The sequence below is a fragment of the Pyrus communis genome, chromosome 10 (assembly GCF_041283825.1).
Source record: "Pyrus communis isolate YQ-2024b chromosome 10, ASM4128382v1, whole genome shotgun sequence".
Taxonomy (NCBI): Eukaryota; Viridiplantae; Streptophyta; class Magnoliopsida; order Rosales; family Rosaceae; genus Pyrus; species Pyrus communis.
In genome coordinates, this window is record NC_142574.1 from 5,750,933 (window position 1) to 5,822,320 (window position 71,388).

At 35.6% G+C, this 71,388-nt stretch overlaps 6 protein-coding genes and 2 pseudogenes across 10 annotated transcripts in view; 6 read left to right on the forward strand and 2 right to left on the reverse strand.

Annotated features, from left to right (window-relative positions):
• The window catches only part of LOC137728719 (kinesin-like protein KIN-7D, mitochondrial), an 11,433-nt gene extending 8,158 nt beyond the window's left edge, over positions 1-3,275 (forward strand). For both annotated transcript variants that reach the window (XM_068467467.2, XM_068467468.2), the window contains exons 18-25: positions 51-170; positions 255-305; positions 475-522; positions 669-815; positions 1,212-1,925; positions 2,481-2,610; positions 2,701-2,811; positions 2,936-3,275. In XM_068467467.2, coding sequence (XP_068323568.2) covers positions 51-170; positions 255-305; positions 475-522; positions 669-815; positions 1,212-1,925; positions 2,481-2,610; positions 2,701-2,786 — 1,296 coding nt within the window. In that variant the 3' untranslated portion in view covers positions 2,787-2,811; positions 2,936-3,275. The remainder of the gene's footprint in view (positions 1-50; positions 171-254; positions 306-474; positions 523-668; positions 816-1,211; positions 1,926-2,480; positions 2,611-2,700; positions 2,812-2,935) is intronic.
• Positions 3,276-5,447: 2,172 nt separating this feature from the next.
• Positions 5,448-7,052, reverse strand: LOC137727294 (B-box zinc finger protein 20). Its single transcript, XM_068466157.2, has 2 exons — positions 6,463-7,052; positions 5,448-6,155 (listed from the first exon to the last, which is right to left on the reverse strand). Exons 1-2 carry the CDS (start codon positions 6,646-6,648, stop codon positions 5,667-5,669), a joined length of 675 nt encoding a protein of 224 aa, XP_068322258.2. The 5' UTR covers positions 6,649-7,052; the 3' UTR covers positions 5,448-5,666.
• Positions 7,053-22,246: 15,194 nt separating this feature from the next.
• Positions 22,247-28,091, forward strand: LOC137729972 (uncharacterized). 3 transcript variants are annotated; one of them, XM_068469023.2, is made up of 11 exons: positions 22,248-22,417; positions 22,610-22,722; positions 23,832-23,937; positions 24,541-24,639; positions 24,749-24,814; positions 24,974-25,090; positions 25,861-25,935; positions 26,408-26,510; positions 26,850-26,897; positions 27,573-27,694; positions 27,794-28,091. In XM_068469023.2, exons 1-11 carry the CDS (start codon positions 22,334-22,336, stop codon positions 27,890-27,892), a joined length of 1,032 nt encoding a protein of 343 aa, XP_068325124.2. In that variant the 5' UTR covers positions 22,248-22,333; the 3' UTR covers positions 27,893-28,091. The 3 variants fall into 3 exon arrangements, with proteins under 3 accessions (XP_088533261.1, XP_068325124.2, XP_088533262.1); XM_088677136.1 differs by having other exon boundaries at positions 22,254-22,417; positions 23,852-23,937; XM_088677135.1 differs by lacking the exon at positions 26,850-26,897 and having other exon boundaries at positions 22,247-22,417.
• A 1,757-nt stretch (positions 28,092-29,848) lies between these two features.
• Positions 29,849-30,746, forward strand: LOC148693420 (uncharacterized; annotated as a pseudogene).
• Positions 30,747-38,891: 8,145 nt separating this feature from the next.
• LOC148693421 (uncharacterized) lies at positions 38,892-39,700 on the forward strand. The gene has a single exon (XM_088677131.1). It carries the CDS (start codon positions 38,954-38,956, stop codon positions 39,533-39,535), a length of 582 nt encoding a protein of 193 aa, XP_088533257.1. The 5' UTR covers positions 38,892-38,953; the 3' UTR covers positions 39,536-39,700.
• Positions 39,701-51,934: 12,234 nt separating this feature from the next.
• LOC137727393 (protein SHI RELATED SEQUENCE 3) lies at positions 51,935-53,349 on the forward strand. The gene is made up of 2 exons (XM_068466260.2): positions 51,935-52,589; positions 52,857-53,349. The coding sequence occupies exons 1-2, from the start codon at positions 52,286-52,288 to the stop codon at positions 53,240-53,242; spliced, it is 690 nt and encodes a 229-aa protein (XP_068322361.2). The 5' UTR covers positions 51,935-52,285; the 3' UTR covers positions 53,243-53,349.
• Positions 53,350-62,129: 8,780 nt separating this feature from the next.
• LOC137729512 (DNA replication licensing factor MCM4) lies at positions 62,130-67,821 on the forward strand. The gene is made up of 18 exons (XM_068468474.2): positions 62,130-62,294; positions 62,423-63,079; positions 63,209-63,337; positions 63,426-63,507; positions 64,018-64,150; positions 64,232-64,303; positions 64,392-64,514; positions 64,605-64,718; positions 64,869-65,081; positions 65,168-65,266; positions 65,641-65,801; positions 66,082-66,178; positions 66,295-66,456; positions 66,808-66,888; positions 66,975-67,053; positions 67,150-67,286; positions 67,371-67,424; positions 67,515-67,821. Exons 1-18 carry the CDS (start codon positions 62,258-62,260, stop codon positions 67,590-67,592), a joined length of 2,508 nt encoding a protein of 835 aa, XP_068324575.1. The 5' UTR covers positions 62,130-62,257; the 3' UTR covers positions 67,593-67,821.
• Positions 67,822-70,237: 2,416 nt separating this feature from the next.
• Positions 70,238-71,388, reverse strand: part of LOC137727540 (fatty acyl-CoA reductase 3-like) — a 3,077-nt pseudogene continuing 1,926 nt past the window's right edge. Inside the window, exons 5-7 of the transcript XR_015952429.1 lie at positions 70,970-71,236; positions 70,679-70,806; positions 70,238-70,582 (exon numbers count right to left, since the gene is read on the reverse strand). The product of XR_015952429.1 is annotated as a fatty acyl-CoA reductase 3-like (transcript). The remainder of the gene's footprint in view (positions 70,583-70,678; positions 70,807-70,969; positions 71,237-71,388) is intronic.

Consider the following 71,388-nt stretch of genomic DNA (forward strand, 5'->3'; position numbering starts at 1 on the left):
CTGAAGTATGCTTACTTAAAATGATCCTGATTAACAATCCATGCTTACAGATTGAGAACTTGGAACGTGATATCCATGAAAAGAGAAGGCAAATGAGGATTTTGGAACAGCGCATTAACGAAAGTGGTGAGGCTTCAATTGCTAATGCATCTATGGTTGAGATGCAGCAGGTAGTTTTGCGTTCTCATCATCTTAATTATTATTGTTCAAAAGTAGTACAATTTTGTTTTAATTACTTATAATTTCTGCAACAGACGGTTAAGAGACTGACGACCCAGTGCAATGAGAAGGGATTTGAGTTGGAAGTGAGTGCATGCTTTATATATCTGTTTTTTCATGGACACAAAATGGGCAATGTTTGATTTCTAAAGTTCTCCTATTGCTTTAGCTATTATCTGTGTTTGGGGCTGTAACATTTGCTCAGTACATTCTAATTGTCATGGAACTCATCTTTGAAGTGTACCTTTCATGCAGATAAAATCAGCAGACAATCGTATTCTCCAGGAGCAATTGCAAAATAAGGTTAGAATGCCTTCCCTAGTTCCTTTGGAGAATTATCTTTCATTAACTTTTTCTTCCATTCAGCTGATTCCTTTTAAGCTTTGTTTTGTATCAGGACAGGATTTTATATCCTTTGGTATATTGCTGAGCTTTCTGTGTATTTGCAGTGTGCAGAGAACATGGAGTTGCAAGAAAAAGTGGATCAGTTAGAGCGGCGTTTGGCTTCAGTATCTGGTGAAAGATCATCACCATCTTCCGAGCACTGTGCATCTGAAGAGTATGTTGAGGAGTTGCAAAAGAAAATTCAGTCTCAGGTGATTACTGAAACTTTCTGCCTTATCAATCCATAAATGCTAGCGAGTACCTTAGTTTCAAGTATATTGCCATACTCTTGACTAGCTCCCTCTTTTGTTTTAGTTTATTGTTCTTGGTTCATGTCAGCTTTTATAGAAGTTATAGTTTCTCTGTCGTCATTACTTGACAGTGGAATTTATATCTATTTATTATTTAGAATGGCGAAATCCTTAGCTTTGTTTAGTTATATTTTCTTCTTTAACTTTCTTATGAATTGGTTACTATTTGTACCGAAAAAAGAATTGGTTAGTATTAAGATTTTTCTTTCTTGTGTGCTTGAATATTGTTGTGGCAATGTAAGATGTTGCTTTCTTGCTATACATCTAACTAATTGATGCTTTTGTTCCTTCTCATAGGAGATTGAGAATGAAAAACTAAAGCTGGAGCACGTGCGTTTCTCGGAGGAGAGTAGTGGGTTACATGTGCAGAATCAAAAACTGGCCGAAGAAGCTTCTTATGCAAAGGAACTGGCTTCTGCTGCTGCTGTTGAGTTGAAGAATTTGGCTGGTGAAGTGACAAAGCTCTCATTGCAGAATGCAAAACTAGAAAAAGAATTGTTGGCTGCTCGGGAGTTAGCCAATTCTAGAAGTTCTGCCATGCAACCCGTTAATGGCATTAACCGGAAGTACAATGATGGACCAAGAGGTGGGAGGAAAGGGAGGCTATCTGGTCGTTCTGATGACTTTGAGGCATGGAATCATGATTCGGATGATTTAAAGATGGAACTCCAAGCAAGGAAGCAGCGAGAGACAGCTCTTGAGGCTGCCCTTTCTGAAAAGGAATTTATAGAAGAGGAGTACAGGAAGAAGGTTGAAGATGCAAAGAAAAGGGAGGAAGCTCTAGAGAATGATTTAGCAAACATGTGGGTGTTGGTCGCAAAATTAAAGAAAGAGGGCGGGTCTATCCCTGAGACACACACAGAAGAAAGGCCCAATGATGTGATGGAAAATAGTAATGGTCTAAAAGCAACTATGAATGAGAGTGCCCACATAGAGAGACAAGTTTTGGATGCTCCAAAATCTGCTGATGATGAAAGTCGTAAGGAAGAACCTCTTGTTCTTCGCCTTAAGGTAACCTGATTACCTGCATTCTCTTTTAACATAAATGTTCTAGGATTGTTTTGGTATTCCACTACGATTTGGATTGGAGACGTTAAAAGGTAATCGGTTCTGTTTTAAGGTTCATTTAGTTTTGTAAAACCAACGAGACAAAAGCTCAGTTATGTTTGAATGGCTTTGAAGACATGAAAAAGAAGAGTCAAGTAGTATAATTTTTGCGGCATTGAGTTTCTTAGGTGATAGGTTTGGTTTACAAACATATTTGCATAGAGATTGTGTCCACTTAAAAAGCTTGGCTCAATCCAAATGGTTCTATTCTCACCACATGCTTGGCTATACTATCTGCAGATCTTTCAATGAATTGAAGATGTTATCATATACTTATTTGTGTGAGGGGTCAACCATTTTTCTTTTCGTGAAAAACATGTGGACACTTAAGAAGATAAAGATTTAAAGATTAATGAATTATGGTCAAGTAGTGTGGTTTGAAGTAGAGGAGTCTTTTTGTAATCCTACCAATGTTGTCATTGAAAGCTATGTGTAACATACCCACTTTTATGTTTCCAGGCTCGAATGAAAGAGATGAAGGAGAAAGAGCTCAAACACCAGGGAAACGGAGATGCCAATTCCCATTTGTGTAAAGTATGTTTTGAATCACCCACTGCAGCAATTCTTCTCCCTTGCCGGCATTTTTGCTGTAAGTCATTCTGAAGTTGCGTAACAAAAGTGTAAATTCAACCCTATATGCTCATCATTCCTAGCAGTAACTCTGGTGTACCTTTTGCAGTGTGTAAATCTTGTTCACTTGCATGTTCTGAGTGCCCAATTTGTCGTACAAAGATTTCAGATAGGCTTTTTGCATTTACTTCGTGACACTCTTTTATGCCCCCAAACAAAGGTAATACAATTTTCTTATTCTTAGATCAATTAGTTGCATGGATCAATTTGCAGTATTCGGTCTGTAATCAGTCATTTTTCACGAGGGCGATCCTCATTTTCTTTTCTTCTTTTCTATTTTGCAGGGCTTTTATGAACATTCTGTTTTATGTGACATGGCGGGTGCGATTCTTTAATTAGTTTGGTCGTATGTAAGTAACTGTGTAAAAGAGTATATCGATATGTTGCTTTTGTCGCTCTCCATTTGAGTCCTGTAAAATAACAAAGGACAAAGATGGGGAAAAAAGAGATGTGCACATTTGGGAGTTTGAGATGCAGAGGGGATGATGTTGCTTTGTTTTTTTAAAGTATGCAGCAAAATGTTGTGATTGAGCTTTGAGGGTTCCTATCATATATAGAACATTTCTTTGCCGTGTATAGAAAACAATGTATGCTTAAGAAGCATTATTCTTCCACCTGCGCAAATGTTTCCTTCCTTTTTTCACTGTTTTTTTTCTTCTGAATTTTGGGCATACCGCAGTTCCAGACTTTTTTTTTCCCTTTTGCTGCTACAATGGCGTTCCAGACCACTAATACAAGCCCAAGTGGAGATGGTTTGACACATGGTATTATGCCAGTGGTGTGGGACGCTACAGAGACCGTGAATCTGTCAGTAGGGTGGCATGGTTGGTGATTGTCCCTAACAAGATCCGTATTACATTGATTCTCTAGACACATTTTTGAGGCAATGATGTAGTGTGGATGCAAGTATCACATAGGTTGAGAAAAGAAATAGGTTATGGAATTGATAATTATACTTTTTTTCTTCTGCTTACACGCTTCTCTTAATTTTTTTATATCAAAATTGAATAAGAGTGTAGAGGGAGAAAACAATAGGGGTTCATAACTTCATATAGGGTCGTTGTGTTGTCTGCGCCAATCCTTGTGAAAGCACAAGCATCATTATTTGATTTAGGAAAGAATAAGCTTTGTATTGCTTCGAGTGTAATGAACACTGCCCGAGAAAGTGCGAACGACAACTATCATTTTTCATGGGTTATTATTTATTAAGCAACATCTTTATTTTTGTTACAAAAGTTGAGCTGGTAAAGTATTTTTTAGATCTGCAATTGGTGGATGCTTTGATAAGGTCCTCCTCTTCAATCCACTGTATTTTGAGTCGAAACTTTCTCACATTTTATTCTAGCTTAATATAGTAATATCGCTTGTTGAGATCAAATTCCAATCCATGGCGGTGCACGAATTTAGTTCCAACATTACTTGTAATTTTTTTTGTTGACAAACAATAGCTTTTGATTAAATTGTTAAACGATAGCTTAATATAGTAATACTGCTTGTAACTAAAAGTAAATTTTAAGTGCGCAATCAATTTCTCACACCTAGGTCTTAGGAGATGAAGGACCTTCAGGCATGATTCTCTCCAACACATCATTATTTATGAGTGATCTTATTTAGTTAAAACTTAACTGTTCTTTATTATCTTTTGATGCTCATGAGAGAAAGCTCATACTTTCGTAGTTTGGGTATTGTATCCCATGCTAACAATACAACATAATGTATAAGTTTTTCTTTATACAACGTTGATACATTACACATAACACCATCGTGACGGTGTCTCTTATGTCGTGTGAGTTTTCGTTTCTGATTACATAAGTTAATCTCCACTCAATGACATACCAAGGGTTGGAGAGATAATTTGTTGTGTGTCTATTTTTGTCTCTCTACCTCACACACGGTATTAGGTATGGCGAAGTTAAGGCTGCGTTGGACCTGGAAGCCAATATCTTTCATCAAAATGCTCTCTCTTATTAACTTCCCTTTCTTATGGGACTCATCATCCTTGTATTTATTTTTGGCCACACCATCCATGTGAATTAAAAATTAGTCTTCTTAAATTGCATAAGCAAAGCATCAATATTGCCATAACAAAATAAGGAATACTCAAGAAATAAAATAAAATTCTCAAGTAATTCCGACCAAAAAATAAAATAAAATTCTTAAGTAATTTTTATCGGTATATTAATATTTTAATATATTTTAAAGAAAATTAACGAAAGTGACTAAGATTGCAGACTTTGTAAAATACAGTGACTAAATTAGCCAAATTGAAAACATTGTGACAAAAATTGATTTTACGTATAAACACAATGACCACAAAGGTTTTTAACCCAAAGAAATGGTATGCAGATTATGAACAATTAAGGTGCCATTTGATAACCATGTCATCATTTTCAGTTTAGCATTTTTAGCATTTTCAGTTTTCAATTTTTAGTTTTTAGTGAAAATTGAAAACTGAAAGTAGTTACCGAACAAATTTTCAGTTAAAAAAAAAAGCGAAAACTGAAAACAAAATTGTTATCAAACAGCCTCTAAGTGAATCCATTTGAAATATGTATGGTTGCATGAGTTTGTAACTAAACATACTAAACATGACATTAAAACTGAAAATTAGAGGTCAAATGGTTGCACGAAGAGAATAAGTCAAGTGGATGAAAAATTCATTATCACCTCATGTAGAGGTCAAATTAAGCATGCTTTAAGCCCTCAGATTAGTAGGGAAGAGGAAGACCTCGCCCTCATTAACTTAGGTCCTTAACAAAGTAAAACCATTGAAAAAAAAGTTCCCAATAACACAAGTGAAACTTCAAGTGCCCAGATGGCCAAATCATTTGATGAGGAAAAAAAACCTTATGTTGTTCGGAAGATCTTGCTTCACTAAGGGCAGCAAATCCCACAAGTAACATAAGCAAAAGTGGCCTTGATAATTGCCAAGTATACGCATCACCAACAAAATGGCCTTCTATTGCTTTTTTCAAACAAAAAAAAAAAAAAAAAAGAGGAAGAAAAAAAACCCCTCTAGAGGTAATGTGCACTTCCAACCTCACAGAAAGCATTGGAATGATCATATGAAAAATCAAGAAGGTCTTCCACATGCCACCCGGGCAGCGTCTCCATCAAGTACTCCGATATGCTGCTTGTCGAACCCGAACCATTGTCACTGACACAATAATTCTCTTCTATCTTCTTGTATGACGAAGATGACATTGTTTGTTCCATTAACGAAGGAGAAGAAGAACTCAAGATTTCGTTCGACGAAACTGTTCTCTGTCTTATTGTGGATGACTTTGAGGCTCTTGCATCATTAGTTTTTGCGGTCATAACTTTGGAGAAGTTGGAGCAGGCTGATGAAGATGGATACAAAGAAGAAGCCGCAGAAAGCTTAACACCGGGGAGCAGAAACCTGCTGTGTTTCTGTGTGTGTTCGTTCGATTTGTGAATCGAAAGGTCACATTCCCCACAGAGAATTGCTCTATCTTCTTGACAAAAGAGAAATGCTCGCCTTTCCTACAAAACCCAACACAAAAAATTTAGGACTCAAGGAGCTAAGAATTGGTATCTTCTTCACCAAAAATTATTAACTAGCTACAACACTTTCTTGTCACCGAAATATAATTTGGAATTATACAGTGATTTTCAGACTGGTTTTCTCCAACTGCGCTCCTCCTTGTACGGTTCCTTTATTATCTTTGGAATATTCAATTCAAAGGCTAAAAGATAAGGAGTGCATGGAGGGAAATGGGAGGGCGAAAATCACTTTCCTGTAATTTTATCATCAATAATATCATAGAGAAAGAATGCATCTAGTACTAACCTGACAGATATCACAAAGAGGGGAGTCTTTGAAAGTTGGGTGGAGAAGAGCGAAGCGCTTGTGTTTGCTGGCAAGCTTGTTTGCGTGGTGAATTTGGCGATCGCAGACGTCACAAAGAGCGGCTTCATCGGCAGAGCAGAAGACAGTTGCCTCTTCTTTGTCACAAACGTCGCACCGGATCTTCATGATCTCTTTAAAATAATTTTCTCTGGAAGTGCAGCTGCAGGATATAGCTGTGTGTTCAAGTAGCAGTTGTTTTAACTGAGTTGGTGATGGGGTTGGGAAGGAAATGTTATGGGAGATAATGAATGGAGACAAAGAACAAGTATGGGGTTTTGGGCATTTGGCCGATGAGGGAGGGACCAGAGAAAGTCAGATAACAGCTAAGAACAACTTGTTCCACAAAAACTGCGGGCGGATGGGTTCATATTGGATGGATGATGTCTCTCTCTCCACTGTATTGTCTTTGAAGATGGGAGGGGAGGGGAGGCTTGACAAATATTGATCCCAGCCTTTCTCCTAATATAGTAGAATGAGAGAGAGAGAGAGAGAGAGAGAGAGAGAGAGAGAGAGAGAGAGAGAGAGAGAGTGAGGGGTTAATCCCTCCCTTTATCTCCAAAGAATATGATATACAAGAAAAGAGAGGGAGAGGTGATGTGGATGGAGCAATATTATTAGCTCATGGGAGACCAGATCACAAATTAATTATCAGTTAGTTAGAGGGTTGCTTTTCATACTTGTTAATCACGCGTAGACAATTGTCAACTTTTGACGCTTGTATAATTCAAGGTAGGACTTACATGCATGAACAATTAATTATGTGTATAAGCACTATTTAGAGCGTCAATTACAATTTTGTATTCTTGATTAGATTTAATATTTAATGGGTGTACCTACTTGTTTACTCACTTGTAATTTGTTTATGGAGATAATTTTCACACACATTTTTTAGCCTTTCAAGCATTATTTTTTATTCATGGTCGTCAAATTAAATAAATACAATGATAACAAAAGACATGATTAAGCTGAATGAGTAGGAGAATAAAAATGGTGTGTGTTTTTCATTTGGGTGATGCTATAGAGACTCTCTCTTTAAACCATATTTTATAAATCACATAATGTGAGAGTTCATGGTTAGATTCATTCTTTAAATTATTAAAAAAAAAAGCTTAACCATCAACCATGCCATCATGTGATTTATAAAATATAATCTAGAAAGATCAACTCTTTAGCATTTTCCTTAATTTATTTCAAAGTACTTATGCTACGATAAGAGCCATTCATATTCGTTATCGTTGTCTAACAATCAACTCTTAAAAAAAATATCAAGGTTGGAAATCATCATTTGGTCTTTTTATTAAAGTAGGAATATGGACAATTTTGATTATGACGTCGATAATAAGTTTATGAACAAGTAGAAATATAGGGAAGACTTGTACATTACGTATCTTTATATAAGTGATGAGATACTTATATTAAAAAATTAATTGCTTGAAAAATAAAATTTTTCTCTATTTATATAATAACATACGATGTACTACTTTTGTTTCTAGCATACTGAAATTTTCTCGACAAGTAGGTCCTTAACACAAGTATTTTTCATTTTATATCAGCAAAAAGTGCAAAAGGGAAAAGACAGCATAAAGACGCAATATTATATAGGATATAGATGCGCAATTTGGCAAGTAGCATTCAATCAATTGATGAAAGGCTAATAAAAGCTTTGGATTAGCAGCATTATGTCATTGTCGGCAGTCACACCACACCAGCTGCAACCTTCCAAATAGTTATGTCAACCGTCAAGGAATGAAAAAAGATTGGAAAAAGAAAAGGCATACCAAACTAGAAGGGAAATGATATTTTCTTCGACACATTAATTATTAAGGCCTACTTTTAAGCAAAATAGAAGCCTAGTTTTTGTTTTATTTTTCTATCAGCATAGGGAATGAGATGAGCAGAGGAGGATCTATTAAGAGACCTGGGTGGTCTCGAGATTATTCATAAGCTCGGATAATTGACTGTAAGGAGTAGCCATGGTTGCAGATCGTAGTGAAGGTTTTGCAAACACAAGGAGAAAGAAGAAGGCTGTTTTTTTTAAATGGTGCCAAATCATTAAAAAAAAAAAAAAAAAAACTATTATTCCAACCATCTATTTGTACTATCTTTCTAATAGATATGAGACTCACATATATTGATGGACCCTACCTCTAGTAGCATAGGGAATGAGATGAGTGAACCATTTTTTTTTTTTTTGAACAAACGATATTATTTATACCAAAGAAGTGGGGGAGTGGGCTAAACCTCACAATGAGCTAGCAATAATGTGGTTCAAACTCGCTTTTGATGAGAATCGAACCTAAAATCTCACACTTACAAGTAAAGAGGAACAACACTAAACAATAATGGCAAGATGACTGAGACTCTTAGAACTAGAATATGTTGAGAGGTCGATCCCTTGTAATGAAATGACTTAAAAAAAAAAAAAAAAAACTCAATAAACTCACCAATAAAACTATAAACCTCTAAAAAAGTAAACACATTTATACATAAAATCCAAGTTTTTCATACAGTAGGATTTCTGAGTCATCAATCAATGGGAAGCATTATGCATACGAAGAAGCCTTGAAGAGTTGATGAAAGCTATTTTTGTTAAAAAATGTCTCAAAATTCATACTATTATTTAAGAGTGATAAATGATCATGACAATTAGACTAAAAATAACTTTTCTAGTTAAATAAAATAGAAAAAAGAAAAGAAAAAAAAAAGAAATCAACCCTTTTTACACATAGAAACTCCTTAGTGATTAAGTGTAAACTTTCTCATTCAAAACTTCAAATAATGAAAAAGAGACCTTTGCCTTCTGTATTATGAGCATCTCTAAATAATACCCTAATTATATTAGGAAAATGCCTAGAAAACAATACAATACGAATTAGTTGCGTTTTAGAATTTTGACTTATGCTCCCCCCCAACAAAAGGAAATTGCCTCACATGTTGCCTCACTCATTTGATGGGTGAAATTAATTAATGCTTGAACGGTAAGATAAATTAGGTTTACCTCTCTCTTGACTTGCGTTCTAAAAACAAAGTTCTAAACACACATTGTTGAACTTAACATGTTGGATGAACTCCCAAATGAGATGATCTAACAAGATTGACTAATGTGACTTTGTTAGAGTTTCAACTAAAACTTTAGGGATTGAAGACTCAAAGAAGTGAAATTAAAAAAAGGAAATAGGGTTTATGTTCAATTTTCATCAAAAATAAATTTAAACCATATTATTGTCAGTCCATTGTGAAGCTTAGCACTCCTCCAAATTGTTATTAGCACTCTAAAAATTTCATTTAACACTTTAAATTTTCTAAAATGCACTTATGAGGAATACAAAATAAACTTTTTAAAGTGCTAGTAATAGTTCCCGTTAAAAATTAAATAAAACAAAGCGCGGTGATGGTTGGCAGCTACCCCACCACCCCCACTCCCACGCCCATCATGCATTGACCATATGCACCCAACATGATCCTCTTCTGATTTTTTTATGAGGATCATGGAAATTCATGAATCGTGTATTTATCATACATTATGCAGTTAATTTTTGTTAGATACAATTTGTGTGTAATTTTAAATAAAAATATTTAATAATTTTTTATCGCATCATATACGATGAATGAACACAATTCACGAATCTTCAAGATAATTACAAAGTGAATCCGACGAAGATCCGAATTCCATATGCACGTTATAGCATAATGGGAAAGCAAGAAAAAAAAAAACCCAAATAAATAAAGAAATGGGAAAATCAGTAAATGACAAAACAACACTTTTTCCGGATTGGATACGATGATCTTGACTGAATTAACGTGAAAGACATGCACGACTCGTAGTCCTCTATATCACCAAAAGATAAGCAACTTGTATGTAAGCGTCAAAAAGGTTGAAGGAGATAAGAGAGAGATCAAACATCTCCATCGTATCTTTGGTTATTATAATTATCGAGTCTCGTTTTCTTGATTGTCTGATTGCAAAAAATTATAGGTTGTATTGTTTATATATATATATATTTTTTTTTTACTTTTTACACAGTTTATGTTAATTTTTAGCTGAAATTTAAGAAGTACGTGTAAAAGGTAAACAAAAGTATGTAGATTGCATCACCCAATATTTTAAGTATTTTTTCTGTTACATACCAATATGTAACTTAACAGTTAGGTCATGTGTAAGATCCCACATCGGTGGGGTGAGGGTTAGTCGTCTTATATGTACATGCTCATCTCTTCCTAGCATGACGCGTTTTTTGTGGAAGCCCAAGAACAAATCTGTGAGGGCGTGGCTCAAAGAGAACAATATCTTGCTACGGCGGAGGCGGAATGTGACTGTTTGGTATCAATACTAGACTCACCGTTCGCTCGGATGTGCTGACAAAGACGTAGGTCTCCCTAAGGGCGGTGGATTGTAAGATCCCACATCGGTGGGGTGAGGGTTAGTCCATGGCCTTATATGTACATACCCATATCTTCCTAGCATGACTTGTTTTGGGTGGAAGCCCAAGAAGAAATCCATGAGGACGTGGTCCAAAGCAGATAATATCTTGTTACAATGGAGGCGGGATGTGACATCATGCATAAAGATCTAATGTATCTATACAACGATTAGATTGCATAAAATTTATACTACTGAGTAAGACATATTATTGTAGCCAAACTCCAAAGAATCATTCATTGTTGAATTTATATTCAAAATCTGAGAAAAGTACATGCATTCATTTATTCTACATTTTATATCAACAACGAATGACAATTCATTTTTTATCAACATGTGATGAAGACAAGATTTCTGTATAATTATTCTTATTTTGATAATTGAATATAATTATTATTATTTGGTTGCACCTCCTCACATGGATAGTATTTTGGAGCATAAATAAGGAGATGCCTTGTTTTACAAAATTGTTTTTAAGTTTTTCCCCACTGAAGAGAGTGGGTGAATGACAGAATGCGTACCTGTTTTTGTATGACAGACCATGTGAAAAAGTGCTCACTTACCCACTACTCAATGTCTGCTTGTCACAAATTTTTTAATATCATAATTAGGCACTTTTATGGTTTTGCACTATAAAATGAAAAATGTTAAAGATATTATCTTTTTAGATTTTATTTTGTAAATCGCGTAGTGTGTTGGGTGATAGTTAGTTTTCTTTGCAAACGTGAATTTTATACGACAAATAATAGAAGAACACATGTATGGAATAACTTTTATACTAATGTAAAGGTTTAGGGTTACAATCGCTATTGCAAAGTGTGAATGCTCTGATTCGATCACTGGGGTTGCAAAGTGTATGTGCAAGGTTGTTGATCTGAGAGTCATAGTGACTTGATCTCAAATCTACGAACGCCACAAGAATTTGGCTTGTGGTGATGGAGGAACTGACACATTTAGTGGTGCTTGATAATTCTTCGCAAATGTAACGTGTAAAAGAATGCAAAGAGCTTTCTGAATCTTTTAGGTGTGTAAAGTGTTCGGGAGTGTGAGGATGTATGTGTCTTCCGGAGGGCTTTATTTGTCTAGATGGATCCTTGAATTCATAAACTCTCCAAGTCTTTTGGATTTGGTTGTGATTTGACTTCATCAAAGAATCTTTGATTCGATCAAATAATCTTTAATTTAATTCAAATAAATCAATCACATTTTCGTCCTTAATTTGGCATCCTTAATTTGGCCAATCTTCCCGATTTGATATTTTCATTTCTTTTAAATTTAAATCAATTAATTTGTTTGGTTTACATTAAAACTAATTAAAAAAAATTAATAAAGATAACTCTTTAATTACACTCAGCCAAATGTCCAAGCGTGACATCCTTGGTGATTTGTCCGGTTTTGAGAGTCGCATGTCATGTGTACAATTTAGAGGACACATGACATATGCCATATAAGCCTTGACATGTCGAAATTTTAATGTGTTGGTGAGTATTTATTTCACCAAAATTTACATGGCTACAGCCTTTTTTAATGATTTAATTAAGAAATACAGCTATCGATCGCTACATAATGTGGTTTACAAAATACAATTTAAATAGATGATCTATCTAGTACTAATCAAGTAAAATAATACATTGATGAACTTTTTGCTCACTTTGAGTGCACTACTACTTTGGTGATGACATAAAGGGTGTTGCACCAAACTATCTCGGGCTGGACTAACTTTAGAGATTAAGCTGGATTGGCTTGGCATGGACTAAGCAGTACTAGAATTGTGAAATATTTGGTGCAGTGCCGGATTAGCCCAAATTAAATTATATTTTTTATTTTTAATTATGAAAACTTCCACTTTCTTGTCAAAAAAAACTTTTTTCAAGAGAATATGCTTCATTCAGAATACCATTCATTTGCTTTACATGAAAGTCTACATATTTTTTTCATCATTGTCAGCCACCAATACATTTACAAATTGCAACTACTTAAGGCTTAAACTTGAGTTCCTTCACATATTCTTCAGTGCCCTTCAACCGCTTGTCTACATCTTGAGTGCTTGAATTGCAACAGCGCAGTCTACGAAGTGTCCAGAATATGTAAACTCATGAGAAAAAGAACCAAGCTTGCTGCTGACATCTGAAACTTCTGGGCTCACAAGAACAATGCATTGGCATTTATGAACCTAAAGTTACACTAATATATCAAGTATAAGATTATTATTGCGGAAACAAACATGAACACAAATACAATTAACCACTAACCATGTGAAACCATTGCAGCTTAAGAAAATGGAGCTTTTCTACACTCGACACTACTGTATGCAATTAACAAATAATGGGGCTTGTTCTTTTGCGTAATTAATGTGAATGCAGGACCCCTATTATAAATCCTTAGTGGTGGTATTTGATTAGGTTACTTCCCATCATGTAATCCTAATAAAATCATATAAACAAATATCCTTATCACTACAAACCAAAGTTATCATATCAGAATAGTTAACTTAATGAAAACTGAGACTACTTATAGTTGTGTATCAATCCAAATACATTCCCTGATAGCTTTACAAGTATAGTTCGTCCTAAACTCTTATGACTTCAATCCCTTAAGCACGTGTAAAACAAGTGATGAGCTCTAATTAAGTTTACATTCTCCCACTAGAGCTAACACATGTTTTACATAAGCCACCATATAAGAAATCATTCTTGAGTGGCCACGAGAATAGGAACAACAAAATCCCAGTAACAAGTTTTTGTCATTGGTTAGCATTCGTGAAGAACTAAAGGGAATTATGTCATAGAATTCACAAACATGCAAAGCAAGACTAACCACCTACTCACTAAAGTCAACAGTTGTATTCTGATGTATATAATTGATAAATGGCATTCCCAATTCACTGACACCGCCAATGGCCAAATTTACAGTCAAGAGCCACCAGCTAGCATCTCCGACACCGCCACGAATTAACAATCACGAAGGATTTTCTGCATATATACAACAAGAACTTATCACAGACCATCAATTTAAACAATAACAACAGCTACAAAAAACCAGAAAATCCATAAAGCAGCACAAAAATGCCTATTATCACAAGCATATAATCAACACCGGGTGTAAAAAGACCCACATATAACAATATCGGTCAAAAATCCATCAATATTTGAAGCAAAAACAACACAATAAATCAAACAGACAAAACCCAATTCAAAAACAAACACATGCAATCAAAATACAGAATACACCAAGTAATGAATCAATGGAAGATAAACTTTATCATTTCCAATTGCCCTGTAATGTATGGAGCAACCTCCATCAAGCCAGGATGCCCTTCCTATCAACAAATTATGATATTGCGAATAAGTACCTCAACCCAAAACAAAACATTGTACCCAATCTCTCCAATGTCAACCTTATCATTTCCAATTGCCCTGTAATGCATTGAGCAACCTCCGTCAAGCCAGGATGCCCTTCCTATCAACAAATTAGGAAATTAGGAATAAGTACCTCATGTCATGCCCTAATCTTAACATACGTCCAGGATCGACACGTGACATCACCAAATACCCGTATCTCAACATATCCCGCCTCCGGGATATGGCAAATCACAACTCGAGAATCGAATCGCATCGTAATTTTTCGTATACTTTATGGCTGCATCTAACCTACTTGTTAGACTGTCTACGTACCCTCATTAGGGATCAAGCCATTTGTACTTCGTCGTTCACTAATTTAGACATTTATTCTGGTGCGTTCTAACAAGAATACATAGCATTTTGTAATCAATTATTAGAGCTTGACATGCATGACATTACCAAGTTCAGGCTACAAAACAAACCAACATGCCATTCAAGATTCTCATTCCATCCATCATATAAATTCCATGTTTTCAGCACAATACTTCCATCCACAACATATAACATATCAAATAACCAACGAAGCACATATTATTCTCAAGCCACATTGATCAACCAAAGTAATCATAATAATAACAACCATAACCAAGGTCATTCCACAATCCCGTCAATCAATCAATTCATGAATCAAAGATACATGATCTTAGCATTTAATTAAGTTAATCAAACAATGCGATAATATATCATTTCACGAATTTAACCAAGGAACTCTATATAATTTCATACTTGGATTATGACCAATAATATGGTAAATCTATTTTATTTTCACAAGGTCTATTGTGGGTAATTCTCATTCACTCAAATCTAGGGTTCTAAACTAACCTTTTGGGAATGAGCATGAGCAAAGATTCCGGACCACTCAACGGAATCCAACAACATCGAGTTCCGGACCACTCAACGGAACCAAAATATCAAGTTGTTTCTCATAATCTACCCAGGCCTATCATATGTAAAATTAATGCCTACATCATGAGAGTGATGCACCGGCCAAACGGAATTCGGATAACCTACGGAGCTTGGGTGAGTGACAATAATACAAGTATGTGATAATCAATAAAAAGAAAGACCATCGATCACAATTTATAAACCTCAAATATAAGTTCGTAAATATGAAAACATAGTCAAGTCTCTAACAACTCCGAAGGAGTCACCTAGACATCCAGCGATGTAGGTAGTGACCCCCCATAGTGGATTAACCAAGTAGAGCCACCCTTGTGTAACCATGTAGACAGTGACCCCCTATCGCAGATTAACCATGCAGAGTCACTCCCACGAATTTGTTAGGCAGTGATACTCTTCGCGGATTAACCAAGTATGCCCCTAAGTATGTATGGCCATAAGGATTGCCCATCACAGATTAACCAAGCACGATCCATAAATAATATGGTCCCCATCACGGATTAACCAAGCAGGACCACTAGTGACCCCCCATTGCTGATTAACCAAGCAGAGTCACACCTACAAAACTATTAGGCAATGATCACCCATTGCAGATTAACCAAGCATGATCACTCCTAAGTATATGGCCATAAGGATCGCCCATCGCGGATTAACTAAGCGCGATCCATAAATAATATGGTCCCCCATCGCAGATTAACCAAGCAGGACCATCCATGTACCACTGCTACATGGTGCAGACTTGGTGTCACCTAACCCCGTGACTCTAGGGTAATGGTCCCCTACTAGCCCTCGCACTTCTCAACATTTCAAATGTATATTTATAACACAATTCATAAACATTTCAATATGCACTTCAAATCACCTTTTCACAAATATTTCCAATCCATGAATCAAATCACATTTAATCAAAATAGATCGATGGCCAATTATAAAATAACATTTTAATAGAAAACACATTTATAAAACCAAGTCATATCTAAAAAGGCTACTAATATAAGAAAACAGGGTAATAATTATATCACATATATTAAAGTCACTCACCAAGAAAAGTCCGCAAAGCCTCACTGAGTCTCTAGCAATACTAATTCTAGTAATTTAAATGATTCAATACCTATTGACCAAAAATCAACTTCCGATCAACAGTCGGATCCACATCCCTACGTAATTTGATCCGGAAGATCCACACATTGGATTTTGGATCCGTAATCTTCTAAAATCCACATTATGCCTCTTGAACAACAGACTAAAATTTCATCACGATCTGACGGTCGGATCGTTGATTCATATTTTGATCAAGTAATGTATCATAATGAAATTAGGTTCAAACGATCAAACCACGTCATACGAATATCAAATAAAAATTCAGGACATCTAATTGAACTTAGAATGGTATTGTTGGCCCGCTAGCCAAAGTGCCGCTGCCCACGCCGCCGCCGGTGGCGATTGCCCGTCCCGACTCGCTAACAAATTCAACAATTTTCAAAAATTACCAAAAATTATAGGCAAGTATATCTCAGTGAAGGGAGCAATTTTCATTTCTGTGGCCAAGTCCAATTCGGCAGGGAAGTGTCTCAATTTCATCCAAACCCCCCGGAGACCCTTGAAATGGGTGTTCCTCAATTCATCGCCAAAACAAACTCCAACGCCTCATCCAATGCTTGGGCCTTGCTTCAGGGGTTGAGGGGAGTTTATTGGTAGTGATGATTGACAGTAATCATTGTCGGAATCACCGTAAAATGAGAAAACTAGCAGGAAAACCCTCGGCACTTTATGGCTTCGACCTAGAAAAATGGAAAGGAAAAATGGAAATCTAACACTACAGGGATGTAGGACTCGTCAAGAGCTTTCCATAGACATCAAGATTATCCAAAACAGAAGTTGGATGACGAAGATATGGCCTGGTCAAAATGGTGGTTCGCGGGTGAAAAATGACCCATTTTTGGGTCTCTCCTTTTCCCTCCTTACTGTCATCCCATTGGTCACTCTTCCCTTCCTTTTCTCTCCCGCACCCTCATCTTTTTCTCTCTCCCGCTGCTTCCTGGCTGCATCCAATCCCTTTATTTATTTATTTTTTTCCTTCCTTCCTGATTCGTTCTCCTTCTCTCCCATTTCTAATTGGTCCCTCACTCTCTTATCTCATTGGTCCCTTCCCACAAGGTGGGAGTTTCAAAACAAATTTAAAATCTATAATTTAGTAACAACTTCAAATGTCTGTAACTATGCCATTAAAACTCGGACTCTCAAACGGCTTCCTCTTATGTGCTCATGGTTTCGAGATCTATTAAAAAACGTTACTTGTGACCTCGAAAGATCAACGAATCTTAAAGATTAATTATGAAAATTCCAACCCGATAACTATTCTATAATTTAGTAACAACTTCAAATGTCTGTAACTATACCGTTAAAACTCGGACTCTCAAACGGCTTCCTCTTATGTGCTCATGGTTTCGAGATCTATTCAAAAACGTTACTTGTGACCTCGAAAGATCAACGAATCTTAAAGATTAATTATGAAAATTCCAACCCGATAACTATTCGATTTAATTCCCAAAATTTTACGGAATTAAAATTAAGTAATAAAAATGAAGTAAACATGAAATACGAATTTAAATTACGAGATACATAATGAATAGTGAAATTCCGGGGACGGGATTTCACACCTCAACCCAAAACAAAACATTGTTCCCAATCTCTCCAATAGCAATTACAATGGGGAATTCAAATCAAACCCAGCGAAAAATCCCAAATTTTTTCTTTCAATTTGGACAAAAAAGGGAGAAAAATGCAGTGAGGGCAATGAAAAGTGAGCTCACCTGGTGGTCGTCGATCTCTTGGGCCAAGACTCGAATGTGCTCAACGGCTCTGGCTTCCGGGAAGCAATTGAGAGGGACGCCGCTCTCGACCGGCTTGATGAATAGCGGGAGAGAGAGAAGCAGATAGATAGGGCAAGGGAGAGAGAAGCAGATGAAGCAAATAGATAGAGCAAGGGACAGAAGCGGACGAAGAGAAGCTGATGAAGTGAAGCAGCGAAGGTCTTTGCAATTCGATGATTTTCGATGGGACTCGCTAAGACCGTCTGACGACGTCCTTTGTCAAGGTAAGTCCCTGGTAGTCCCACCGCATAACAAACATGGTATTGCTCTAAGTTTTAGTCTAGTCTAATCCAATGAAGGCTAGTGATGGCAACCAAACACACCTAAAGGGGGCGTTTGTTGCGCCGGACTATCTCGGACTGGATTAGCTTCAAGGACTAAGCTGAACTGGCTTAGACTAGACTAAACTGGACTAACTTAGTGAAGCGTTTGGTGCAGTATTGGACTAAGAAGCTGGATAATAACAAATTCTAATATTATTTTATTTAATATATAAATTATTAATATTTTATTATGATCTTATCTTTTTCTCCATCTTTTCCTAACATTTCCGTCCCACTCCTTTCCTCTTCTCTCATCGTCCCACCCTCTCCCTCTTTTTTTACTCTCAGACCTCTCAATTCATGTCTCTTTCTCATTCCTGGTCAAACTCCTTATTGATTCCAGTCTCTATTTCTCTGTCTTCCCTCCATCTCTAGCTATGCGTTGTTCGAACGGAACCTCACGGTTCTAATTTTCCCGACGAGTTGCAGGTTTCCCGATATGTTTTTTGGCCAACCCTCATTAAATTGGATGAAGTTAGCACCGCCAAAAAATTCATCACCATCTCTAGACCGAGATCTTAGCTTTGCATGCTCGAATTTGTCATGGATTTGAAGAAGCCCAAACAGGCCGAGACTTCCAGGCCATTTTCCGACCACATTCGACCACATTTTGGCCTCGATTCAAGTAAAATCGTAATCTTGTCACTCCCAGCTTCAATTTGGTATATTTTATATGAAAGTTGGTTGTGAAATGGATCTGAAAGAGAGTTGGGAAGTTAATGATTGATCTAGGTGACCGGCGATGATGAGGAGTCTATCGGGAGTGGTCGTTGAGCATGACAAGGACGAGAAATAGATGCTAGTCTTAGCTAGTCCCATGGTTATTGGGGGTCTCACTAAGACCTCTTAGTGAAGGGTTTTGTCCATGCTAGTCCCCTTTAGTCTCATTAATGTTAGTCCTAGCATGAAACAAACACAGTATTGGACTAATAGCTAGTCCAGTCTAGTCCAGTCCGAGTTAGTGAGGGCAAACAAACGTCCCCAAAGTGTTTGAAGTTGAGTACAAACTTTATGGATCTCCTAAAACAGTCTTCTATGCAAATTGTCTATTTGGGTTGGCGTGCCGTCAGTTTAGGTTTATACTTAAAAATACAAAGTATTTTGGTGATGAGGAGCACGGTGATGGTATATGAATGCTAATCGTGTTCAATCTTTTCAACTCAAAGTTGGGTGCTGTCGACATTTTATGATATCGACAGTTTATCTCGAACCTTCTCCTTTTATTTTTTATTTTTTTAACTTTTTCATCGTCTTGTAATGTTGTATAATAATTAGATTAAAAATTGTTTAAAAGTTAGAAAAAACTAATGAAAATGGTTTGAAAACTTTAAGTTTTAACGATAATGATAAAATAAAGAGTAATGTGAATAATATCAGATTTGACTTTTTAGTATAAAAATATGGTTTTTCGTTAAAATGAACAGTACCGTAGACTTTTCGTTAAAACTCCCTTAAAAGTTTCTTAGAAAATAGACCATCTAAATTATCTTGCAACTATATAAAATGAGAATAAGAGCTGAAAAATTTTAAATGAGAAGGTTCTAGATCAAATACCTTCTAATTATGAAGTATGGACGCCATGATATGTATGCGTAATAGATTTAGTTGGTAGAGCATCGTCATGAAGTAAATAAAAAAACTATTATATTAATCTGGTCATATTATTCTATACGGTGTTAGAAGAGATCTCAAATCCGAGTTTTTCTTTCAATATTGACACATAAAGTAGCTAGGTATATATTGTTCTAGCTGTACTGAGAAACTTATATGCCGAGGGTGATTTCATGTGTAGGAGTGACAGAGACCAAAAGCCATCCAATTTGATAATTATAGTCAATACGATCATACGATTCATGGGTGACAAAGTTGAAAAAAATGTGAGTTGTGTGATCATCCTAATGACCATGACTCCATGATACCATCACCAATTCGTCCTCAATTAAGTCCTCACATGTTTTTTCATTTTCCCCACTTCATTAATTGTTGCCGTCTATCTCTCAAATTGTTGCCCATTATTATTTCAGTGTGCATTTGATCATAAAATTCACTTCTATTAGACTTCAATTTTCTGATTTAGTGTGTGAGTTTGATTCCTAAATATTTACGTCCATTGTAGGAGAGATTTTTTTAATGTGCATTTGAAATTGCTTAGAAAGCCTTTCAGTCATCTTAAAAGCACTTTTAAATAAACTTCTTATATTGTGGTTCTAAGAAGCATCCTACTGTGTCACGCTCTAGCTCTAGTGCTGAATCAAAGTACCTCTCTCTTGCGCATCCCTGTCCCAAGACAATTTGGTTTTGCTTTTTGCTTAGTGAGCTTGGTGTTCATCTATCTTTCCATGTACACTTACATTGTGATAACCTGAGTGCCACGTATTTAGCGACTAATCTTGTTCATAATGCTCATACTCAACATATTGAACTTGACTACCACTTTGTCCGTGAAAAGGTGGCCCCTGATAATCAAAGGAAATGTGACATCTCATCCATTGATTAACATGTTGATCTTCTCACCAAAGCTCCATTAGCCTCGTCATCATCAGCTTTGTTTCAAACTCGTTCGACCAGACTCGTCTAGTTTTCCAAGGTGGTGACAGCAGAGGTGGTGATGGTGTTATGTTAGAGAAACTTAATCTGAATCGTCTTTGTAATTATTGCATGTATTATAGGAATGTTCCGGTTGTAACTACTTTAGGGTTCTTACTTAAATAGAATTAATATAGCCCTATATTTTGTCATATCCTATACAGTCGTATTCCTATAAGTTAAAATTTCTCCATAAAATAGATAAAATAACTGGAGATACTCCAAGTGGTCATTTGCTCATAGATAAAATGGGTATTACACTTAACCCTTTTTTTTTAAACAAATTATATTATCTACACTAAGGGGGGAGTAGGCTAGAAATAATGTGGTTTAAATTCGCATTTAGCAAATATCGAACATAAGACCTCTCAATTATAAGTGAAAAGAAATACCGCTAGACCGTAGTACTAAGTGACAGATATTACACATATTTAAATGCTCTTAAAAATGGGCATATGTTATGATGTCAACTTTGGGTGCCGAGCACCACTATTTGTCATCATTGAAAACACCTTCCAGAGTTTAGATACTAGCTTTACTTTATTTTGAAGTTGATTATACTTAAAGCACAACAGAAAAAGTTTTTTTGCAAAAAGCATATCAATCCCACACTGACCTTTACTATTACGCACCCTTACTATTACGCACTTGTCCTATTTTTTTCATCCGTCTTATATTGACATCCTCTATGAATTTGTTTTGTTGATACAAGGGTAAAGGGTTGGGGAGAATCAAACCTTTCCCATCTCCTGTGAAGTTTCTAAAAGAATTATAATTTCCTCACCCACCATTATTCCTTTGGCATTCCTTATTATGTGACTACAACGACTTTAAGAATAAACACCTTTTTTTTAATTTTTTTCGAGTCACATTGAATAAACTAAGAGAAAATCAATAAACAGAATTAAGAAGGTGCATTCGAAAACTCTACGGATCCTACTAAACTTCCACTTACAATATCAATAATCAGAATTAAAAGAAGGTGCATTTGAAAACTCTGTGGAAGTCGAACCCACTAAACTTTCTACTTACAAATATTGAAGAATATCACTAAACCGCCACCGTAGTTTTTTTGGGAAAATTGTTGGTTTGGATACCTTGGCACGGGCCCTTTTCCAAAGCTAGGGCTTTATGAAAGGGCCGGTAAATAAAGCATTCTTTGATGGTATAGGCCCAAAAGCTTCTCATCCATTCATCCTCACAAAAGCGATAACAGAAGAAAACTCTTGATCTACAAGCTTGAACACCCATTACTACTGGTCCCTCCTCTCTCACCCGCCACAGCCCGTACCTACGAGCTTCCCTCCAATGGCTTCCTCATCATTACACACGCCCGCGCCTCTGTCCGTACAAGTTCGCCGGTGCTTCTCTTCACATTCTCACTCCCACCAGGTTCCTTCCTGATACAATTCTTCTTTAATTTCCGTATATAGAAGCTAATGAAGCTCTGAGAAAATGTAGTACAAAGAAGACATGAAAACTGACCTCTGAATGTTTTTGGTAATTTTTGTTGTTTTTGGTAATTTCTCTGTCAATATTTGATGACAGTTTGTGGGTTTTCTTTTTCTGTACTATTCTGAGTAGGTGCTTTCCTGCATTGGTTTAACAACGTCATTTCTCAAGAAATGGGATGTTGCGGGGATGTTGTGGAGGCCAAAGCCGCTCGGCTCGAACAATCATACGGATTGGAAGAAAAGGTAATTACTTTTTCTCCTGGCTTTCAGTAATGATTTTCCTTTTCCTTTTGTTTTCCATCATTCCATTTTCATTTCCGTCATTTCCATTAGAACTTGCCATTACAAAACAGTCTTTGCAAAGGATGTCCAATAATTTATAGTACTTACGCGAAGATGTTCTATTTTCTCAATGTGGGACATTTGTGAGATGATAATTGATTTTACAATTTGGGACATTTGTAAGATGTTGATAATTGATAACCTCCACATTTTGATATCTGATGTCCTCATCGTCCCCGCTGTAGAGACACTGGTTTAATAACCTGATATTAGCCCCATCCTATCTTTGTGGTAGCTTTGGCATACCTTCACAAGTAACAAAAATGGGGAAAAAAAAGAAAAACTGCCCTATCCAAAACCAAATATAATGGTCCTATGATACAACACCTGCAAGGAAAGGTAACTAAAGAGCTCATACTCTCTTTCTGTCTCTCACTTCAGAAATATGACATTGACGTAATATCTCTTAGGGGATCACTAGGTGGGTATGACAGTGTTCAGGAATGAAAGGAAGGAGCTTACATACATCCCCATTTTCATACTCTTTCTACTCTTGGTCTACTATTATTATTATATTAAGATAGAAAAAAAACCCAAGAGTTGTCATTTAGTTAGTTAAAATAATGATTCTTGCCTGTTGTTTTCTATTTTATTTTATTTTCTTTATCATTGTTTTTCAGTTGGGAAAAGTTGATTAGTATGGTCAGTTAAAGCTGTTAATAAATATTTGTTCGCCTTTTTATAAAGAAAGACAAAGAAAATCAAGAATGGTCATTTATTCATGTTAAGTATCAGAAAAGAAAAAGAGAATCAGGAATGCTAATCTAGTTAGAGGGACTCTGGAGGACTACTTTTACAAGTGTGTTCTATTTTCGGTTTTATGGATTTTTCTCTTCAAATGTTATGTTGAGTGTTATTGGTTTATTGTTGGAAAGTTCATTTCCATGGTCTATATGCCTCTATATTCTAACATGTTTTGTTCCATTTTATGGTTCCACTGTCCATGAATCTGGCTGATGGAGTTGACAATACTCAATAGTAAACTTGTGTGTTTCGATCTAATAAAACAGGAGAACTTTGATCTGTGCAGCAAATCAAGATGCCGAAGAAGCATTCAAAAAGACTGTAGAAGTGGATAGGCTGATAGACAAACTGAGGGATTCAAATCCAATTGAAGTATGTAGATGTCTGGTTGACATTACTTCCACCAATTATTTCCTTTTTAGAAACGAATTAAACTGATTTGGATTTGTTTACTTGACGTTGTCTTGTCTCTGGTAATGAGACTTTTAAACTAGTTATAGAAGTTATTCTATCATCATCTTAAGTAATACTAGTAGTAAAGAGTATTACTTTATCTGAAAATTTGAAGAGACATGGGATGAGACCAAGTTAATATTATAATTTTAAACGCACAAATAGCAGTAGTAAGAACAGGTCTTTGTTTCAATTTGTTTCAAATTTTTAAGATTCGTCAGATAAGAAGGCCTAGGGTATGTAATTAATGAATTGTTTGTATATGATTATGATACGAAAAAAGTAACCCCTGTGAATGCTAAAATATTTGAATTTCTTTGCAATAGAGTTTCTAGTTTTCATTTGATGTATATAATATATAGTTTCAATCATATGGAGCATGTGGGGAAAAGGGGGTTTTGGGATATGCGTTGTTTGATTAACTATGCATTTCTTTACTTGAGACTTCAATGCAGCTTTCATTGACTTCCACCCGTAAACTTATCACTGAAATTCTTATTGCTGGTTATGATTTGTGAACAGCTTCAGAAGCTTGTTGTTCAAAATGTATTGGCTTTTAACGAGGGTTTTTGGATACGGCTTGCGGCAAGAACTGATACCTGTAAATCGGAGGATGATAAAGCATGGTTTTGAACTTGGTTAATTCTATTTTTTTTAATGATATTTTTGTTTTTTGTCTGCTTCCTTTTCTAGTTTGTGAAAGAAGGCTCAATCTTTTCTGTTCTTTCAGAAAGACTACGAGGAGTTGGCAATATCTATTATGAGCATAGTGGATCGCCTTGTCCATAAGACTAATGTAACTCTCTCTCTCTCTCTCTCTCTCTCTCTCTCTCTCTCTCTCTCTACACCTCATAATTCAAGGGGGATTGTTCTTGTTTTGGGTTCATGTTAAATTTTATTCCCAAGTGTTTCAAGTACAATACAAGTTTATATCCTAGTTTTCCTTTCCTTGTAGGAAAAGATAGATTCAGCTACTGATGTCCTCAAAGGGGTTCTGAAACCTGTAGTGGATGATGTAGAAGAAATTCGTTGGCCTCCTAGAGATCCTGAGGCTCTTAAGTTAATGGAGAAAGTGAGTCTTTCTTTCTTCTGTTTTGTTTTAATTTATTGCAGTGTTTTTCTTATGGGTTGGTACTCACTGTTGAATATATGCAATTTGGTTGGCAGAATTTGAATTTATTTTATTTTTTCATCCTTTTATGTACCTTTGGAGTAAGTTTTTTTATCAACTTATTTTAGCTTTATTTTTACTTGCTTCTCTTGCATTACTGCTTTGGTTTGATAATGATTGTATAGATGTTTACACTTTTTCCATATGTAGAAGATGTTTTTGGGAACTAAACAAGCCTTCCTGCCTGTTTAAATTTGTTCCCTGCATATTCTGAAATTGCTATTGTTAGGCCATTGATTTAGTTTCAAATCATGTTTCATCAATTCTATTGTGAATATAAAAAAGGCACATGGGGTTGCATCTTCATTTAAAAATCTTTGGCATCTCCATTTCACCTGGAATCAATTAGTTTCATTTTGTGCTGCAACTCTAACATGGTACTGGAGTGGGCAATTCATCCATGTTAAAATTTATTAGATTAATAAAATTGTTCTATGTCTTTGGCTCTCTCTAGTCACATATGAGGGGGCGTGTTGAAAATCGATACCACCCCCACCCCGCTTTAGGTATTTAAACATCAATATGCAAAGTTGTGGATCTCTCCACCGTTACCAAATTGGTTGGGATTCAATGCTCCATCAAAAACAAATTGTAATCTGAAGTTGTTTTTTTTCCTTCTTCATTATATTGCTTGTTCAATTTGTTCAATCTTTTTCCTTTTTTATCATCAGGAAATATTCCTAAGGGAGCAAGAAGGGCAACTAGATGAAGGCTTTCTTGCAGAAGTTAATGCGCAACTACGACAAGTGAGTATGTTTTAATACTTAAATTGCTACCGCCTGAATATACTCTTCTTCAAACCATAGGATCTTTCATCCTTGTAGTAGTAATGTGCTAGTATGTTCTCACCTTGCCCTCGAATTGTAGTTTCTTGACAATTTGGATTGTGGGTTTTTGCTTTGCATTTTTATATTGCATAAGAAGTTATCTTCAGTATTTTCATTCACATATTCTTTTTCTTCATCCATTTTAACTTAAAGTGATGCTACTAGAATATACTCAGCTCCACAGTGTTGTCCTTGATATCTTGTTCTCATGAACAATCTCCTCCATTTGATGCTTGAGACATGCTAATTTATAAAGTTCCATACAAAACTTCAGAATTCAAATTCAAACCTATTTTGGAATTCTGCTTGGATGCTATGATTTTTTTTTTCTTGGTCATCAAGATTTTCATGTATGATTCAATTTGTGATGTATTTTGTTAGTTATTTTCAGGCGAAAGGAGATGGGGATAAGCCAGGGTTTGAGGCTATGTTACAAAAGGTTTTGCAGCTCTATGCTTCTACTGTTCTATCCAAACGTAGCTATGCAAAGAAAGGTAATTACAGTGGCCACATCGCCTTTGCACATGATATCATTTGCTGGATGCATAAAACCAAATAATGTGTCATCTCATAAACATGCATTTTCAGTCGTATAATTTATGTGTGTCTCTATTTCCAATCCTATGCACGTTGTCCAAACAAAAAGAAAGGGAGGAGGGGGAAAGAGGGAGGGCTTAGAGCTGCCCCCAGGGGGGACACTTTTGCAAAGGTGGCAAACCAAATTTTGCTATACATGATAGAACTAGAGCAAACAATATTTATATTTTTAATACATTGCATTCTGCTTGTTTTATCTTAGAGTTCGGATTTCTGAATAACAGTACTATTTGCAGGGGATGAAATTCTGAAGCCCGAGAAGCTTCTTGAAATCATAATCAAAGGTGTCTGCCATCATTTATAAAAGAAAAATTGTCATTATATATATAGTTGTTGAAAGCTTACTTGTTCTTAAGAAAGTGATTGTTCTCCTAACCTTCAGTGTTTACTACTTACTAGTATGTTTTCTGCAGTAGTAGTTACTTCTTTAAGAATTTGTTGCATTATAAATTGATGATGTTTCCTTGGCCTTGGCGAATCTGTGTCTCTAGCTGTTGTCGTCTAAAGGAATATATTTAGGGTTTTGCAACATATTTGTGACTCTAGTATGTTGAATATCCTGAATGTGGGATCATAATGTTGAAAGAAGTGATTGAGAATCCCGTGTAATAGAGACATATAGGGCTTCAGTATAGGATTCAAGGCCATTGAGGGCACCCAACGTTTGTTTTATCCTAATCATCTTACAAGGGTAATTGGAAGAATTAGCTGTTAGAGTTTTTAGTATTTGTGCTGGAATTTTGTCGTCAATTATTTATACAATCGGTTGTCAGCTTAACTTATATATGCCTCAGAGCTGTGAACTTGACTTTCTCTGTGCATTTTGATCATTTAAACTAAGCATGGGGAGGTTGGTTGACCTTTCTGTTAAATGTATAAACAGTTAACTCAGAAACCTACTTATTTCGATCTCATGTCTGGTAGATCTGTCTCATTCATGGACATTTCATTTGTTGCAGCTCCTGAGGAAGAATGGAACAAGCTGCTGATCAATGGATTGACAATTGGCAAAGGGGAAGTTTCTCCGCAGGAACTCTATGCTGTCATTAAGAAAAGGGTTGAGCGGACTCTGATCCGAACAGTGAGAAACAAACTTGGTCATTGGATAACCTGTCAACGTTTCAATTTCTATTTTCCACGTGTTGATTGTTTTGCTTTTTGGTTCTTTTCTCTTCGTCAGGAGGGTGGTTCATACCAGCAGCGTATTCTTACGGAGTATTTGAACGGAATCCAATCCAGAGCAGAGCAAATTGTCCAAGTACTTCAGGGCAATCTGTAGTAGTACATGTTCATGATTTGAAAATATGAACTTGAAGTTTGGGCATCACAAGGGATTACTGGTATGCTACATCCCCAAAGTTAAGATGAACGATTAAGTTAGATGTGAATACCTTGTCAGGTAATGATCAAATGCTTACATAATGGTCACAATACTTGTTCTACTAAGTATCTTTCTATGTTAAAGAAATTTTATCCAATTTAGCACTTTTTCTGTCTGGCAAGAATCCAATGGATACAATTATGAATGCTTTTATCATGAAATTTAACAGAATCAGACGGTAGATTTGGTGCAATATATAATATCAACATATGTCCAGTTTAAAAATCTTTTTCCTTTATAACATGAGAAGCTATGTTGTTCAAGTAGTAGATAAATTCTAAGATTGTTGTTATTTGCCCACAAGCAGCACATTGATCTTAGTCATACCTTCAAATCTTTATAGGTAGTGTTATTTGAAATTATATAACTTGTGCATTAAGTTTCACATTTGTAATGAATCCTACCACATTTACACTTTTGTATATCACTTATATTGTACACATATTGTGATTAATGAAATCGAAGTAACAAACATTTACGAAGGGGGAATACAATCAGCCACGTTTGACTGAGAGGTTGATAAGGGGTGTTAGGGGTGTTGGGTGTGGTAGCTGGGATAGGGAGAGAAATATCACCTCATCGAGAGGTGATGGCCTTAGGCGATGGGGAGAAACGATGGCTATATGAGAGGGGCAGAGGGAATGAATTGTGGCTCTATGGAAGCTAGGGGTCCTGTTTGGGATACTCAGATAAGAGGTAAATGTGCAAATACAAAATAGTCAAACATTAGATCAAAATGCAATTTTGCTAATATTTGTTTTGTAATAAGATTCGGGGATCAGTTATTCTGATCAAAACCCAAAAATTAAACTCATTTGATTTTCTCCAATATCTCAATTTGTTGCCCATTTATGCTACAGTACATCGAATTCTTACCGTCTTGTTTTAACATGTCAACAACTGCAATTCTAATAACGCTACGTTAGAGCACCTCCACTGGGACCAATAGCCCGATGGATCGACGACTGAATAGGACCCAATAGCCCCAGCTACTTGCTCCAGCCTATGCGGGCAATTGGGTTGAGGGGGGACTTGAGTGAGAGGCCCAACTTGAATCGGTGGCCCGAGAGCCTGAGGATCAGGTGATGTCAGGCTGACATCAGCCATGATTTAAAAAAATTTGCGTCAGGTGAGTGCATAACACGCGCGCATGCGGGCGCATCCCCAACAACTTTTCAAGCTATGGGGACCGCGATGCAGATGGCTAAAAAGTTACCGTTGGTGGCTATGTGGCACGTTCACGTCCGTTGGATTTCAACGGTTACTTTTTCTGGACCGTTGGATTTCCAACGGTCAAAATTTTTTTTGAAACCTTTCGCAATATCAGCCGTTGGATTTGAGATGAACGGTCCACGTTCTTCACCTTTAAAATTTTTTAAAAATAGAATTCACATTAAAAAATTCATATATGTTACCATTGTGCCACGTGGCACAATCTGGAGGGTTGGCTTTCAATTTTTTTTTAATCCAACGGCAAAAATGAATTAAGTTAATAATAAATTAATAAAAAAATAACAAATTAATAACAAATCAGAAAAAAATTTTAAAAATTAAAAAAAAAAAGATTTTACTTTTCTATAAATACCTTCTCATTATCTTCTACCTTACGCCACAATTTCATATTTTCTCAAATACTTTCAGCCACATTCCAATCTTTCTCTCAAAGTTTCAATCCAATTGGTTTCCAACAAAATGACTAATGATGCAAGTACGAATTGAATGATTATTGAAGATGTTACGTTGTGTTCTTGCTGGGTTGAAGTTACTCATGATCCGATTACGGGTAATGAGATGCAGCTGCGAGAGCCTTATTCATACCCTTTTTCTTGAGAAAATTGGTGGGAAAAGAATGAAATGTCTAGTCATTGGAGAATACTCAACCAATCGTTTAGTATTTGGGAAGACGCATTGGCACAAGCTAGTAGTAATCTTCGAAGCGGGGAAAAATTAGCTGATCAGGTAACAAAATATTATTTATTTGTTTGTACTATACCCATATTTACATTAGCTACTTTGATTATAATTATTTCTTCTCCAGCATTGTGTAGACACTTCAAGCACAAGCCTGGTATAATGCCAAAACCAAAAACAAAAACAAATCATTCACCTGGTGGGAATGTTGGAATATTGTAAATATTGTCCTAAATTCAGAGTTGTGCTTGTTGGTCCAGAAGTTGTCATGAATAGCACCCCTTTACACTCTATGCACAATCATGCCTCACATGTTCATGAAACCGACACAGAAAAAGTGCCGGAAACGCCACTTGAACAAGGATTGGGGTCGACCCGCTATCCAATTAGGTCTCAAGGTAAGAAGGCTTCAAAGAGAAAATGGAGTGCTTCTAAGAATGATTATGCAAAATATATGGAAGAACTTGCTCACCAAAGTGAATTTACTTTGGCACAGGAAATGGCTAAATTTGAGGCTGATAAGGATAGAGAAGAGGCAAAAACTGCAGCTGTTGAGAGATTATTTCAAGCTGATGAGAGAGAAAGGGAGCTACTTAGGCAAGAAAGGGAAAAGCTTAAATAAGAAAGAAGGGCTCAACAAGATCGTGACTTTATGAATGAGCTTGTAGAGGCGATGTCTCCGAATTCTAAATATTTTTGGAATCTGAAGAAAGCGGACGTGGTGCGAATGAGGCGTGCAAGAAAAGCGAGAGCAAGATGAGATGGTCCTAGCGCCACAAAAGGAGATGATCCTAGCACCACAAATTGGTCAGGTGATGATTTTCCATTCACGGGGGACTAGGGAATTTGTGTTTAATCGGAGCCCATAATTTTCCAATCACTTTGGGTTGAAATTTTTTATTTATTGAATAGAGTACTTTATGTTGTTTCCAATTTATTGAATTTAGTACTTTATTTAAACTAAGAGTATATTTATTTGATTTGATAATTTATTTAAACTAAGAGAATCTTTATTCAAAGGATATAAACACACTAAATAAAATTACATAAACATACCAAATAAAATTACAAACACACCAAATAAATAAAAACTCACTAAATGAACTTCAAAAACACACCAAATAAAATTAAATAAACACACCAAATAAAAACAAACACACTAAATGAACTTAAGTTTCTTGAGCTTGTTTCAATTCCCACTGGTACTCTATCAAGTCAATTTGCCGGGCATTGTGCATAAATGGGTCCTAAAGTGAAGTATATCGAATGAGCCTTTCATTCTAACGTTCATCCCTTTGTAATGGCTCGTGTTGCACGGGTTCTTCGATGGCGTCATGAGCACAATATATTTGTGTTCTGGAATTGTTCATCGTGTTTGGCTCATATTCATCAACGACATTATAATCATACTCATCTTCCACAATCATGTTGTGAAGAATGATGCATGTCATCATGATGGATCGAAGCGACTCTAAATCAAACATTTTGGCAGCACCCTTAACAATGGCCCAACGAGCTTAGAGGATACCAAAACAACACTCCACATCCTTCCTACACCCCTCTTGACAACTTGCAAAGTGTTTTTACTTTGCACTTAGCAAACGTGGCACTATTTTGACAAACGATGACCACCTTAGGTAAATGTCGTCTACTAGGTAGTATGGCCAGTGGTACTTATGTCCATTGACCTAGTATATAACTCTTGGTCTTTTTCCTTGCAGGACATCGTTGAACACTGGGGATTGGGCAAGAACATTGAGGTCATTTTGTGCTCCCGAAACACGAAAAAAGGCGTGCCAAATCCATGTATCAAATGATGCCACCGCCTCCAAAATGATACTTTTTGCTCATTTTTTGTCCCTATAAGCTCCTTGGCATGCACTTAGACAGTTTTTCCAGGTCTAGTGCATACAGTCAATACTTCCAATCATCCCAGGAAAACCTCACATCTCGCCCTTTTTCAGAAACCTTTGCAAATTTATCTCAGTAGGTCTCCGAAGGTACTTTGTGGTTTAGATAGACTCAATTGCAGAGCAAAACCTCATCAGGGACTCAAGAATGGTTGATTTCCCCATCCTCGTTATCTTATCCACTTGGTTTGCAGATGCTCCAATGCAAGCATCCGCAAGGCAGCACTAATTTTTTGCTCAGGAATGAGACCCATAACACCAAAAGCATCATTCTTTTGCACAAAGTAAGAATCATAATTGCAAACAGCAATCATGATTTTGTTGAACAAATGTTGTTCGATTCTAAAATGACGTCTAAAGTACGTATCAGGGAATGCACTGTTACAGACAAAATAATCGTCCAAGAGATCTGTACCTCGTCGTTGCTTACTTCTATCAATGTTTGCGGAACGGCTAGGCCTGGAGATCTGAGCCACATCTTGGATGACTCGACGGGAATGTGAGGCTCTTTGGCCTTTTGTTTTGTCATTTCTCCTTCTACGCTCCTCATCCTATTCCTCATCCATCTCATATTCGCACACCTGGAGATTGAACATTTCTTCCCCTTGCTTAAACAATTATTTCTCTTACTCATCAATTTCCCACAACATTCTTGAAGGTGACATTGTAAGAAGGAAGCAGAAACTATGAATAATGATAGAGATTTTGATTTTGGTGTGTGATTTCTTAGGATGGATGGTGGGTTATATGGAGGAAAAAGAAAGGATTAATTTATAGATAATGTCACATGGCATGCCGTCATTCGTTAAAAATATAATCGAAATCTATCATCAAAGATTATAAACAGATTGTGACACGTGGCGCGACGTGATTGGTTAAAAATCTTATCGGAAATCTATCCTCAACAATTCTGAAAAGGTAACGACACGTGGCACAACGACATTGGATAAAATCTTATCGAAATCTATCACCAAAAATTGTTTTTTCGGATAATGACACGTGAAGCAACGAGAACGATTAAAAATCTTATCCAAAATTACAAATAAAATTTTTTGTATTATTTTATAAAATAAAAAATACTAATATTTTATTACCTATTGCCATGGCTATTTAGTTTAGAGATGGAGATGCAAAAGGCAGTTACTGTTTATTAAAGGCAGTTATTGTCCACTGGGGGGATTTAATTGTAAGTTGCCCTATGGGCCTTTGTCACGCTGGAGTTGCTCTTATATACCTATTTAAAATGATTTGTCACGGAAAAGGAATTAGCAGTTTCATGTAAATAATCGTGGTCATAAGAGAAGAATGACAAATAATAAGCTTCATTCATTTTGAATTGGATAATTTGGGGTTTCCATAAAAGCTTCATTTGAATTATACATCACAAGTTTTCTCTTTTTTTTATCTGTTATTGACATTATCAAAAAGTCATTATGCACTCTTTTAATGTTATTTTTCTCCTAAATTTGTCTACGGGAAGGGTACATGTTAACTATTTTGGAGTGCCAATAACCACACCGCTAATCCACTGCATACCTTAGAGGTGTATATTGTATATAGAGTTTAATGGACTTTGTTTGACTCCAAGCCTAAGTATATTCAATACAGACTTGAGGTCAGTTGGTAGTACTCCTCTCCAGTTGTAAATGAGAGGTCTTATGTTTGATTCTCATCGAAGAAGAATTCGACCCAAATTATACAGCTAGTCCATTGTGAGGCTTAATCTACTTCCTAACCCCTTATTGTGGATAATAAAAATATAATAGTATTTCTCTTTACTTTTAGGAGGACCTTAAATTGCTTGAATTCCTCGTACGTTCATGGCACCTGTCCTTCACCTAGCAAATAATTGGCTAGGAAGCAAACGTCAGGATTTGTAGAAGTTGGGGGCTCCAGAGAAGGAGAGATATTTTAGTACAATCAGAATACGGGATGGTACACCACATGTCATTATACAACTAGAGAGACTTGAAAAAAAAAAGTTCCTCTAATTATATAATGACATATGACATGTTGCCTTATATTTCGGTCACCCTGAAAAATCTCTCTGAAAGGAGGAGGTGGTGGGTGGCGTGGATGACAGGGCCAAGAGGTTTTTTTTTTTTTTTTTTTTTAATAACAGAAAACAATGGAAAGACCTTTTTACCTCTGCATGTGATGTTATAAAAACAAGAAGGCTTAATTGTAATTATGGTCCTTGTGTGACATCCCACATTGCCTAGGAGAGTGATCCTTATATGTATATTCTCATCTCTACCTAGCACGAGGCCTTTTGGGAGCTCGCTGGCTTCGGGTTCCATAGGAACTCAGAAGTTAAGCGAGTAGCGCGCGAGAGCATTTCCAGGATGGGTGACCCATCGGGAAGTTCTCGTGTGAGTTCCCAGATACAAAACCGTGAGGGTGTGGTCGGGGCCCAAAGCGGACAATATCGTGCTACGGTGGAGTCGGACCCGGAAAGTGGTCTCGCCCGAGTCGGGATGTGACAATTGACTTCGTCGAATACTTCAGCAATACGCTAAAAGAATTCTGTACTTCTTACTATACGGGCTCGTAGAACCAAGCATAAGAGGATTTTAAATTTTGGTTAAACTTTTACGGAACTCTAAACCGAGAAGTACTTTGGGTTTAAATTTATTCACATTTTTCCACATCATCACACATTATGGCTTTGTCACCTTCCAAGTGTCGGCCAGCACAGCTCGATTCGGATTCCTAGTGGACTTTCTGGGTCAGCGTGTGCCACCCTGAACTTTATGGGTAGTTTAATTTAGTCTAAGAACTTCCATATTAGTTTCTTTAGTCTTCGAACTTAACAATATGTTGTACCACTGGTCATTTTCACTAACGACATCCTTTTTTCGTTAAATCTAAGGGTATAATAAGAACTTCAACTTAAAACTTAAAAAAAAAAACAACTGAAAATTCATAAATCATTATCTAAAACTTTAAACAAAGTGTAATTTGAACAATAAAAGTAAAAAATGAAAATGGTTGGACTTTAGAAACTTGTAAATATTAAGCAACGTGATTTCAAAGTTAGTAGGAGATCAAAATGTAGTTGGACTTAGAACAACTAACAAATCAGATATTAAATTACGAAAAAAAATCTTGTGTATTCAATTTTCTTACACAAAAAAATCTGATTTTTGTGGTTTTTTTTTTCTTCCTCATTTTTTAATTCATTATTAGTGATGTGAATTGAAGTTCCAAATATACCCCTAAATTTTACCAAAAAATAGACGGCGTTAGTGAAAAGGAAAAATTGTAACAATGGTCCTTTAATTTTAACCCAATTAGAGCAATAGTCCCTCAATTTTATTTATGTGACCATTGATCTGTCAACTCATCAAAATGTGCAGCTATGATCATTTTCATTAACACCGTCAAATAATTCATTAAATTCAGTCACGTGACCGTTTGTAAGGGAAAAACCTAATTTCAATAAAAGGAGTGGCCACATTTGTTGTGTACATGTTCCATAAAAACAAGTTGAAGCTCTTGAAGCCATCAGAGAAGATAGTGATTTCACTTGTGCCTTTTAGTTTTGAGCTCCTCACTGTTTCTCCGGTGAGGGTCTTATCGAAGAAACTAATCCAATTTGCTCCGAGTAGATTGGTCAACATGGTGGGAATTTGAGGAACATGAGATTGGGCATCGAGGAAGTTTCAATTAGGAATGGAAAGAGTTTCAATTGGGGATGGGTTTTGCATTCAATTGCCTTCAACCCTCATGAAATATTATGTTTCTTTATTTGCCCTAACAATCATTCTCATGTGCCACGTACGTGACTAAGTTTAACGAAACTATTGGCAATGTTAACGAAAAAGATCATAGTTCCACATTTTGACGAGTTGAGGGATCAATAGTCACAAAAATAAAGCTGAGGAACTATTGCTCCAATATGACCAATAGTACAAAACATTGTTGATGAATCTCTCTTCATTTCTTCATTTCTTGTCTATATTAAGCACACATAAGGCCATCTCCAACCGAGGGTTAGGCTAGAGGGATATGGAATCTGAGAGGGCCCCACGAAATCGAAGAGGCCTAGAGGGCTGGCCAGAAAAATCATTTTTCCTGTCGGTTATAACTGACAGGAATGCTTAAGAAAAAAATTCAAATGCAATAGCTAGCTGACGTTAGCTGGCCGTTGCATTTGAATTTTTTTTTTTTACAGTTTTATTATTATTATTTTTTATTTACAAATTTTTTCCTATAACTCTATTTTTCATATTTTTTTTTAAATTCCATTTTTCCTATAACTTCTATTTCACAAATTTTTTTTTTTAAATTCCATTTTTTCCTATAACTTCATATTTTTTATACTCCTACGATGGCAGATGATGAAGATGATGTTGATTATGGATATTAAATTTAAGTTGTTGTAATTTTTAAATTTAAGTTAATGTTATTTTCGAATTTAATTTGTAGTTTTTAAATTTAATTTGTCGTTTTTAAATTTAAGTTGTTGTAGTTTTTAAATTTAAATAATAAATTATGTATGATCCTATGACCCTTGGTTGGAGACCGTTTTTTGTGATAGGGCTAAAACGAGCCCTCTGGCCCTTTTGGCCCTCGGTTGGAGACGGAGGCAAATATAGCCATGTATTGTTCATTAAAATATTAATATCTTGGAGGCCAGAGGGCTAAAACAAGGCCTCTGGCCAACTTTTAGTTGGAGATGGCCTCGAAGGGTCCAGAAGGCCAGATGGCCGAAAATAGCCCGAAAACTATCTCCAACCAAGGGCTAGGCCAAAAGGCTCGTGAAATCTGAAAGGGACAAAGGGCTGGCCATAAAATAGAGCAATCTTGTCGGTTATAACCGACAAAAATATATTTATATTAAAAATTAAATATATTCTTGTCGATTATAACCGATAGGATTGCTTAAAAAAACTAGCCGTTGTATTCAATTTTTTTTTTTTTAATTCTTAAAAATTCTAATTTTTTTCCCCCTATAAATACCTACACCATTCATTAAATTTAAGTTCTAATTTTTTTGGTTTTTTGGGCCAGTTACCGTTATAGTTTTTAAATTTAAGTTGTTGTTGGATTTGAATTTAAGTTGTTGTAGTTTTTAAATTTAAATAATAAATTATGTTTGGCCTTATGGCCCTTTGACCCTCGGTTGGAGACGGTTTTTTGTGACAGGGCTAAAACGAGCCCTATAACCCTTTGGGCCTTGGTTGGAGATGGAGGAAAATATGGCCATGTACTGTTCATTAAAATATTAATATCTTGGAGGGCCAGAGGGCTAAAATGAGTCATCTGGCCAGTCCTCGGTTGGAGATGGTCTAACATCCAATTCATGAATCTCTCTTCATTTCTCTCCTTCTTGCTCTTACATAACCATATCGCACCATAATTTCTTCTTTTAGGTCAAAAACTTATATATGATCTAAATTTTTTTATCAGTTGTGTTGCTAAAGATTCAACCTTAAGGTTAGGCTCTAGATCTACTGTCCCATTTTGTGTGTCTCTTTATTTATAAGTTAAATTAGAGAACATGTGTCAAAATTTTATCAAAAAAGACACAAATGAGACACACAAAAGGAAACAGGAGACTTGTAGCCTTAATGTTAGGCTTGAAGCTCTTCCACTCCTCTTAAGCGTTCCGTCTGAAATGAGTCTTTTTGGATGCTGTAAAACATCGAAAACCTACTCCATTGAGGTCTTGGGAGCTGCCACATTAAATTTCTATACAACCCTTGACACTGCTCTCCAAATGTTCGACGTAATGCCTCAATTGGTTGTTGAGCAATTCTGCATAGCTGACATGTGACTGAGTGTTGATCAATATGGCAATCATGACCAATGATCCCCATTTTTAGTAGTGTCGTGTCTGCCTAACCCATCTTCTGCTCCTATGTTATTGTGGTTACTTTGATCGGTTTTACATAACTAATCTGGTGCTTGTACATTGCATAGTAGATGGTGTCACTTTTGAAGGTTGAGCCCACTCGAATTTGCATTAAAACTTTGGTCAAATTGGATCTTTTTTCGTTGAATAAAAAATTTGCGAGTATTGGTTCATGAACTTATGATAACATGGAGCAATGAACTTCTTAGGGTAACTTTCTTAAAACTTCTGTCCAAAATAAAAGATTTTATGGGGAAAATAATGAACAAAAGTTTAAAAGACCATTTTATACGCAGTGATAAGTACATAGATTATTATCCATTTTTTCGTCTGAATAGTAGATGATTTATTAAAAGATAATACAAAGGGATGGCCAAAAAATGACAAACCAAAACCCAACGTGAATATCGGAAGTAAAACTACATCTTACGTAAGATACGCTACCCATATTACGGAAAAAACAACAAAAATGACCGCTGTAAAATAATATTTCCGAAAAAATCGTATGAGATAAAACTTCGAGATAGGAAAAAGAGCGCCACAAATCGCACACATTAAAGATAAGAAGTAACTGACAGCCTCTTCCATCCACATTCCACGTCCCTGCTCACTATAAGATCCATATCACCAACAAAACAAATAAATAAATAAAATTAGAAATTAAAGTGGAGATAAGCAGATGTTTGAATACTTACTCAAAAATAGGAAAAAATTAAAAATTCTTCGACTTCTAATTCGAGAACTAAAATTCTAATTGAGCGAAAATTTACTGATTAGTGCTTTAGTTTTTAAGTATCCTTTGGTTACAATTTAGTAAGCGTAATGCTAGGCAAAAAACTGGTAGACTAAATTCAATTGGGTTAGGAAGTGACCATTTATTATAGTATTGGAAATGTATTAGCTTTTACACAAGGCATAGATTCAATTTTAGTCAGTGAATAATATAACATCTAATCTAATAAAATTTATCATTTAACAAAAAAAAAAAAAAAAACTCAATTTAGTTAAAAGTTAGTTTAAAAAATTAGTTTATGTAGCATTATTTATTTAGGTTTTTTTAAAAAGTTTCCTATGGTATGACACGTGGAAGATACCCATTAGGGGGATTCACGTGCACCAATGGAATGAGATGACTTGTACGCGCGGACACACCATCCTCTCCGTGCACCTCAGATTCCTCGAGAGACCATTTTGTATAAAAACTCAACTGACTGTTCCAATCCCAAATAATTCATTTCAAAATTCAAAAGAAAAGGGGAAGAAAAGCAACAGACCGAAATGGATTTGGGAAAAATTTCAAGGGCAAACTCCATGGACGAAGAATTCGAATTCTTGGAAATCGAAGACGGAGAAGAACTCTTGGGTCTCACACACTGGGAATTCATCGACGCCTCCGACGCCGACTCAGAGGAAAACCACCACCACCACCGCTCCGACTCCGAACAAACGGACAAAGACGAAGAAGCAAATCGGTTCGATAGGCTTATCATCGGGCCCGCTTCATTTTCCCCTTTGATCCCTCTGCCGGTGGCCGATCCGATCCCCGCCCAACGTCGTCGCCGCCCCCATCTCGTCCGATTTGTGGATGTGGGTCTCAATCTCAAACTCCGTAGCGATTGGGACGACGGCAGCGATGAGGATGAGGGTCATGGTGAGCAGGAGGAGGAGGAGGATGGGTATGGATTAGACGACGAGCTGGTGCCGTGGTCGGTCAGCGACAAGTTCGGGCGGCAGAGGATGAGGAAATTGGGGAAGAGGATGATTCCGAGGATGAACAATTCGAAGCGGTCTCCGTACATGGTTGCGAGGCCTGGCTGCGTTCGCGGGAAGCATGGCCTGGGATTGAAGCATATTTACTGACAAAGATTGGAGCTTTGGAGATTTGGTTATCTTTTTATAACAGGGTTTAGATGTATTTAAATTTAATATGTTAATTTGGTAAATATGGGTTGATTCTGTGTCTCTGTCCGACTTATGATGTTTCATCATCATTTAAGAATATAATATATTTAGTTGATGACGTTACTGGCTGTGTATGTTTTGTTATTTGTTCTACATTGGTTCTTTGTCCATGTGCTTTGTCTTTTTTTTGTTGTTTTGGTTTTTCTGGAACCGGTTTGGTTGAGGTAATTAGGGAAGGAAAACGGAAATTTTGAAGGGCAACTATTTGGAATTGGGGTCCATTTGTGATGCAATTGCTGCTTTACATTTGATCTGTCTGATAGTGGATGAATATATCCGTTCCTACTCCGGAGCACCTTAGAATTTTCGATCCTCGAATTTACTCTATGATTTATGACTGAATTTTGATTTTGTTTTTCTTAGAATTTTGAAGTTTTGTTGGATTAGATTGATGTAGTTGTCCCTTCATCTTTGGTTTTAGAATTAATCAGAAAGAATACCGCGTCTTGAAGAATACTTAAGATGAAATTGCAATTGCAAGTTTTCCCTTCATCTGTGATACGAGTGTTGTTTAAGCTGTTAGATTTTGATTTCCACAAGTGTTAGATCTTCTATTTGTAATTTCAGCATCACGCATTGTTACGTACCAGTGAAGAAAACTTGCAATAGCTGGCATTCCCTTTTGTACATTTGTGAATTCAGGCTACCAGTCATCAACATTTCTGGAATTTATGCTTCCATGTCTACACCATTCACCAGTTTTTTGTTTCTCTTGGTTTATCCTTTGTTTTAACGGGAAATTCTTTGTCGCACATTTTTCTGCATGAAATCCAATGCTTCTTCAAGACCAGTGAAGCTTTGGGCTTTTGAAGGATGCTTATTTATGATCAACTCTGGAAGCTGTATTGTAGCTCGTTCGCTACCCAAACATGCCCTTACATGTTTTGGACTAGTTTCAGAGGATGGCCTTTTGTGGTTAAATTCATGATAATGATGTAAGCCCTAAACCAGTCAAAATAAGATGACTCGACCAATTAATTTCCGATTTTGCCTCTAACGGCAAGTCTCTTGTCTGTCCAATATCTCTTCCTGATCTCTCTGCAATACTGTGTCTCCCTCTCTCTCCATGACACAACGACAACGATCTCCGCCACCACTGCTACCTCAGACCCGCCCCGACCCCGACCGACGAAAAGCTTGGCTCCACTGACCTTAATTCAATCTTCCAATCTTTGGTGTCTTGCTGTTTCATTTGAGCCCCATGCCACTCATTTTCGTCTGAATCTGAGAGAGAGGAAGAAGAACCGCGTCTGAATCCTCCTCTTCCGTGCTCTGTCGCCCCAACCGTCACCACCTTCGCCGTCTCACCCGCTCTCAATCATCATCAGGTACTACTCTCACTCATTTCCTCATTGTCTCCGTCCATTGACGTCGAGCAGAACTGCATCAGCGTCTACAACAACGTCGCTGGAGCTCCTGTCGAGATTCACCAGGAGGAGAGGGTCTATGTACATCTCCTGACTAGTAGCAATTACTATGATACGGTGAAGAAGACCACCGGTGGACGCAACGGCTACGGCCCCAAGCTTACGAACATCTTCTCCACCGAGTTCGTCATCGAGACGACGGACGTGATTTATTGAGGATTACTATGACTAATTTTTCTATGGGTTTGAAATGGATTTCCGAATTCCGATTGACCAAATATTGCAGCAGGATGTATACATGTATCTACCTATATGGGTTTGAAATGGATTTCCAATCGATGAGAGTTGATGTATACATGTACTCTACCTATAAAATTCACGTTCTTTCCCAAATGCTCTTCAGTTCACAACATTCACTAGCATGCTTGTGTAAGTTTTTATAAAATGATTGCAGTGATGATAGTTTAGAATGGTAACTTGGATAATTTTTTTGAAAATTTCTGTTGTGATATTTTTGTAGTCTGTTGTTTAATGAAATCTGCATAGTTTGTCCAGTTGGGTTTTGTGTACAGACAAACTGATGAATGCTCAAAACTGTAGGATAAATCTTAGAAGAACAACTTGAAACGGGTCAACAAACTCGTGTAAAAAGTTTGCCTATGGGAAGTCCCGAAGACTCGCAAGTTTTTTCGCGTGCTTGACTCTAGTTCATATAAGTTTCTCCTCGATAGTTAATGGTTGTCATTTGTATGATATTTTCCTCACTTTTCATAGGTGAAAGTGGAAGATGCATCTCTTCTTGCATTAGAACACGAAGGCCGTCGAGCATCGTAGCAGAACCTAAAGTCGACATGTTACGGTAGATGGTCTCTTGCGTTTCGGCGAGGGGAATGCAGGAATATGCTTGAACATTGAAGATTTCTTGTAGATATGGCTTTGGGCTCGCCTGCTTTCCTCTGGGTATGTGAGATGCAGTATTTGGCATTCTTATAAGTTGATCTAATACGATCGGGTGATTTTGAGCTTACTCGGTCAAATTTTTATTACACCTCGCTTGCTTGTTCGCGTAACTGAACAACCATTTATACATTGACGTGCTTGCTTGTAGTTCATTACTGATCTCAAGATCGAGTTGAGACAGGCAATGGTGACCCAAAGTATTTGTATTCTCAAATTGAAATGAGGCAACTTAGTCAAGATTACAAAGGAGTTGATGCTATAACCTTGAAAACGAGGGTCAACCTTGACCTTATTTGCTGGTTCTTAAACAAAACTGAAATTGGTGCATTACATGAATAATGATATTTGATCAATTTTTTTGCTAGGAACAACATACAAGAGAACAATAACTTGGACTCATGCGTGTTAGAGGCAAGTGAATTTTACAGGTTGTAAATTGAAAAACTCATCGATTGGTCATTCTGCGTTGAATAATGTATGTGTTTGTTTCCTTGTTTAACAATGAATTGGCAATTTAACTGTTGTTCCTCACAGTCGGCTTCCTCTAAACCTCAATTGGGAGCTACTATTCTAAGTATCTCACTAAATGATAGAAAGGTATGAAGTTGGGGTGACATATGTTCTCTCAGTGATACATGGGATGATTTAGTAATCTAATTTTAATTCTTCTTGTTGGGGCGAAGATTTCTCTGGAGAAGGATCCTCGGACCTCAACACAGCTCTCCAAGGGATTGGCATTTTGGATGTGTAGTTGGGCTCTTACTTGTTGATGTGCTACAAGAAGAGGACAAAGTTAGTTCTGAAAGGTGTCTTTGTGGGGCCTTAGGTGTAGGCCTTGAGGCTCGCAATCAAAACTAACTGAGTGCTAGGCATGCCACTGCTATCTCAGTATAGCGGATGTAGAACAAGTGTGTTTTTAGTAGATTACTTGCGCCCAAGTTACTCGGACTTCTTGTTATCAAAGGATTGTCGTGGATGAGTTAAATTCACATTAAGTTCTTTTTCTTGCCTTGTAAACAAGGACTTTTAGTTCATGGTCTTGTATGTTCGAATGAAAGGGGTTCCTGATTGATTTTAATGTAAACTAACCTGATCCAGATACAAATAAGACTCTTAAAGTAGGAAAACAAGTGGATATGACTTGAATACACACTGGAGAATGCATTAAGTAATAGATCTACAAATTTAGAAAACAAACAAAGAGCTTCGGGCAAAATTTCACCTTGTATGGCAATGCTTAACTTCTTGCAATTACTTCTCTTTGAATTAACAAGGGTTTATATGCTAAAAAGAGATGGATGGTAAACAGGTTTACACAAAAGAATCGATACTACGCCGCTAAGAGAGATAGCAGAGCTTTAAACTGGACAAGAGATAGCTTGTCGCTAAAAAAGGACTGAATCTGGGTTGATTTCAGCTTTTGGAGGCAAATCTGGCTTGAGAGCAGAGTTTGTATATTTGTTTGTTTGATTGGTTGAGTGTCTTTATCTCTGGGGCCTCTTCCTCCTTTTATAGGCAATTTAGCCCGATTGCTATAACTTTGTTCTTGCGGCAACGGTTATGGTGTGTGGGTAACCGCGGTTATTTACCCATAAACGATTATACTCATATCCATAACTGTTTATAAAGGGTTAACTATACTCATAAATGTGTACCCATTTAACTATAACCGTTTACCCTTTTAATCATAACCATTTACCTGTTTACCCTTTTTGAACCCGTTTATCCTTTTTTTTTTATCCATGTACCCCTTTTTTCACCCATCTACATGTTGTTTTTTTTTTTTTTAACAACTTAAAAATTACAAAAGAAAAATTTGTTATAATTTTTGTTTTTTGAAAATTAAACACCGTTATAAGTATATTTTAGCATGCATCGAGATGCCCAATTTAGTATCTTAGCTAATGCTAAATGAGAGAGAGGCGCTTGGTCCTCTGCTGCTGAGATGTCTTTGGCCTGAAATGGAACAGTCAAAACTCAGATAACAAAATAAAATGGAAATTGTCAAGGCAATATAAATTGTCCATGTAAACGGGAACCATGCGACATTATTTGAACCAGGTAATCCAACAGTTTAAGAAAGCACAGTATACAAAAGCACATCCATGATATAAATGCTCCATGTTTCAGAATATTTGTTCCAACATAGTCCTTCAAAGTGATTATAATACTTGTCCGCCAAAACTAGAATAACCGAAGCGGAGATTTTGATTCATGAGTTATTGATTAATATTCTTTTTTACACGAAACAAACTTTTATTAATGAAAAAAATAGTACAACAAAGGTGGACCGAGTCGTCGAGAAGAGATAGATGAGTGCCGGAGATGAGAGAAAGGGCAGTGAGGAGGGAGAGATGAGCAGGAGATGGGGGGGCGTTTGAGACTTTCAGTCTGGCGTAGAGATTGACAATTTAGGATTTTTGTTTTTTTTTTTTTAAATTTTACATATATTAAATTAAATGGGTAAATGAATATCTGTTATTAATATCCATAACTGATGGATACTCATTATAACAACAGGTAATACCCATAACTGCCCATGTAAATTTCTCGAATAAACGGTTATACCCATAACCATTTGTTCGTCTAACCATAACCGTAACTATTAACTTTAAATGGGCGGATAACCGCGGTTACCCAAATCCATGGGTATTTTGCCCATCCTTACTTGGAGGGTAGTGAGTCATCAACGTTTTATTTGTAATGCTACTGAAAAGTGTTCTTTGACTGGTAGTAGGTTAATTTCCATCACTTGTCATTTCAGTGGCAAGCACATGACTTGCATTTTGCTAAGAAGGCTTCAATTTGCCTTTGGGCTTGGTGCTGGGCTTCAGGTAGGTTCTCTTTTAGTTAGGCACTCTTAGACTTTCTTTCATTCAAATCCAATGTTCAAATATTAACTCAAGCACTTTTAATGCATTAGCAATCAGCTCAAACGGGTTGATTTATTTTCTTTATCCTCATAAAATAATACGTTGTCTCCATGAAAACTAATTTATCAACTGTGTCAGTAAATTAGAGGTAATACAACCCACTATGATGCAGTTGCGAATTTAACAACATCTGGAGTACTTTCAGCCGGATTGAAATCAGGTCGGTGCGAAATGATGCCTTGGAAAGCCAGTGAAGGTAGAGATGAATGGAACGAGGGTCCCTGTAAAGTCATTTCTTGATTATGTTGACCCTACTTACAATATGATCAATTATTATCACAATATGCTTGTTGATTAAGATCAAGATCCTTAATTATTATTATTGTTCTTTTATTTTCTTCAAACAATATGTTGTCTAAATTGTAAATTCAATGGATTCATATTATTTTTTTTCATCAGCAATGTCCAATTTTGTTGTTTCTTCTTTTCCTTTATTTTAAACTCGATCATTCAATTTCAAATGAAGCAACCATATTTTACTTCTGTCTAATAAAGGCATGAGGTTTACATAGAAGGAATGTTGAGAATCGAACCACTTAAGCTACAGGTCTTTGACAATTTATGTGAGCAAATTATGTTTAACGATAACATGGAGTGTGATTAACAATGATGGTAGAACACTATGCAATCAATATAAAAATATTTATGAAACCGAACCAAAATAACCCATAATGTTTATGGAAGGGAGCAAAACAAACACTATTTATTGAACTACATCAAAATAACGCACATTATTTCTTAAGTGAACCACTATTTCTTGAACTACAACAAAATAACCCACATTATTTATGAAAGTGAACCAAAATAACCCACATTATTTCTGGAATTATAATGTAATAACTCATACTATTTCTGAAAGTAAACCAAAATAACCTATACTGTTGTTGGAACTACAACATAATAATCCACACTATTTTTAAAACAATAGTACACTATTTCTGAAAGTGAACCAAAATAACCTACACTATTTCTGAAACTACAACATAATAACCCACACTATTTATCAAAGTGAACCAAAATAACCCACATTATTTATGGAACTAAAATGCAATAACACACACTATTTCTGAAAATAAACCAAAATAACCTATACTATTGTTGGAACTACAACATAATAATTCACACTATTTCTAAAACTACAGTATAATCACACACATTATTTTTGAAAGTGAACCAAAATAAATTACAGTATTTATGAAACTACAACATAATAACCCACACTATTTATGGATCTGCAGTATAATAACACACACTATTTCTGAAAGTGAACCAAAATAACCCACATTATTTCTGGAACTACAATGTAATAACCCATACTATTTCTGAAAGTAAACCAAAATAATATACACTATTACTAGAACTACTACATAATAATCTACACTATTCTGAAACTACAGTATAATCATTCACACTATTTCTAAAAGTGAACCAAAATAACTTACATTATTTCTGAAACTACTGCATAATAACCTACACTTTTTCTAGAACTACAACATAATAACCCAAAATATTTTTTAAAGTGAACCCAAATAACCTACATTATTTCTGAAACTACAGCATAAAACCCACACTTTTTTTTGGAACTACAGCATATGAACCTACACTATTTTTGAAACTACAACATAATAACCACAATATTTTAGGAAAGTGAACCAAAATACCCATACTATTTCTAAAACTACAACATAATAACCCACACTATTTCTGAAATTGATCCAAAATAACTCACACTATTTATAAAAGGTAACAAAATAAACACCATTTATGGAATCAAAACTAAATAACTCACACTAATTCTAGTTTTGAACAAAAAATAACGCACACTATTGCTGGAACTATTGCAAAATTATACATTATTTATGAAATTGAAGAAAACACACTTTCTTGTGATTATAAAAGATGTTAGTTGCTAGTCAGATGGCAAAATGGGGTTTAAGAGGACTAGGCAGATGGAAGGTAAACTCATTATCTATCTTTGGTGCTTTGGTAATTTCATAGAATGAGATGAAAGTTTAAATAATTACAACTCCGTAATACTTTACAAAATATTTTTCAAAAATCATATGAATTTATTCTAAATTTAAAACAAAATAAAAGTGTAAAACACGTGACAAAAAAAAAACTTGAATGTGACAAAAAAAAAAGCATTTGAACAACAATTTAAAAAATAAATAAATAAAAAATGGAGGGAGCACTGGGATGTGACGCCTGGAGGGAGGTGGGGCCCCATATCATTTCTTAAGGAGTGTGATATTTACACATCTCATTTTACTGCTTACACACCTTTTTAATTTTCGATCGTTGGATCGGATGAAGTGAAGAAAATCAACAAAAATAAATTATTAAGGAATGTGTGAAAAGTAAAATAGGATGTGTGAATAGTCCGCCCCTTTCTCAAACATGTTGGGATGCTAGATGTTCAAATTACATTGGAAAGTAAATTACTAGAACATTAAATATGAAAGAGTGAGACCACGTGGGGTGGAAATGAAGACAGAAACTTTTATTCTTCCTCTTTCCGTTAGGGGTAATTATGGAAAGTTATCTTTGAGTGTGTTGGGCTTTGTATTCCAGCTCGTGTATTATTTTAGGCTGGTTTTTTGTTAAAATAGTTTTATTCTAAACCATTTTTATTAAAATTCTGTAAAATAAATTACAAATATTGTATTACTAAATATACCGAGATTTTTTAAAATAAAATCTCACACTTGTTTCGTCTAACAAGTGATTAAGTTGTGAATGATAATAGCAATGTTAGACCACTGACCGTCTTTCTAAAATTTAGTTGTCTTAAACAAATGTTCTCTCTCCTTTTTGTGTGTGCCTAGCTTGTTTCGTAATTGACAAGTTGTATTTTGTTGTGTCGTGTGCTAAATGAGCAGAAACTTGTGTCGTGCTCCTGCCTGCCTAATCCATCTTCTGCTCCTGCCTTACTGTATTTGCTTTAATCCATTTTACATATCTTCTGCTTGTATTTTGTGCGTCAAATTTGCATGAAATGACACCATTTGGCGTTGAAAGTTGGCCAATTCTATCATCACATACTAGAAGCAGTGCCCTAAGCCATCAATTCGTTTTCAATGGCAAAGCATTCTTTAGAGCAGTAAATCAACAATCCCAATTTGTTTTGAGTCAAGGTGTCAGTGATTAGATTTGTGTGATCACCCAATAACAAACTATTATTATGAGAGCAAATTTTCGCCTTAGATTGAATTGACAAAAACCCACACACACAAGAAAAGAGACAAACGTAACTAGACTAACATTGGTGTGTAAGGCATAAAGACTGTATGAAGTAATAAAAGTGTGAGTGAGAATTCTTAATTACCAAAATAAAATGGTTGGCATTCACTAATTATAGAGAATTGAGGAGTTAACCCCTAGCGTCCAATTTCGTTCTTTACACACTGAGGAATATTCCTATGAGATTCTTGGAATATGCTTTGTAAAGTCTAGCCATGCTAAGAGATTGATAAGCAAACCCATTAAATATCAGGGTGATCTGCATAGGTCAAGTGACGTTCGCGTGAACTGTTTGCGATGAATTGGACCCAAGAGCCTGTTGATTTTGGGCTTCTAGGACCTTCGTAGAGAATGTGACCTATTACTTCGTGTACACGCGATGTGTTTCTATTGATTGGAATTTATTCCCACAATCATGTTGTTACTTGTGAGAGTAATTTGAAGTTGGACGAACCAAGATACAAAGATGTTGGTGTGTGAGAATAAGTTGAGATTATCGAGTAAGTGGAGTCAACTGCCTCACTGAAGTTTTCCTACCTTAGCACATACGGGTGACAACAATGAACCAAATAAAATCGGTTTGTCAGGACAATTTAAATAGCACAGCCATCTCCTTTCATAGATAACTTGCTTGAATTTTACTTTTGGGGGGCGTTTAATTCACCGGACTAGGACTTGATTAGGCTACTTAACACCAATTCTAACTTGGATTAACCATGGGTCTAATTAACAATTGGGTAAGTTAGGATTATACCTTTTCTATGTGGGCTTATTTTAGATCATTTAACATGAAGGGACTAAATAGAACCAACCTAACCCAAATCAATCCGTTAATTAGTCCAAGCCTTTGGAGTATTTTGTAGCAAGCTAATTTGGAGAGATCTAGAGTGACTTAATTTGATGGCGTAATGGTTGTGAAAAAAGGAATTAACGCCGTTGTACTTTAAACTGCCTTTTTACCCTTATAGTTGGACCTAGTTTTCATCCCTAATTTGAAGAGACCTCTTACTTAAATATATACATTACAAACTTTTTTTCTTGAGATTATATTGTCAAATCATTATTTAACTGTGAATTTGAACAACACATTTAGACAAAAATCAAATGAATTAATGAAAAAAAATTCACAATTGTGGCAACTTGAGTGATCTCATTGCAATAGGTAAATACTGAGAGAGAATAAAATACAAAAGAATAATGTTTTGGACGAGTGGTGTGTTCAACAGTACTTGGTAGGTCACTAAGAGAAAGCTAAGACACAGTTGGTGGAAGATATTTCTGCTGGTACTTACTGTTCATATAATGCGCGCACTCAAACTCCAGAAACACCTGACGCCCCATCTGCCCGGCCCCTACAACAAATTACCACGAGATGAAGACATGTATGTAAAACCATAAATTGTTGCAAAATTTTAGAAGAAGATAAAAGATAAATCAAGACAAAAGGGAAATGCAAAGTTGAGGAGGAAGAAGGTCAGAAATCATTGCGAGTTTTCGGGTGCAAGGACGAATATATGTAAAAGCTGAAATTCTTGTAGGCTGTGTATAGTTGCATATAGTACCTTTGGTTAGATGAATGAGAAAATTTGTGGCTCTAGGCAAGTTATCCGTAGCAATATTTACTATTAGTACTGTTTATATTAAACTGATTGACAGATACTATTCCTTGATGCTTTGGCTTAAAGGAAAGGAGAAACAGAAAGAAATATGTGTGTGTGTTGTATATGTAGACCAAAATATGTCTTCTCTTATCGTACAACCTAGCAACGTAAGCATCCTATGTTAACTGTCAGCAGTGTGGAACTTGATTGGCTTATAGGTTGTGAGATAAAGTTACAAACGAATTATATTTAGAAGGAAAAAAAATTGTGTTGGGATTCTATTCTATATAGCCTTCTATATATTACAATGTCAGAGCTAACATAATCAATGATTCATATTCACAGTTGACAACTTTACACTAGCAAGTTGTCTTTCAACTTAAAATATGTAGTAGAGTTTTAGAGTTCTAACACATATGGAATTAAAAGGAAGATTAACTCGATATATAAATCTAAAGTAACTAGTTAGATATAGACAAAACATTCTAATAAGTAACTGACGTGGCTTTGATTCGTAGTGGTAGTCATGGTTTAGGGTTGTAGGTTACATTAGAGCAACTCCACCAGGGTATTTGGCCCGATGGACAGGTGACAAAAATGAGGTAATAGCCCCAGCAATCAGCTCCAGCCTATGAGGGCAATGGGATTCGGGGGAGGCCCGGTGGACACGTTAGGCGGGAATCCATTGCCCGAGAGCCTGAGGTCCAGGTGATGAATGGCTAACGTTAGGGCAACATTAGTCACAATATAAAATTAATAAAAATATAAAATATTAATAAAAAAATGTTAAAAAATTAATAAAAAAGTAAAAAAATTAATAAAAAAAGTAAAAAATTAATAAAAATTTTAAAACACTAAATAAAAAATCCCCAAAAAAAATTTAAAAATAAAAAAAAAACGATTTAATTTTTCTATAAATATGTTATCATTATCTTCCAACTTACACCATAATTTTATATTTTTTCAAATACTTTGGGTTGTGATTTCTTATTTAATAACATGTGGTACAACAAGACTGATTAAAAATCATATCCGAAATTACAAATAAAATTATTTTTTATTATTTTATAAAATAAAAAATACTAATATTTTATTACTTATTGCCATGCTATTCAGTTTAAGGGTGGAGATGTAAAAGACAATTATTGTTCATTAAGGCATTTATTGTTCACTGGAGGCTATTCAATAGCGACTTGCCTTAGGGGGCCTTTGCAACGGTGGAGTTGCTCTTAGGGTTTTGATTATTGCGGGTTGTACGAACTTGGCTTTGAGTCTTGCTTATATGGTGGGAGTAGGATTCTCTCATCTTTTTTTTCCCCTTCCCCTTCCATCCCCTTCTATTTGAGCGGTTACGGTAAGCCATGTCAATATCTTATATTAATTTTATATAGAAAGAGAAAAACAAAAGAGAGAATGTGAGAGAAGAGAAGGGAAGGGGATGAAAAGAGGAGAAGAGTGAATTCTAGTCCTATATGGTGTGACGTGGGCTTTCCTTTTTCGAGTTTATTACTTAGTGTCTGTAGACGTCTTGTGCGGTCAAAGTTTTTCTAATGAAATATTGTTTCTTCTAACAAAAATTAAAATATTAGCTCTCGTTACAGCAACTCTAACATAGTCTTCAAGTTCATTTTCGACATAAACCTTAACTTCGATAAAACATTGTATCTATACTGAGAATAATATATTTTTGTTGGACTTTCATCGCTAGACAAATACTATTGTTTATGATGAATCTAAACATCACATGTTAGGTTAGGATCAACATGATCAATGGTTCGGATCCGCAAAAGAAAACATATGAACTCATGTTATCGGATAAAAGAACATCTCCTCAAGCATGTATTATTTAAAATTATAAATTGGTAGTGAACCAAAGGTAGATGGAGCTAAATCTGGTAGAGAAAATGGTTTCCTTACACTATATGCACACTTTTATTATTATTTCTGACATTTAAATTGAATAATGCAAATGAAAACAACAAAAAAAATAAATAACGGTGTGAGAATCAGCAAGAATGGTGGGCATAAACTTTTTCTCCTTTGTTAAATTCACAACAAGACAAAGACACACTTCCAAAACACAACCATGCTTTTGAATTATCATCAATGTTATCTTTAAAGTTTAAAGAAACACCGACCTTTTCCACATCTCTTAGATCTCTCTGTCTCTCTCTCTAGTATCTTTTTATTCTTGCAACTGCCAGGTAAGATCGACTTTGCTGAAAGACAATGAAGAGGGAGTGAGAACAAGAGTTTGCTTCAAAGCTAGAATTGATGGGGGCGTCAACTTGCATTACTTTTAATGGTGCAATTCTACTACTTTCCAACTATTGATCTCCTTTTGAACTACACAGCTCCTACTAATTGTCTACCACTTAACAAGCAAAAAAGCTGCTGGCCTCACACAACCCACAAACACAAATTAAACCCAAAACCCCCAAACACTCAGATTGAAAATCATCAAAACTATATATCGAAATTCCAATGATTGTATTCAATTAAGGGTTACAACTCTTAATTATAGATAGAGATGAAAAAATTAAGATGGTGAGGCAAGGAAGAGGAGGAAGAGAAGAAGAAATAATGGGTTCCAGATGCCAAGACTGTGGGAATCAATCAAAGAAGGAGTGTGTGTACATGAGATGCAGGACTTGCTGTAAGAGCAAAGGGTTTCACTGCCAAACTCACTTCAAAAGTACTTGGGTTCCTGTCTACAGAAGGCGCCACGCTCATCACCAACAGCTTCCTTCTACTGATCCACAGCACCCAACTCACCTTCATCAAGGGCACAACTACAACCCTAGGAGGACAGCAGCTGGGCACGTCATCATCAATCCCTCTTCATCTGGTACTTGTATTACTATTTAATTCATATATATAGATCATGATTTTTTCTTGAGGAGATTGACGAATGTGATCTCCGTGTACTAACCCTAATAGTGTTCTTTCCCTTTACTCTCACTAGCTAGTACTATCCCACTGTTTAGGAATATTGTAATTCTTTCTTCAGAGAAACACATCGATATAATTTTTCCTTGGTTCTTTGTATAAAATGAACATCAATTTTAATATAAATATTATTTTTCATCTTGCTAATATGGGTTGTGTATTTTAGGGCAAAATCAACATGTTAACAATTTTCCAGCAGAAGTGAATTCCATGGCCAATTTTCGCTGTGTTCGAGTGCGCTCCATGGAGGATACGGTCAATCAGCAGGCTTATCAGACAAGTATGGTAATCGGGGGGCATGTATTCAAAGGTATACTTTATGATCAAGGCCCTGATTACACTACTGCAACTGGCCAAAGTTCCAGCTCCCAGCATGTAATGAATAAGCAAACTAGTAATTTTATTAATGCTGCTGCTTCTGCTTCAAATATTACTGCTTCCACTTCATCAGCTGCTGCAGATCAAGAAGTGCCACATCATCATCAACTTCCTTCTTCATATCCGTTGATTCCTTTTAATGCTTTCATGCCTGGTACGCAATTTTTCCTTTAACCCAAAATAATGATGAGCCTTAACTAGGTTCTTTGTAATTGGTTCTTGTAATTAAAAAATAAGGATACATGATTAATTATGTAATAATAATAGTTTTCATACAATCATCCTAACCATTTTTATTTATACAGTAAAACCTCTATATATTCATAATGTTTGGTCACATCAATTTTAACTTTTTGGAGGTTATTACTTAACAGAGGTGTAGCTAAAAAGTTTAATTTTACTTGGTTTTTGTTAACTAAATTTGTACTGATACAAAGAACTACTAATGGAACACGTCAATTTCCAAGATGTAACATTGGAAAAAGAATGACACTCAATCTTAGAAATCTATTGCATATATGTATGATGTGGTTTCACCAAGAACTTGTCCATGTTGATGGGTATTACGTACCAGCAAGCTCAAAGGCGTGATATCAACTCTAAAAAATAAATTTGTCTCAAACAATTATAGAATTTTTTTTAGTTCATCTTAAACTTTTATTCGTGACATATCATATTTTTGTACTTACTGACAATAATTATTATATGGAGGCGAGTTTTCTTAATACAGGACTTGGAAAAATTATTACTTATTATAATGTTGTGTTTATTCCTATATATAACTAGTCCAAATGTTTTAAACTAAATTTGCAAACCAAATGATGTGGTTGTAGATGATTGGATTACTAATTAAGTGTTGATTAACACGCTTGTTTTTTTATTGATGATATATCATTTGGTTTGCAATTTGATTTAAAATATTTGGTCTCCCTAGCATTACCCGTATTATATATATATGTTCCACCAAATATTGGAGTGTAAATAATGAAGGAGACCAAAGATCAAATCCCGTCCTTATTAAGTTATATAAGTAGCAAGATACATGGTATGTGTCATTGTAGATTTATATACAGCACATTCATATATACCAAAGTAAGAAAGACATAAATTAAAAAAATGAAGAAGCTAGATGAGCTTTAAGTAATTAATTACATATACTTATGTTTGTTTCAAAATTCAATGTTTACATTATGTGATGATGTTCTCTGTGATATTCTCTCTGTGAAATGTTGTTGTATGTATATCTGCATACAGGAAAATTTTGAAATTTGTCTTCTTGCATAGTTTTTTATGGTTAATTCTCATCTTCAAGGTTAATATACTTGTAAAGTATAATTGTTTATGAACTTCGAAACCACTTTTCTCCAGCATTTCCGTTTCTTTGCCGGTTTGATGCAATGTCTGGAGCAGTGAAGCATGTTTTTGTTTTATAAAAATCTCAAGTACTTCGCATGTGCATCAAACTACATATATTTACACTTAACCGAAACATCCAAGAAAATGCATATATACAGAGACACGATCTCAGAGGCCTGAAGCAGTGAAGCAGCGACGCATGGCCCATATAGAATTAAAGGAATTGCTGCTCATCAAAAGCTGGTTTTGTTTATTTTAATAATTTGGATCGATATTATACAAAATTCGGAAACGTTAATTGTTATTCATTTTGCACATAATGTCTGTTATTTTTCTTGAAAAAAACATTTTTTTTTGCTAGAAAATAAAATTTATTTCTTGATAAAACATGTGTCTACAAGTTTCAATATCTCTATAAAGTTTTTAACAATATATATATATATATATATATATCTCTCTCTCTCTCTATAAAGTGCAGCACTAACATGCATACTTAATAATTATTCAAAGTGGGTATCATATAATTATATACTAATTTTTTTCACAGTTAGGGGAATCATAAGGTTTGGATATTTTATTATTAAAAGTACAAAAAAAAGACTCATATAATTGGAGCATCTTATTGTGAACTGAAACTTTAAGCACTAATTAATTAAACAAATCCCCATGCCTAATTTTTTTTTGAATCTTTTATGCTAAAAAGACATTCACACATTAATTATATACAGGAAAAGATATATATATATACACACTTCTAAATGCCACTAGCTCTGGAATATATCCTGGAAAAGGATAGAGACATTGCAGGAGTATAAACAATAAAAGTTATTTTTGATCATTGCATCGTAGTGTAGGAATCCATACTGGATTACTTGCCAATTGTAGTCCTATGAAATTGAAAAAGTTGGACAAAAGGCTTCAATTCGAAGACAAGTTTGGATGGAGGAAGGAGGGAAAAAAAAACAAATACATGCATGAGGTACGGCAATCTTTATAGCTTTCGATTAAAAGGGTTTGTAAAGAACAATGTTTGCCTACTCAAAGATGAGTAGGAACTCATACACAAAATTCTTTGTGTTCAAATCACAGAACTTTGTGCTTATGATCATAACTGTTCATATTATAAATCACATTGTAAAGATCATTTATGTAAAAAATGAATTAAAACTAAGGTTGTTTAGTTAACCTATTCTAGCAAATACATAAACGGTCCGCAATGCTTTTACCAATCCCGTCCATTTATTTTTATACAGTTCGATGACTAAATGACCTTAGTTTTAGTTGATTTTTTACAAAGGGGATCTTTATAGAGTGATTTATAATATGAACGGTTCTGATTATAAAAACAGAGTTTTATAAATCGACAACGAATAATTTTGAGTAGGAACTCCTCCTTCTTCTTTGTGTAGTCAAGTATTGTTCGTTTGTAAATTATGATTGTTTATTTTATTCTTTTATTCTTTTTTAGGTGTTAATAAACTTTGTCATCCTGAAGGCAAAGGATACATTGAAATGCGTCATGAACCATATGCAACTGCAAGCACCAAATGAATTAAATTACCACCCAAAAGACGCCTGAAAGCATATGATATATTGCTCCTATTCTTTAATTTTACATACACATGGAGGAGAAACTATCATTTTGTTTAGTATAGAGGATTGAGTTCGAATGGAAAACATTCTAAATTCAAGGCATATTGAAGGTAGATGAGAATGATTCTTCATTTTGAGAGGAGACATGAAGAAAACTTCTCCCTTCTAATCCTCCTGAATGATTGGTATGGATAAGTTTTTTTCTTGACTAATCATTCTTCTACCTCTAAGTTGGTCATAGTTTCATTTCTTCTTTAAACATACCTTGAATTAGTATCTTATCCATCCCAATTCAATCATGTATACCAAACGAGTCCCATGAGAAGTGATAAAGGCCGGATACGGCTTCTCTCTTAACCCAATTTCCTCCTAATCTATCTAATTAATCTGTTTTTAATGACTACTGACTAACCTAGCTAGATGAACAGATATTAAAAGACGTTTTTTAATTTTCTTCATGTAAATAGTAGATTTTCACAATGAAAAATTGTATATAAATATTGTATATATATTAATGTACTGATTTTTCAATGACAAACTATATATTACAGAAAGGCTGCCTTAATCTGTGCTTCAATTAGAAGTATAAAACAATGTTTGACCTTGTTAATCAAACTAACAAAAGTCTTTCATAACTTATGCTGGAAAACATCAGCATAAAGTTGTAAATCCACAAACTAGTTAGCATATCCTTTTTTAAAGGTCTCATATTTATATAAACACTGTATACATGATCATTAAGATATTCTTATCTCTACTAGTAGCTTCTGTGGAATAAAACCTAATTAATTACAAAACAGAATGTTAACCTTTGCAATTTCAACGAAAAATATGAATATTTCTGTAACCAAAACCTAGAAATGACATATATAAGTAAAATATAAATACAAACCATTCAAGTAGTGCTGTATACGATGATCAATTTGCATACCCTGTCATGGTTTTTTGCACTGCCGGTGACAATCGAGCCAACAAAACAGATTGTGAGCTTAATTTAGGTTTCACAAGGTCTTGAGTCAAAACCTCCAACTCCCATCCCCGATTTACCTTTAGCTAATTTATGTCGGATGGGTTAATTTCTGACTGTTTAATGGGATGAGTTAAAAGATTTTGAAAGATTTTGAGTTAAAAATTCTAGAGTAGTAGGCAATGTTTGAACTTTATCCTAGCAATGCATATAATACCATGAAGAAGTACCCATCATTCGTAAATTGCGAAACAGATTTTCATATTTTATTTTATTGATTAAGCAAATTTCACCTCCTTGTGCCAATTATATGTGGCTTTATCCTGACTTCTCTTTTATTTATTTATTTGTTTATTTAAGAGCTTAGCATGGTTATGTAGTTCATATATGATCACATATTATATATATATATTTTTTTTGGTTGTATATATGATCGTTAATGATGAGTGTATTAAGTAAATGCATGTATTGTTATCATTCTCGCAAATTGGATAGTAGATTTGAATTTTAGAATAGTAAAAAAAGCCACAAGCATGCATGTCACATACTAAGGGCCAGTTTTTTTTTCTTTTTTTCTTTTTTTTTCCTTAAGAAAAAAAAAAACTGGGTATATTATGTTTAAAGCACAATCAACTGTAAAATCAAATATATGTTGGGGTCTCTTGCTATTCAAGATTTGGGTATTAGATGGCTTCCGTGGGCTCTTGCAAAATCTTTGAGTTGTGAAACTGGAATAATCCATGAACACGAGCACTCGAGAAAGACGATCGCCATGGTAAACATTCGAAGAGGAATGTGGTTGTCAGGAATTTTTGTTGGGAAAAAGTCATAATAAACATAATTTGAGGTTTACAGAAATGATCATTTTGAGTAACGACGATATATTATATATTGACGACATAACAATGACATAATGATAATACAACAATGATATAATAAGGAAATAATAAATACTGATCATTTCTGGAATAGAATGTTAAAATATGTTTATTGTGGTAATTGCCTTTTTTTATATTAATTTTAGAGTTTATTTTTGTAAGGCAAAAGTGAACTAAAAATGATAAAAAAATTTGGGTTTTAAAAGTTTGTGTCTTAGTCGGGCAATGCAAACCCTTTACTATTTTCATATTACTTAGGACATGACAAGTTAATACAACTTAGTCCTAAAGCTAATCTACTTCGAGACGATATACCGTAACAAACAAAGTGGAAAAGCCCAAGTAACCGTACACTTTGATGAAGAACTTATTTTTATGAATAATAGTATATTAGTATACACAGTGCGTGATTTAAAATTTTTAAAAAATAAATTAAATTAATGTCAATTTACGTAAAAAATTAGTGGAATGGAAGGTTTTTTTTTTTTTTTTTTTTTGATAAACAATATTATCTACACAAAAGGGAAGGGGTCGGTTTCGTTTCACAATAGGATATCAATAATGTGGTTCAAATTCTCTTTTGATGTGAATTGACAAACGATATTATCTACACAAAAGGGAGGGGGTCGGTTTCGTTTCACAATGGGTTAGCAATAATATGGTTCAAATTCTCTTTTGGTGTGAATTGAACCTAAGATCTTCTCACTTACAAATGAAAGGGAATACTATTAAACCGTAGTATTAAGTGACTAATGGATTGGAAGTTAGAAAAAGTAGAAAAAAGTCGAAGGTGAGAGGGAGAGGGAGAGAGAGAGAGAGATGAGTTTAGGGTACTGACAATATGACATAGCTTTGAGGTTCAGGAAAGAAAAAGCAAAAACTTGTTTTGCGAAATTACTTTAATGCCCACATTTTTGTCTTTTTTAATTTTTTTTCTTCCAATTATGTATAAAAGGATATATAGTAGTAATTCCATTGATTTCTGGTTGCCAAACAAGATTCTATTAATACGTACTTTAGATATTTTGAAGTTTACATAAATGATAATTTTTCTGTAACGACGATATATTGATCATATAATTGACGACATAATGACAACACAACAATGATATAATGATGACATAATAAACACTAATTATTTCTACAACAAAATGACAAAATATGTTTATTGTGGCTAATTGTCCCTTTTTTTCTTTATTAAATTTTATATTTTATTTATTTATTAAGGCAAAAGTAAACTACAAATGATAAAAATTTGGGTCTCAATAGTTTGTGGTTTAGTTTGGCAATGCACCATACCTTTTACTTTTACTATATTACTTAGTCCATGACAAGCTAATACAACTTAGTTCTTAAGTTAGTCCATTCGAGACAATATGCTATAACAAACAAAGCGTAAAAGACCAAGTAACCGTATACTTTGATGACAAATTTAGTTTTATTAATATTAGATGTAGCATACACACTGTGTCTGACTTAATCTTTTTTTTTTTAAAATTAAATTAAATTTATGTCATTTATGTAAACTACTAGTGGATTGGAAGTTAGAAAAAGTGGAAAAAGTAGATGTGGGTGCAGATGTGAGAGAGAGAGAGAGTTAAATTAGGATATTCGAAAGACATAGTTGCGAGGTTCAGAAATAAACAGCAAAAACTTGTTTTGCAAAATTACTTTAACTCACATTTTTGTCTTTTCTGATATTTTCTTTCAGTTGTGTACAAAAGGGTATAATAATAATTTTATTGGTTTTGGTTTATAAACATAATTATATTAATATATAGTTCAGATACCATATCTGTGTGAGAGTAGTTTGCCTAAATTACATGATTGTTGAGATAATTTCTCAACTAAAAGGTAAGTGTTTTCAGTAGAGTATTTACGAATTTTGAGATAAATAAATAAAATAAAACAAGAGAAGAGAGAGATGGACATAAGCTGAATAAAGTTAAAGCCCCCTCTCATTCAACAGGAAAACATCCAATAGTTGCACAGCTCAAAACTCTAGTTTTCAGAATTTGGATTGCACCCACACAGTCACACTGACCTCAATCGGCCTTTTGGTTATGCATTCATTTTTATTTACCCCCTTTGGACATACAATTTTAGGTGAACTGTCAATTTAGTTTTTAAATTATCACATGAGGTATCGTTTGGTATGCAGACGGGACGGGACGGGACGGAACGGAATGAGACGGGACGGGACGGAACGGAATGAGACGGGACGGGACGGGACAGGACGGAACGGAACGGAGCGGGAGCAAAGATGCCCTCGGATGGAAATAAGGAGGAAGAAGGAGATGGAGAGATTATAATTTTGTGTTCCACGGATGTGGAACGAGTCGTTCTAGGGGGTGAGGTGGAACGAAAATTCACTCAAAATTTGTCCCGTGGAACAGCTCGTTCCACCTGTTTTAGGCGCACCAAACGTGGGACGGAACGCCTTGTTCCATTCTGTTCCGTCCCGTCCCACATACCAAACGGTACCTGAATGAAAATTAGGTCTTTAAACTATTTTTTTTCTTCAGAAAAATCAGTCCTTAAATTATAAAAATCTACCAATTACATCCCCAATATTATATTCGAAGCTACTATATTAAATTTTCCGTCAATTTAAGTCATGTTACTTGCATGTGATACGCATGAGAGGTTAGATTGGTAATTTTACATAAAAAAATGGTGTAAATAGTTAACTTTAGGGGGTAAATTAGACGTTACATTTGCTTAACTTTGGAGGGTAAATTAAACATTAGATTTGCAACCTATATGAAACGTTAAGAGCTTATAGGCGAGAAAATAACGATATTACAATTTAAAGTGTGTCAAGTGACAAAAAATTAGATAAAGTAGCTTTGAATATAATAGTAGGGATGCAATTAGCAATTTTTAATGAATTTAGGAATTTATTTTACCTAAAATATAATTCAATGACCTAATTTTCATTGAGGTGATAGTTCAAGGACTAAATTGGCACTTCACCTTACAATTTTTGTTAATAATATTGTTGTGCCTTGTAAGTTAAATCTTCAATCCACATAGAAACCTTCAAATTACACACACATACATAATTCAAATTTGCATTGCATCTGATTAAAAAAAAAAAAATAGAAAGCCGAATACCTTATGGCAATGTAGTATAATGGAGTAAAAAACTTTGAGACGGAAAAACTATGTCTAGAAACAATAGAAGATGGTTAAAAGTGGCATAAAAAGGCTTAATTACGGCAATATGCCTCTTAAACTCAAACTCACTCTCATTTTGTATCGTAAAACATATTTTTTTTTCTCTCACTATGCTCCATAAAAAATCGGTTAAATCTTCTAATGTGACACAAATGAGAGAGGTTGTATATTCCTTTGTTGTCCCTTCCCTTCCTTCCTCCGTGGAAAAGCAGCCATGGTTGCCATCTTCCCCATCGGCCATCCCTCATTCTTCTTCCTTTGCCCACCCTTTCTTCTCCATCCACTATGGGAAAGTTGATGGTTTCACCAACTGATGGCAACCCATTTTTAAAAAATCCATAACCCACTTACAACCACTTAATACTACGACCTAATGATATTCATCTTCACTTGTAAATGAGAGGCCATAGGTTCAATTCTCGTTAAAAGAGAATTTGAACCACATTATTACTAGCTCATTTTGAGACTTAACCCACTTTCAAATCCCGTTAGTATAGATAATATTGTTTATTAAAAAAAAAAAAAAAAAAAAAAATCCCCACTTACAAGATATTCCTCCGTTGATGAACCTTTTCCAAGATCCCACCTTTTTGTCCTCTCCCATCCAAATTATAAGCCAAATAAATCGCTTTGTCCTTCACCCACTTTACAAAATTACTCCACTTCTTCCATTTGGAACATTTTTACTTCATCACTCAATTCAAGATTTAGACGACAAAAATAAGGTTTATATAGTGAGACATGTACTTCTACGGGGTTAAGGGAGAATGAGTATAATTCTCTTCCCTCTTAATTTCCTCCTCTCTTCTCCTTTCACATTTTCTTTTTTTATCTTTATCTGTCTATAAAAAAAAAATCAATATAAGATACTAATGTGGTTTAATCATAACCGTTTAAATAGAAAAGAAGGACAAGGGAACGGGAAATTTGGAAAAATGAGTTTCAAGGGTAAATACTAAATTCATAAATTTATGCATTTAGGTGTATTGGACTCTACGATCCTTGATCCACCAATTGGTGTCCCTCAGACCCATCGAAGTTGAACCCATAAACCAAATAAAAAGACCTATCCAAGCCAGCTATATTTCTGGCGGGAAAATCATCACATCTTCGCGCCAAAATCCGACCCGCCAAGCATAGCGACACTCCGCGCTGCCCAAACCAATCCCTCCAAACCGCAACACTCTCCCCTTCTCTCTCTCTCTCTCTCTAGCCATGGCTTCCGATTCTTCTCCGGCGGACTTCAACAACGGTAACCCCCTTCCTCTCTCTCTATTTCTCTCGAACTTCGGTTGTTTTCACGTGTCTGTAAATCTCATTTTCCTTTCCTTTTTTTTTTTTTTTTTTTAAAAATTTTATGTTGATGTCAAATCTCAACAGGGCCTTCTTCTCCTGATGACTTCTTATCGAGCCCAATCGGCAACACCTTCTCCTCTCCGGCGGACGCCACCCACCGCAGGAGGCGTCGATCCATTACCCCCTCGGAATTTGACACCCCGCGGGCCCAGCGGTCCCGGTTCGCCGCATCCGAAACAACCCCAACGGGCACGCGCCGCGCCAACGGCCATAGTGCTGGCCCTGCCCCGACCCCCTCCTCCACCGACGGTGATGTCCCGCCATCTTCTGAAGGCGGCGACGGGTATGGCATGGATGAGGACCGACCCACATTTGTCTGGGGCACGAATATCAGCGTGAACGACGTTAAGGTGGCGATCGTTAGGTTTCTGAAGAATTTTCGGGATGAGTCGCAGTGGAATACGGAGAGTGAGTACCTTACAGAAGGGAAGTACATTGAGGCCATCAAGAGAGTTATTGAGATGGAAGATGATTCGCTTGATGTTGATGCACGCAATGTGTTTGATTATGATTCCGACTTGTATGCGAAGATGGTCAGGTACCCACTCGAGGTTCTTGCGATTTTTGATATTGTTTTGATGGAAATGCTGCCCATCATAAACCCGTTGTTTGAAAAGCACATCCAAACTCGGATTTATAATCTCAAAACATCCATATCGATGAGAAATCTCAACCCATCTGGTTAGTTTTCAGCATCTACTTGTATTTGCAATCCAATTTTCTCTCTTTTGCTTTTGGGTTTTTGTTTGTTGTTGATCAATGTAATGTGTACATGGAAATATGGACTGACTTGAGTATATCTACTACTAGACATTGAGAGGATGGTTTCGTTGAAGGGAATGATTATTCGGTCTAGTTCAATAATACCAGAGATAAGGGAAGCAATATTTCGATGCCTCGTGTGTGGCTACTACTCCGACCCTCTTCCCGTAGAGAAAGGTAACCTTGTTGAGATCACATCCTTATTTGCTTAAATTTGATTTAGATTAATTTCTCTATTGTATGCTGAATTTTTGAGTGCTATCAGGGAGAATATCTGAGCCTACAATATGCTTGAAGGAAGAGTGTCAAGCCAGGAATTCCATGACACTTGTTCATAATCGATGCAGGTAATCAAGGGCGAATATCTTTTGTTAAGTTGTTTAATATGTTTGTTCTATGTAATTTCACCTTTTGCATCTCCAGGGGTCTCCTTTCTTTTTGCAGTTTTTCTTAAACAACCGATGCATTTGAGATGTATATGATTTTAAAGTTTTAGTGGAACATGGACTCCTGTGTAAAAATGGGGTTTTGAATGCTAGCAATAAAAGATTGACACTAGAATAAAAATTTCAAGAGGCACAATTGTTTTTAAACTGAAGCAAAGTTCTAACGGTTGTGCTAGTCATGATTGTGGTTGAAATGGGCAAACAATCACATCTAAAGCCTTTGTCCTATAGGTTTAGACTTCAGATCAAGTTAGAAAACATTACGACTATATTCGGAAAAGTACAACCGAAAGGAAAAATAGTGTGGAATAAAACTTGTGAAATAAACTGATGTGAGAAAGTAACCTTTACAGTTTGGAGTTAGAGTTTTTACAAAGAAATCACCTTAATGGGTCCTGCTTTTTCAATCAGGTTTACAGATAAACAGATTGTGAGGCTCCAGGAGACTCCTGATGAGATCCCTGAAGGAGGGACACCACATACGGTGAGCTTGTTGATGCATGACAAACTGGTTGATGCTGGAAAACCAGGAGACAGAATTGAGGTAAGTCCATATTGTACCCCTTTGTATGACCGTAAGATACCTACCTTGTTTGTTTATCTTGAATGTGTTCCTTTCCCATAGGTTACTGGGATATACAGGGCTATGACTGTTAGAGTTGGACCAACACAGAGAACTGTAAAATCACTGTTCAAGGCACGTTTCTATCTTTTTCTCTTTTAAATTTCAAGATCTTTTCAGTAGGGTGTTCTGGATATAAATATCCCTATTTTTTTTATTGCAGACTTACATTGATTGTCTGCATATAAAAAAATCTGATAAGTCAAGAATGCTGGCGGAGGATCAAGTGGAAGTTGACAATACCTTGGTTGGAAACTCAGAAGAGATTCTTTTTGATGAAAAAAAGGTAACCAATGTATACTATATTCTTCACTTGCAGTCGCATCAGACTTTGCTTTTATTGTCTGTATCAATGATATCCTTACTGAAATTTCAGGTGGAACAATTGAAAGAGCTGGCAAAACAGCCAGATATATATGATCGATTAACAAGGTCTTTAGCACCAAACATCTGGGAGTTAGATGATGTAAAAAAAGGCCTTCTTTGCCAGGTGCTTTAAATGCTTAAATTGCTTAGCCGTTAATTAATTAAGTAGTAGTGAGGCGTCGGTACAGAGTTGCGTCAGCTGTAGTTAAAAAAATAGTTTCTCATTCATTTTTTTTTAAAAATTGGTTCTTATTTTTAAATGGCCTAAATGCAGCTTTTTGGTGGGAATGCTTTGAAGCTTCCATCTGGTGCTCGCTTTCGTGGTGATATTAATATTCTTCTTGTTGGTGATCCTGGAACCAGCAAGTCCCAGCTGCTCCAGTACATACACAAGTTAGCGCCTCGCGGAATATACACTAGTGGAAGAGGGAGTTCTGCCGTTGGATTGACTGCTTATGTTGCAAAAGATCCCGAAACAGGGGAAACAGTATGTTTTTGTTTATAAAAAACTTTATCTTATGGTATTTCATGAAAACACATGAAGTTGAGTGGAGGCATTTTATGACTCTTCAGGTTTTAGAGAGTGGAGCCTTAGTTTTGAGTGATAGAGGCATTTGCTGCATTGACGAATTTGACAAAATGTCTGATAGTGCGAGGAGCATGCTACATGAGGTTGGTTATTCTTTCACTTTTTTTCTCAAATATGTGGGAGGAATGTGCATTTTTTCAAATTCTTATAAACTTATCTTTTCTTTTTAAGTTTGGATGTCTTTGAAATCATGTTGAGTGATATGTGAAGATCCAGATTAGATGCTTTCGAGTTTAATATGGCAGTTTGTAGATCCAATCATATGCTTCAAAGTTTGACATTCTAATTTCTTATTTTTAGCTAATCAGAGACGCAAGAACAGTATGTCAGTATGCTAAGTGGCATTAAGTATACTACTTAGTATATTATCAGGGCTGTGTTCTAGTATTCCTTTGTGCACAATGCAACTAATTTCCCATTGATGGCTTTATTTCTAAATATACTCATACTCCCCCAGGTGATGGAACAGCAAACTGTTTCAATAGCTAAGGCAGGAATTATTGCTTCCCTTAATGCTAGGACTTCGGTCTTGGCTTGTGCAAATCCAAGTGGTTCACGCTATAACCCTCGCTTATCAGTAATTGACAATATACACCTTCCTCCTACCTTATTATCCAGGTGAGATACACATGACATGCTTCTAGCACAGTAAAAAGGCCTAAACTAAGGCTTAACAATGGTTTTGCATACATTCATCTAATTTAAAGACTTGTTGTAAAGAATGTCAAACTGGTTTTTTTTGCATACTTGTGAAAGTTATCTATTGTGGAAATTTTTGTTAACTTTTGGTGTAAAGAAGACTTAAAAAAAGAGTGTCAAAGTTGTTTTCTTGCATAGTTTATTCAAGGTCTCTATTGTAATGGTTTTGAGTTGCTCTCTGATCATTAGTTTTTCTCAGGTTCGATCTGATCTACTTACTCCTTGACAAGGCTGATGAGCATACAGACAGACGCCTCGCAAAGCATATTGTTGCATTACACTTTGAGAATCCTGAGGTCTTGTGAATTATGATTTCTCTCATCTAAGTACTATATTTTTTTGGTAAATATTTATAGGATTAGTTTTAGCACATATCTTGTCTATCTTTAAATTTCCATGTCTCCAATTGCAGAGCGTACAGCAGGATGTCTTAGACATTGCTACGTTGACTGCATATGTGGGTTATGCCCGAAAGCATATTCACCCACAATTATCTGATGAGGCTGCTGAAGAGTTGACTAGAGGTTATGTTGAGTTGAGGAGGAGAGGAAATTTTCCAGGCAGTAGCAAAAAGGTAAATTTACATCAATCTTAATACATGGTACTCTTCATATATATTCTAGGTCCAGAAATTATAGAAGAATGTTCACATAATATATAGTTATACACTTGTGACAATATTTTCATATGATGTATCATTTTTCCCTATCAAGTGAAGATTCATTTTGCAATTTCTTTATTTCATCTCTTTCTTTGATGCAAAATGTTTTTGTCTTTATTTGCAGAATACATTGATTGGTGCATTTGACCTAGATCTCCAAATAAAATTGTCAATTCTTGCATCAATCAGTGTTTTTTCTAGTTAAATAAAAAGTGAAAAGCTGGCATGACTATATCATATTCAATTAATTGATTATTTTGACAGGTGATAACAGCAACACCCAGGCAGATTGAGAGTTTGATACGACTTAGTGAAGCTCTAGCTCGCATCCGTTTCTCAGAATCGGTTAGCAAAGATTGCATTGTATCTTAACAGTTCACAGTATATTTATCTGGAATAAAATCAATAAAATTATTGCCTGATGCGTGCAGGTTGAGAAGCATGATGTTATTGAGGCATTTCGGCTTCTGGAAGTTGCAATGCAGCAATCGGCAACTGATCACTCCACAGGTAATTACAGCATTTGTGTCCACTTTTTCTTAATTATACTTTCCCTGAAGACAAACACAGCTTAACATCATGTTTTACTTGTGCTTTGTTCTTAAGGAACGATCGACATGGATCTTATCACCACTGGAATTTCGGCAAGTGAAAGAATGAGACGAGAAAGTCTCGTATCATCAGCTCGCAACATAATTATGGAGAAGATGCAACTTGGGGGACCCTCAATGCGCTTGTTAGAGGTGTGCTTATTTACAAGATGTACAAACTAGAGTCATATAACTATCTTATAAACATCATCTTGATGTGTTTAATATGTCCTGCAGCTGCTGGAGGAGCTGAAGCAGCAGAGCTCTGGTGGCGAACTCCACCTCAATGATGTTAGTATATTGCTCTCTCTCTCTCTCTCTCTCTCTCAATACAAACACAGAATTGGCATGCTGATGGCTATGCTTTTGTTGGCATTTCAGCTGAGGACTGCAATTACGACACTAGCAAGTGAGGGATTTGTGGCTTTTGTTCACGGCGACAGTGTCAAAAGAATATGATGATAGAGGACAGAAGAAATGAGTGACACTTGACATTGGTTCTTTTTAGTTGCCACAATTAATTGAGACCTCAAAACAACTGAAGATATATCACTCCATATTCCAGAGTTGTTTTTGCAGGTGATTGTTGTGCGTGTAAATTATTTGGTAGTCTTTTTTGTTTGTTGGTCAAGTAGTTTAGTTGAACTACCTACCTATCAATATAACTAGTTCATAACAAGCAGTTGACTCAAAAGTGTTAAGCGTAGGGCAGAGTGTGCAGCCACAATTTGTTCTTGTATTTTTATGCTACAAATGGGGCTATTTCTTTGACTCAAAAGAGGGAAATCATTTTCGATAAAAAAAGAAATGGAATATGTTTGTACTTTTGTTTTTGTAATTACTAGAAGACTTTTTTTTTTTTTTAATCCAAAAGAATTCTTGAAATTGGTATAACTTTTACTTTGGTTCTTGATGATGAAAATCGATAGAAGTGGTCCATGAGTTTGTCATCCGTAAATTGTTTTGGTCGTTTTGTAAAAATATGTCAATATTCTTGGTAAATTGTCATATGAACGACCACATGACTACCTTTTTTAGGTATATCAATCCCTTCACTTAACGAAGATATTGATAGATTGTTTTTTTTTTCTTTTTTTCAGAATAACCAAAATGATTTACAGCAGCAAATTTAGAGACTATTTTTATCGATTTTTACTGTCAGATATCAAAGTTAGGAATTATGCTAATATCACTAACCCTTTTGTTAAAGCCTTACTAGAATGTTGCAAAAACTTCTAGAAACCAGGTCATGGAGTCAAAACAAGATTGCAATCCTGGGAGTTATTGAGGATTGTAACATTAGATTGCAATGCAGTATATGACGATTATCGCAAGATAAAAAGCACTTCCCTGAAACTCATCTTACTAGACGTGCACATCAAAGGCAGCTTCTTCATCTACGCTCTTGCTACTCGAGTATTATAACACTTACTTTGTCCGTAAGGAAGTGACACGACCTTGATGGCGGTCATCAATCACTCCAACAACAACGATGTTTGTATATTGTATGTCCGTAAGGAGCAATGTTGACTGGATACTGTGAAAGTGACTGGAGTTGTTTGGAAGATAACATGAGGAGTGCCTCGGGGTATGCTTTCTCATTTGGAAATGGAATGTTCTCATGGGCTTCTATGATGCAACATTGTGTAGCTCTGTCAAAAGCTAAAGTAGAGCACAACAGTGCATCAGAGGCAACTGCTCAAGCCACTTGGCTTAGGTTTGTTTTGGAAAAATTTTAGCGAGCTTCAAAACTGGAAAATAGCCTGAAAGGTGACTGGTCCGTGGGAAAACTGGAAAACTCATCGGAAACTGGGTAAATTTTAAATGTTCATAACTTCTTCAATACTCAACGAAATCTAGTTATTCAAAACGAAAATTATACTTCTCGATGAGATGAAGAGAATGGTATCTTTCTTTACTGCTAACTAGCCGTGGTTTGACCAGAAAACTGCTCGAAAGTCGCTAACTCGAAAATGGTTAGCCACTTTTGAGCCGTTATCCGACCAAACTACGGCGAGTTACCCCTCAAAAAAGGTACCATTGTATTCATCGCGTCAAGAAGTATTATTTTCATTTTTGAATCACTCGATTTCGTTGAGTATTGAAGAAGTTATGAACGTTTAAAGTTTACCCAGTTTCTGGCAAGTTTTCCAGTTTTCCAGCAGACCAGTCACCTTTCAAGCTATTTTCTGGCCATCTCTAGCAAACATTGGGCTTCCAAATAGGTATAATCTTATTCTACAATTTCCTGTCTTCATTTTGATATATTATTGGTCAAATTTGGTTAAGAAACGATTGAGTTACAAAGCTTTGAAAATTGCCCAAAATCGTTTTTAACGGAATGACCAAAATCATGGATGGTGAACAATCTTACGGACCATTTTTATTGATTTTCAATCTCAGGGATCATTTCTATTGATCATGCAAATCTCAGAGACCATTTTGTATAATAACCCTAATTTAAAAGGGAGTGTTGATCTATAATTGGTGACCTAATTTTTTGTTTGAATTATAAATTGGTGATCTAATTTGTCGTATTACTAAGTCAATTATAATGTTAAAATCGGCTTTGTGCTCATATTGCCAGGTGGATATTTTTAATTTAGTTTGTTTGTTATGACTTATAGGTCTAAGAAGAGCTATGTATCTTAAGCTTATAAGTTGTAGGATGGATGGCTAGGATTTCATGATGTAAAAGAGAATCCTCCCTCAACTATGTAACCTAACGATAGCTGAGTTCATAAGGTTTTTAGTCTTTCTCTCTTACACACTGAATGAATAAGATTTGCAGATTAACATTCTTTTGAATTGTAGTCTATATTCTTCCTCTATATCAATCAACTCTGATACAATTTTGTTCTTGTTCAAATATACAAATTACAAACATACATACACACCATCAAATTCTAACAATACTAACTTGGCTATCGAGAACTCTTGGCCGGTACCACACTGATACTTCAGGAATTTCACGATTGTTTGTTCTCTAGTGTAGGTGACCATTCTAGCACTTTCCTTCATCTGTGGTGGTGCGGAAATTTAATTCAAACACCAATGCAAATGTAAATTTAATGCAATCACTCTTGAAAAATAATTCATTTAACACTACAGTTGAATTATTTCATCACCATCCATAAATTATTCGCAGGCTAATGACTTAAAACGTTGATATAGTTTCTTCAACACTAGTGTGGAATTATTTGATCACTACCAATGTAGCTAAGATGCAAACTTGACACATTCCTGAAGGTACACTTTTATTGCAATGGCAATGCATCGATTCTTCGGGTTATCATTTGACGATAACGTGCATTTCGAGGCCAGGAGTGTGAGCATTCATAATGTAGTCTTCCCAATCAATGCACCTGGGATCAAAATTAAATTCTTTTGCGTCTATGTAACTCTCATTTGTCACCCTTCGCAGCTCCTCCGAATTGGTGTCCTCAAATCTACCAGGGAAAACATGTTAATCATTATCATAAGATTTATGCATAATTACAATTAACCATAAAACGTCGTCTAATCACCAAATAAAGCATACGTACATACCCTTGAATAACACATAGGGTTTGTACAGCTCTGCCATGCGCATTACCAATTTGAGTTTTCGACTGTAATTAGCATATATATCCTTGAAATATCGGCATGATGCCTTATTTACGAACTTTAATCCCTTCAAAGATGCAAAGAAGAATATATGAGACGAAAACAATAAAAAGAGAAGAAACAAGAACGTGCGATATCAAGAATAACGAAACATACTATTAAAGGGACATTAAGTAATTTATAGTCCATGTTTTTAGTTTTATTACTAGCAAGGAATAGGTTGAACAAACCTGCAGAGGCATCATGAAGCGAATTTGCATGTACATGCGGAAAGAAGCCATAGTCCTAAGCATTCTAAACTTCGCAACCTTAATAGGCTTTCCGTCCTTCGTCACCCGGGGAAATTTGGTGAAGTATCGAAACATAATATCTTGAATATCACAAAATTTTAAAGGGTTGCGAAATGAAGATCCCACATGGTAAATGTGAATAGAAGATTGATTTGCATTCACCACTATCGCCGAAATTATTGAATTTACCACCATGTCAACAGGAATCTGCGTAATGTACAATTCGATCTTCAGTTAATTATACATAATGTTATGAACAAACTGTAACTGTTATTGGATATCCTTCTATTATAAACCCGAAAAGAAGAATAAGAAGAAAAAGTAGAAATTAAAGAAACAAACTAGTTAGGGGAAAAAAA

Bases quoted from the DNA above. Each gene is read 5' to 3' on its own strand.
- LOC137727294 (XM_068466157.2), bottom strand. From the start codon at position 6,648: ATGAAGATCCGGTGCGACGTTTGTGACAAAGAAGAGGCAACTGTCTTC. The intron at 6,156-6,462 runs GTTAGTACTAGA...TGGGTTTTGTAG, and splicing joins CTCTTTGTGATATCTGTCAG to GAAAGGCGAGCATTTCTCTT.
- LOC137729972 (XM_068469023.2), top strand. From the start codon at position 22,334: ATGGCTTCCTCATCATTACACACGCCCGCGCCTCTGTCCGTACAAGTT. The intron at 22,418-22,609 runs GTTCCTTCCTGA...TATTCTGAGTAG, and splicing joins CACATTCTCACTCCCACCAG to GTGCTTTCCTGCATTGGTTT. The intron at 22,723-23,831 runs GTAATTACTTTT...CTAATAAAACAG, and splicing joins CATACGGATTGGAAGAAAAG to GAGAACTTTGATCTGTGCAG.
- LOC148693421 (XM_088677131.1), top strand. From the start codon at position 38,954: ATGGATTTGGGAAAAATTTCAAGGGCAAACTCCATGGACGAAGAATTC.
- LOC137727393 (XM_068466260.2), top strand. From the start codon at position 52,286: ATGGTGAGGCAAGGAAGAGGAGGAAGAGAAGAAGAAATAATGGGTTCC. The intron at 52,590-52,856 runs GTACTTGTATTA...TGTGTATTTTAG, and splicing joins CATCAATCCCTCTTCATCTG to GGCAAAATCAACATGTTAAC.
- LOC137729512 (XM_068468474.2), top strand. From the start codon at position 62,258: ATGGCTTCCGATTCTTCTCCGGCGGACTTCAACAACG. The intron at 63,338-63,425 runs GTAACCTTGTTG...GAGTGCTATCAG, and splicing joins CCCTCTTCCCGTAGAGAAAG to GGAGAATATCTGAGCCTACA. The intron at 67,054-67,149 runs GTAATTACAGCA...TTTGTTCTTAAG, and splicing joins GGCAACTGATCACTCCACAG to GAACGATCGACATGGATCTT.